Source organism: Odocoileus virginianus, unplaced genomic scaffold, assembly GCF_023699985.2.
Source record: "Odocoileus virginianus isolate 20LAN1187 ecotype Illinois unplaced genomic scaffold, Ovbor_1.2 Unplaced_Contig_5, whole genome shotgun sequence".
Taxonomy (NCBI): Eukaryota; Metazoa; Chordata; class Mammalia; order Artiodactyla; family Cervidae; genus Odocoileus; species Odocoileus virginianus.
This window is the reverse complement of record NW_027224322.1, coordinates 3,255,801-3,323,013: the sequence shown is the minus strand read 5'-3', so window position 1 is coordinate 3,323,013 and position 67,213 is coordinate 3,255,801. Positions and strand designations below refer to the sequence as shown.

The 67,213-nt window shown below is 61.0% G+C and overlaps 4 protein-coding genes across 10 annotated transcripts; 1 reads left to right on the top strand and 3 right to left on the bottom strand.

The window, feature by feature from the left end:
- Positions 1-10,231: 10,231 nt before the first annotated feature.
- On the bottom strand, positions 10,232-14,201 carry RTP5 (receptor transporter protein 5 (putative)). Of its 3 annotated transcripts, XM_070463589.1 has the most exons (3): positions 13,972-14,201; positions 11,767-11,962; positions 10,232-11,652 (listed from the first exon to the last, which is right to left on the bottom strand). In XM_070463589.1, the coding sequence occupies exons 1-3, from the start codon at positions 14,121-14,123 to the stop codon at positions 10,474-10,476; spliced, it is 1,527 nt and encodes a 508-aa protein (XP_070319690.1). In that variant the 5' UTR covers positions 14,124-14,201; the 3' UTR covers positions 10,232-10,473. The 3 variants fall into 3 exon arrangements, with proteins under 3 accessions (XP_070319690.1, XP_020768869.2, XP_070319689.1); XM_020913210.2 differs by having other exon boundaries at positions 10,232-11,962; positions 13,972-14,200; XM_070463588.1 differs by lacking the exon at positions 13,972-14,201 and adding an exon at positions 12,586-12,816 and having other exon boundaries at positions 10,232-11,962.
- Positions 14,202-22,368: 8,167 nt separating this feature from the next.
- Positions 22,369-31,776, top strand: PDCD1 (programmed cell death 1). 3 transcript variants are annotated; one of them, XM_070463583.1, is made up of 5 exons: positions 22,369-22,810; positions 29,134-29,493; positions 29,820-29,981; positions 30,571-30,605; positions 30,784-31,776. In XM_070463583.1, exons 1-5 carry the CDS (start codon positions 22,735-22,737, stop codon positions 30,994-30,996), a joined length of 846 nt encoding a protein of 281 aa, XP_070319684.1. In that variant the 5' UTR covers positions 22,369-22,734; the 3' UTR covers positions 30,997-31,776. The 3 variants fall into 3 exon arrangements, with proteins under 3 accessions (XP_070319684.1, XP_070319686.1, XP_020768864.1); XM_020913205.2 differs by having other exon boundaries at positions 22,371-22,810; positions 30,781-31,776; XM_070463585.1 differs by lacking the exon at positions 29,820-29,981 and having other exon boundaries at positions 30,781-31,776.
- Positions 31,777-39,609: 7,833 nt separating this feature from the next.
- On the bottom strand, positions 39,610-45,027 carry NEU4 (neuraminidase 4). Of its 3 annotated transcripts, none has more exons than XM_070463590.1 (6): positions 44,907-45,027; positions 44,559-44,650; positions 42,437-42,584; positions 41,766-41,969; positions 41,433-41,688; positions 39,610-40,882 (listed from the first exon to the last, which is right to left on the bottom strand). In XM_070463590.1, the coding sequence occupies exons 3-6, from the start codon at positions 42,479-42,481 to the stop codon at positions 39,900-39,902; spliced, it is 1,488 nt and encodes a 495-aa protein (XP_070319691.1). In that variant the 5' UTR covers positions 42,482-42,584; positions 44,559-44,650; positions 44,907-45,027; the 3' UTR covers positions 39,610-39,899. The 3 variants fall into 3 exon arrangements, with proteins under 3 accessions (XP_070319691.1, XP_070319692.1, XP_020768879.2); XM_070463591.1 differs by having other exon boundaries at positions 42,437-42,552; XM_020913220.2 differs by lacking the exon at positions 44,559-44,650 and having other exon boundaries at positions 42,437-42,552.
- Positions 45,028-45,811: 784 nt separating this feature from the next.
- GAL3ST2 (galactose-3-O-sulfotransferase 2) lies at positions 45,812-51,569 on the bottom strand. The gene is made up of 5 exons (XM_070463599.1): positions 51,565-51,569; positions 51,391-51,459; positions 51,230-51,316; positions 49,884-50,148; positions 45,812-49,113 (listed from the first exon to the last, which is right to left on the bottom strand). The coding sequence occupies exons 1-5, from the start codon at positions 51,567-51,569 to the stop codon at positions 48,295-48,297; spliced, it is 1,245 nt and encodes a 414-aa protein (XP_070319700.1). The 3' UTR covers positions 45,812-48,294.
- Positions 51,570-67,213: the final 15,644 nt, after the last annotated feature.

The following is a 67,213-nucleotide window of genomic DNA, read 5'->3' as shown; positions in this document are numbered from 1 at the left end:
GGCGCTGGCAGAGGGTGACCACCAAGGGTGTCTCATGCCTCCCCGGGTTCTGTTAGCAGAGCCTTGTCCTCACAGGAGGGTCTTACCCTTCTACGCCTCCCAGGAGACGGTGGATGGAGGCATCCTTGGACGGCCCCAGCAGAGCCAGACACAAGCGAAGGTCGCCACAGAAACATCACAACATGTGAAATGAACATTTCACTGATGGGCTTAACTGCAGATAAAGGCAAGAGAGCCAGAAGGCAGAGAAATCATCCCACCATGGAACAGAAGGCAAAATAAAGGAAGAGCAATGCCTGACCCCCCGGGTACCACTTGGAAAAAAATACCGAGGGCCTTGACCAACAAGGCACCTCAGAGGGGAAGGGGAGCGAGCACGCAGGCAGAGAACAGCCCATGGCTCTGGAGAGGGGGAGTGCCGTTCCGAGGCAGCCCCAGGGACCCCCATCCTGCCCAACTCTGCTGTCTCCGTGCCCTCTCCTGGTGTGTCTCCAACAAATCCTGAGCCCCCAAACACGCAAACCCCTTCCCAGCATCTGCTTCTGGGGAACCCGGCCTGGGAGCTGCCTTGTGGAGTTTATAGACGTGAGACTTGGAGCCACACTGCCGTGAGGCTCTTAACTTTTGCGAGATGGCAACAGACAGAGGCTTAAGACATGTGAATAACTGCCAACAGAATCACCCTGCAAGGTATAGCCAGAAGGCCAAAAGGGATAAATGAGAAGGCGAGGGGGCCAGTGCCCCTGGGGGCAGAGGCAGGCTGAGGGACGGCCTTCCTCTCTGCGCCTTTGCTGGGAGCTGTTTCAGAGGCCACACAATAAAGACAATGAAACTGCTTCCAGTGGTTAAGCAGCGCTGTGTTTTGGTTGGACGAGACTGTTGTAGCCGTGCGTTCCGGGAAAGAAACTCACTCAGAAGGACAATGCAGATAGTGGAGTGCAGTTTATTACACTGGTGGGCCCAAGGCAGAGTCTCCTCTTAGCCAAGGACCCCACCAGTTTTTGTGAAAACCTTATATACCCTAAGTGTACGTGCTCAAACCCACCTCCCCAAATTCTCTGAAACTAGTCTGAACAAAGGAAAAGAAAGATACAATCAAAGTTAACCTGTGATTCTATGCCTTAAACCCGTGATTCGTATGCCTTAAGCCTAAGTAGCTAACAGTGGACAATTATCAATAGGCCTGTGGTCATACCCTAGTAAGCATAATAGAATGTATGATTCTATTCAGTCACACAGCTAATTAGGCTATTCTTTCAGGTGATGGAGCGTCTAGCTTTGAGCCCTGGGGCTCTTCCATGGAGGGGGGTGGGTGGTCTGGTTTTCCAGCTGGTTTGCCCTTTCCATAGACGCCGGGCATAGAGCTCACAGTCCGGAGTCGGGCCCAAGATGGAGTCCTGCTTTCAAGATGGAGTCTGTCCTGTCTGTTTCCTCCTTCAAGACTTCTTTCAAAAACTAAAGAAAAATTAGCAGAAATAAAGAGCCTGGCACTGCCCTAACCAGGGAAGTTCTGGCGGCCGCTGTGCGTGATTCCCGCGGGGCTGGGGGGCGGGAGCTGGGGTCCAAAGCAAGGACCTGGAAGCCAGGCGGGGTGGCTGAGGCCTGCGGCCCCCTGGCGCTGCCCAGCCTCTCCGCCGATCCCGACCCCCGTCAGGCGTGCCCTAGACGGCCGAGGGCCCAGAGCCAGAGACCGCAGCCTCTCAGGAGGTGGGGACGGAGCCCCGGTGAGGGGGGCCCACGCCCAGACCCCCGGCCCAGGGACACAGTGAGGGGAGGGGCGTCGCCAAGTCCCGCCGGCGGCTCCAGGCGCCGGAAGACGCGCTACACAGGCCGAGGCCGCCCCCTGGTGGCCCCGCGGCGCGGGACCCACGGCCCGCCCGCGCTCCGGGGCGCGGGGCCCTCCCCACCCCCACGGGGGCAGCAGCTGTGTCTGCTCCTGACCCCCAGGGGCTCCGCTGCGGCTCTCCCCGGCCCCCGCCCTCCTTCGCCAAGCAGGGGCCTGCGGCCGACAAGGGCGGGGCCAGGGGTGCCCCTGCAGGCGGCGCCCTGGAAGTGGGGGGGATGACGGGCGGCTCTGGGGACTGCGGCCAGAGCGCAGGGATCGCAGGGTCTCCCCACCTGCCACCTGCCCCCCGCTCCAGCTCCAGCTCCTGCCCCGGGCCCCCAAGGCCCCTCCAGGGCAGAAGAGCTCAGCTGTGGCCTCAGGCTGGGTTGGCAGTCTGCCCACCTGGACCCTGAGGTCCACCCTCAGTGGACCCTCCACTGAGGTCACGGGAGGGAGCTCCAGCAGCCAGATGTGCGCTGTGTGGCTTCCAGCCAGGCCCCAAACCCCCCCCCAGAAACCCCCCACAGGGGGCCTGAGGGCAGGCAGAGCCCCAGGAAAGTCAGGGCCCCACGTCCCGTTTGGAGGGAGCTCCCACCCCACACACCCGCCAAGGAGAGGGACCCGGCCCAGCAGAGACGCCCCCGGGTCACGCCTGCCACGTGCACGGTCCCCCCAAGACTCACACATCCCTGAGTCCCGGGGACCCTCGGGAGGGTGGTGTGCTCCCCGGAGTGTCGCCCAGGGTGGGCACGGGAGGAGAAAGGGAGGAGGCGCTGGGAGTACCGGGGCTGCGGCAGCACCAGCGGTCCCGGCTCCCACTTCCGTCCGTGTGCTCCCCGCTCTCCTCCTCTCCTAGAGGAAGCATCTCAGGGGTCTCGCTCGTGGCTTACTTCGGCTTGAAGGACACACATGCCCTCCTCCTCTGCCCCCTGCAGCCAGCTGGAGCTCCAGGCGGGGCTCATGCTGGGATGGGAGACCAGGCAGGCAGACCTGGCTACCTGCTGAAGAGACATGTCCCCTCAAGAGTAACTGGCAGGCTTCATCTTCTGTGCTTCACAGATGTTGCAGTTTTTACAGAGTGACGGTTTGTGGGGACCCTGAACCCAGCAAGTCTGTCGGGGCCATTCTCCAACAGCGTCTGCTCACTCTGTGTCTGTATGTCACATTTCGGTTCTCGCAATGCGTATCTGTTTCATCCTTGTTATATTGGTCATGGTGGTCTGGGACCATGATCTTTGCTATCACTGTTTTGTTTGCAATAGTAACATAATTCAGTTATAAGCTGCATCCATATCAGAGGCAACTTCAGTCCACAAACGTTGCGCATGCCCTGACTCCACCAGCCAGCCATTCCCCCATCTCTCCCACTCCCTGGCCTTCCCTTTTCCCTGAGACTAAACAAATCTTGAAACCAGGCCAATCAACCAGCCTGAAAAACCTCCAAGTGCTTGAGTGAAAGGAAGAGTCATGATTCTCCACTTCAAATTAGAACTAGAAACGGAGAGGCCCAGTGAGGAAGGCACGTGGAAAACCGAGAGACGGCGAGAGTGAGGCGTCCTGCACCCGAGGAGTAGCCGGGTTGTGAGCACAGAAGCAGCTGCAGTGCCGCTGTGAGCAGACGAGGGACAGAAGGTGGAGCAGCCTCCGTGCCGACCTGGAGGAAGGCGCAGCGGTCCGGACAGCAGGTCAGACCAGCCGCAACACTCCCTCTTGCTGTTCAGTTGCCAAGTCTTTGCGCCCTCACGGATGGCAGCACCCTTGACCAAAGCCTAATCGAGAGAAGGCCCCAGCTCTCCTCGAGTCTGTGAGAGCTGAGGCAAGGAAACTGCAGGAGGGAAGTGTGAAGCAGCAGAAACTGGCTCACGAGGTGAAAGGAAAGAAGCGTCTCCATGACAGAGGAGGGAAAGGCAGCGAGTGCAGCCGTGGGGACTGCAGCGGGTTCTCTGGAAGCTCCAGCTGAGAGCTCGGGAGGGCCGCACAAGAACGACAGATTTTTTATGTGGCTGAAACAGCCTTCCACTGGAGGAAGATGCCATCTAGGACTCTCACAGTGAGGAGAAGTCAAGGCCTGGCCTCAGACTTCAAAGGACAGGTGAACTCTTGTTAGGGCCTAATACAGCTCATGACATGAAGTTGAAGCCAGGCTATTTACCACCTGAAAATCCTAGGGAGCTCAAGAATTACGCTAAATCTACTCTGCCCGTGCGCCACAAACAGAACAACGTGGATTTGAGAGGATGGACTCCAATTTTGGAAGTTCTCCTGCGGGTCAACAGTTAAAGGAGGATCGCTGCTACAGAGAAAGCATTGGTGAAAGGAGAATTCAGGGAGGCAATGCTGACTGCCATCCGGTTCTAAAACCGCAGGCTTCAGCAAGCACCACCCTGATCAGTTGGCAGCCAGCAACATCAAGGCCAGACCCTCCACCCGCAGAGCAGGCTCAGATGCTGGTTAGCATTTTTTAGCAAAAAAGTGGTTTTTAACTAAGGTATGTACACAATGTTATTGCAGACATAATAGACTATACTATGGTGTACACATACTTTTTATTTGCACTAGGAAACCACAAAATTCATGTGACTCACTTTATCGCAGTGTCTGGAACTGAACCCCCAATATCTCCAAGACTACACCCCAAATCCCATTTTGTTTTATCTAGAGGTAAGCATACTGCATAATAACCCAGAGAAGAGACTTGAGAAAAACAACAGATGCCCCAGCAGCACCCGGGAGAGGACGGCAGAAGCAGTTCTGAGCCCTTGTTGCCGAGAGTCGGGGTTGTTCATGTTACTTTCAAAACGAAAAGGGACGAAGCGGCTCAAATCGCATGTACCGAGCATGTGGTTCTTATGAGGGCCCCGGGAGCAAGCCCAGCTGCCAGAGACTGGAAAATGTGTTTGATTTCCTGGAAAAGCCCATCTGTCCAGCCCAGTCCATTCAAGGCCACGTGGCAGGGGGACCCCACACTCACCAGCCCCGTTCTGACCAGAGCTGTCAGACTTTCTGGAAGGCAATGCCAGGCTGCCTGGCTGACGAGAACATGTGGACTGTGAAACAAACGTGTTCCTAATTGTCGGTGAAAATTAATCCATAGTTAACCCAAGAAAGAGAGAGAAAACGTCATTCTAGCCAAGCTCAGGGTTATAACCCCAGAGACAGACCTTCTGGAAGCTCTGAGGACGGTTCCCATGTTAGAAGTCAAAGCTCACGTACATACATTTTTGAGACAGAGCTGCACATCCTGTCACATGTTGGTGAGTTTACACACCTAGAGTGAGTCAGGGTCTTCATGGCCCACCAGCCCACAAGGAAGGCTTTCCTGAGGAGGGTGAGCTGATGCAGCCGCACTGCACACACTGAGGGCGGGGAGCAAACGAAGTCTGTCCTCTAGTCTTCCAGTGGCCGGTGGGGCCCAGCCGCCCACCGGGTACCTGCAGTGCAGGTCCTGAGACAGGAGATCCCCAGATCACCCTCCCCAGCACTCATCTGTGGGAGGATCACCCACACTCTCCACCCCACCCCGTCCTCCGGAGGTGCACAGACACTCCTGGTCACCAGCTAACCAGGGTCGGCCAGGTTGAGCCCCGTCTGCATGTGGCCCCCCGAACCTGCCCACACTGCCTGAGGAGAGGAGGGCTTTGTGTCCCCTTGCTGTATCCTGTGGCCTCTCCCCAGATGGCAAGAAATCAGGGAACTGTTCACAGCTTGAGTCCCCCAACTTCGGATGAATTAACAGTAATTACATTTATTGTCTGCCTTTAGTCCTCTCTGAGGCTTTCTAGACAAAAGCAGCTATTGATTGCCCTGCGATATTTGATTGGGCCCAAGCTGGTGGCTCACTCTGCACAGGGGCGGGTGCAGGCTGTCCTGGATTCGAGTCCCAGACTCCCCAGGGTTTTAACTGGGGTCCACAGCCTGAGGCTGCCCTGACCTCACACTAGGGAGCCTTCATGCCTCAGTACTGGGGGGCATAGTGCACTAGCTCTCCTCCTGTTCCTGAATCAATTATGAATGAATTATTAAGTAATTAAGTGAAATTTAATTATTCATGAGGGCTTACCTCCTTGTTGAACGGGAAAAAATCCCCCTGCCAGGCAGGAGATGCAGGTCAGGAAGATCCCTTGGAGGAGGAAATGGCGACCCACTTCACTATTCTTGCCGGGAGAACCCCAAGAACAGAGGAGCCTGGCAGGCTGCAGTCCATAGGGTCACAAAAGAGTCAAATGTTACTAAACAACAACAACATTATTCATGAAAATTAATGCTGGTGATACTGACAATGGATGGAGTTTGTTGGGCTTTAAGGAACCTGCTAATTGAACAGTACAGTTAAGTAACAGCAGTGCCTTCTGGAATTCCAGCTGAGCTACTTCAAATCCTAAAAGTTGATACTGTTAAAGAGTTGCACTCAATATGCCAGCAAATTGGGAAAATTCAGCAGTGACCACAGGACTGGAAAAGGTCAGTTTTCATCACATTCCCAAAGAAGGACAATGCCAAAGAATGTTCAAACTACCGTACAATTACACTCATTTCACATGCTAGTAAGGTTATGCTCAAAATCCTTCAAGCTAGGCTTCAGCAGTATGTGAACTGAGAACTTCTAGATGTACAAGCTGGGTTTAGAAAAGGCAGAGGAACCAGAGATCAAATTGCCAACATCTGTTGGATCATAGAGAAAGCAAGAGAATTCCAGAAAAACATCTATTTCTGCTTCATTGACTACACTAAAGCCTTTGACTGTGTGGATCACAACAAACTGTGGAAAATTCTTAAAGAGATGGGAATACCAGACCACATTACTAGTCTCCTGAGAAATCTATAGAACTAGACTTGGAACAACAGACTGGTTCCAAATTGGGAAAAGAGTACCTTAAGGCTGTATATTGTCACCCTGCTAATTTAACTTATATGCAGAGTACATCATGCAGAAATGCCAGGCTGGATGAAGCACAAGTTGGAATCAAGATTGCCAGGAGAAGTATCAATAACCTCAGATAAGCAGATGACACCACTCCAATGGAAGAAAGTGAAGGGGATTAAAGGAATTCACCTTGATGAGGGTGAAAGAAGAGAATGAAAAAGCTGGCTTAAAACTCAATATTCAAAAAACTAAGATCATGGCATCCAGTCCCATCACTTCATGGCAAATAGAAGGGGGGAAATGGACAGTGACAAATTTTATTTTCTTGGGCTCCTAAATCACTACAAATGGTGACTGCAGCCATGAAATTAAAAGACCCTTGCTCCTTAGAAGAAAAGCTATGACCAACCCAGACAGCATATTAAAAAGCAGAGACATTACTTTGCCAAAAAAAGGTCTGTCTAGTCAAGTCTATGGTTTTTCCAGTAGTCATGTATGGATGTGAGTTAGACCATAAAGAAAGCTGAGCACAAAGAATTAATGCTTTTGAACTGTAGTGTTGAAGACTGTTGAGAGTCCCTTGGACTGCAAGGAGATCCAACCAGTCCACCCTAAAGGAAATCAGTCCTGAATATTCATTGGAAGGACTGATGCTGAAGCTGAAACTCCAATACTTTGATCACCTGATGCGAAGAACTGACTCATTGGAAAAGACCCTGATGCTGGGAAAGATTGAGGGCAGGAGGAGAAGGGGACGACAGAGGATGAGATGGTTGGATGGCATCACCGACTCAATGGACGTGAGTTTGAGTAAACTCCAGGAGTTGGCGATGGACAGGGAGGCCTGGCATGCTGCAGTCCATTGGGTCGCAGTGTCGGAAACGACTGAGCGATTGAAGTACCTTCCCAGGGCTGCACTTCCCACCAGCGGCCACACGAGGGCGCACAGGACCGCGCGGCGGCTGGGCTGGCGCTGGGGGAGGGACCGTGCTGGGGGCTTGAGGGGCGGCCGGGCTGCGGAGGCGCCCGTGAAGGCTGCCGAGAGCCCGCGGGCGCGGAGGAGCTCGACTCGGGCTGGGTCGCCGCCCTCCGTGATGCTGGGTCTCCCTAACCCCACCCCCCCACCCCTCCCCCCGCGCTGGAGGGCCCTGGGGTCCCCGCGCTCTCGGCTCCGGTCCTCCTGTGCGGTCACACCCAAGGCGACACCTCTCTTGGCCGGTTCCCAGGGAGAGGGGCGCTGAAGGCCCAGGGTTATAAGGGGCCCACACCCCCCTCTCTGCATTCCCGGGGCGGCGGCCGCGGGGAGGGCAGAGCTGAGGTCCCGGTGCGGCCGCAGGGCAGGGGACACACGGGTCACTGTGGGTCCAGCGGGCCCAGGGCCGCGGCGACAGGGGGGCCAGTGGTGTCGGGGGCGGGCAGGTCACTGCGGGCCGGGGGCCTGGATGACCATTGGGAGACCCCGGAAGCCGGGCGCTGGTGTGAGTCCCCTGCCCTGGAGGGGGTTGTCCAGAGGCAGTGGCCACAGACCCCCAGGACCAAGGGTGACTCGGCCTCGAGCCCCTACAGTCAGGCACCTGGAGGGAAGCTCCTTCCATCTTCAGGGAGGGTGGTCAGCCATGAAGATGTCTGCTGCTGCCCTGTCCGGTCTGAGCCATCCAGGGACAGCTTTGCATCTCAGGAACAAGTTCAGTTTATCTAGAAGCTGGAAACCATGCATGACCAGCACTGCAGCGGGGCTGCCCCGGGGAAGTCACAGGTCTGAAGACAGGACACACGGCTGTGGGCACCACAGCCCCCGGCACGCCTCCAGATGGGAGGGGGGTGTGCATCCTGTCCTAGGGGTGAACTCGCCCAGTGCAGACAGGACACTCAGAGGGGAGGGTGGATCCTGCCCTGGGAGAGGGGTCTCACCCAGTGTAGACAGAGCACTCAGAGGGGAGGGTGGATCCTGCCGTAGGAGAGGGGTCTCACCCAGTGTAGACAGAGCACTCAGAGGGGAGGGTGGATCCTGCCCTGGGAGAGGGGTCTCACCCAGTGTAGACAGAGCACTCAGAGGGGAGGGTGGATCCTGCCTGGGAGAGGGGTCTCACCCAGTGTAGACAGAGCACTCAGAGGGGAGGGTGGATCCTGCCCTGGGAGAGGGGTCTCACCCAGTGTAGACAGAGCACTCAGAGGGGAGGGTGGATCCTGCCCTGGGAGAGGGGTCTCACCCAGTGTAGACAGAGCACTCAGAGGGGAGGGTGGATCCTGCCGTAGGAGAGGGGTCTCACCCAGTGTAGACAGGACACTCAGAGGGGAGGGTGGATCCTGCCCTGGGAGAGGGGTCTCACCCAGTGTAGACAGAGCACTCAGAGGGGAGGGTGGATCCTGCCTGGGAGAGGGGTCTCACCCAGTGTAGACAGAGCACTCAGAGGGGAGGGTGGATCCTGCCTGGGAGAGGGGTCTCACCCAGTGTAGACAGAGCACTCAGGGTAGGAGGGTGGATCCTGCCCTGGGAGAGGGGTCTCACCCAGTGTAGACAGACCCTGAGATTGGAGGGTGGATCCAGCCCTAGGAGTGAGGTCTCACCCAGTGTAGACAGAACTCTGTAGTTGTGTCCTGCCACAATGGTTAGCGTGTCAGAGATGTCGGGGGCCTGGCCGTGGTTCTGGCAGGCTCTACTCAGCTGTGAGTGTCAAGCCTCAGGTCCAGTGCCTTGTGGCCATCCACATGGCCTTGAGCCTTCTGCGCTCTGGTGTGATGTGGGGTCCAATTGGGCAGGATGCTGACATCAAAGCCCACTCCCTCCCCTCCGTCCTGGCAGCCCCTCTGTGGGGAGCCCTCCCCAACCTTCCCCCTCACCTAGAGTCGGCCCAAGGGCAGAATCTCCCAGATCCACCCTGGCCCATGTGGACAGAGGGCCCTGCAGCAAAGAGTCTGGCCACCTACCCCTCCCCACAAGGCAGGCCTTCCCAAACCTCCCTTCTGACCAGGGACCCAAGTCTCGGACCCCAAGGCCCTCCAGACATTCCGGAGCCCCCCAGGGCCCTGGGGCCAGTCTGTGTGAGGGGAGGGACAGGGTGACCCCGCCCAGCTGCCCGCGGTCATCACCTGCTGCCTGGGACCCACATGGCCCAACAGCCCTGCCCCTTAGAACTGGATCCTGGGCCATTAAGATGGGAATCCAGGGTGTAGACACAAGGAACCTCAAGCGGATGGCGCTTCTTGAAAAGCGCTGTGGCTGCAAATGTTCCCGGGAACCATGAACAAAATTCTGGTAAGGTGCTGAGTGGGCCCCTGTCCCTCACTCAGGGAAGGTACCTCCTCAGCTCCTGAGCCCGGGGGTGAGGGGGGCTCACCAACCACACCTGGAGGGCTTTCATCTTCCTGAGGAGGTGGTGTTGGTCTCCCCACCCGCAGCTTGCGCTGAACCGGCCCAAGCATCACATCCAGAGATCCAGTGGCACCGCAGGAAAGGGTCGCGGTGGAACCGGGGCCCCAGGAGCCGGCTGCCCTGTGCCCACCGCCCTCCCCTGCGCACCCTCAGCTCAGTGGAGACCGTGTGGCTGCTGCCTCTTAACTCTTATTTATTGGAGTGTAACACACGTTCAGAGCGCCTGGGACACACGATCAGCTCGGGGAGTGGTCACGGCGTGAGCGCCCACAACACCAGGACTCACCGCGGAGATGCAACACGGAAGCGAGGCGGGCGGGGCAGCCGGGGCCGGGGGGTCGCTGCTTGCCAGGCGCCCAGGCAGCACCCCTGGAGGGGGTCCCCCAGGGGACCGACAGGAGGCGCCGCCCTTCATACCCATGGGGAGCGGTCGGGGCTGAACTTGCACAGGTACATTATCCAGAGGACGCAAACGGCCAGTGAGACCCAGATCCAGACCTCTTCGTAGGGGTCGAAGCAGAAGCCCTCAGCCCAGCAGAAGCCCTCGTCCCCGAGGGGCGGGAGGCGGAACCTGGCCGCCCAGGGCCCCGGTTGCTTCGGCTTCTTGGACGAGCCCCAGGGCACCAGGCCATCGCCTTGAGGGCCCCTGGCCTTGCTCCCGGAGCTCTTGCTTTGGATAACACTGAAGACAGAGAAGGGGACAGTGATGGAGCCCTCGCCCAGGGGCACCCAGCTGCCCGCATCGGTCCCCAGGAGGCGCTCACGGCCCGCGGCAGGGGGGCTGCAGCCGCCAGCCACCTGCCCTCTGCCTTCAGGGCCACTGGCAGAGGAGGCCACCGCTCGGCCCTCGTAGGCAAACATGAATGGGAAGGTGAGGGAGCCGTGGACCAGGTCGAACGGGTCAGCGTCTTCCAGGAGTACGTCAGTCAAAGAGGAGGGAAAGGTGACCGAGCCCTCCCCGTTGTCCATGAGGCCGACGATGTAGGTCATGGGCCGCGGGCTGGCTCCAACCGGGACAAGCCTGGTGCTGCTGGACCGGGCGCCCCAGTCGGTGTCCTCGTCCTCGTCCTCATACCCGTCCTCACCCTCGTCGGGTTCAGACACGCAGCCGAGCCCTTTGTAGATGAAGCCCGTGGTTGCCTTCGCGCCACTGAGCAGGAGCCCCTTGCCGTGGAAGACGGGGGCTTTGATGTTCACCGGGAAGCGTCTGCCCTTGGATGTGGCCTTGGAGCTGGCGGGCAGGTAGAGGGAGCCCCTGCCGATGATGTGCCGCACGCCTGCGGGCTCACCTGCCAGCCCCCAGGCCCTGCGCCCGAGGGAGAAGGGGATGGTGATGACCTCCTCGGCCTGGCCGCAGAAGTCCCTGCCCTCGGCGATGGGGCTCCTGATGAAGTCGGCTGCGTACAGGGGAACGGCGATGGCGTTGGGGGTGCAGCCCCCGGGGCGGTCGACGAGCAGCCCGCGGCCCAGCGTGCGCAGCTGCCTGCCGGCAGCAGGGGCAGCTTCGTCGCCACTGGAGTACAAGGTGAACCTGCCCTTGATGCTGCCGGTGCTCCTGCCCTCGGGCCCCCAGGCGGGGTCAGGCGGCTGCTGGAAAAAGCAGACCCCCAGGTCGCAGGCCTCACAGCGCTCGCCGAAGCAGATCTCGGGGCCCTGGTCGGAGCCGGGACCCTCCGCGTAGCACTTTTGCGCGATGAACCTCACCAGCTTGCCCAGGAAGAGCCGCACGTTCAGCAGGCTGACGCGGCACTCGGCCCCTCCGGGCGGGCACCACCGGCACCGCTGGCCCCAGACCCGCATCTTGACCAGGCCGCGCCGACCGGCCTCGTCCCACCACAGGTGGAAGAGCACGTGCACGTGGGCCGAGGCCCAGCCCCACTGGCAGCGGCCGCACTGGAGCCTGTGGAGGAAAGAGGCGGATGGGCGAGGGCTCGGCCCGCCTGCCCTGCGCACCCCCGCGGCCCCACAGCCTGTCCCTGCGCGCCCCCGAGGCCCCACAGCCTGCCCTGCGCGCCCCCGAGGCCCCACAGCCTGTCCCTGCGCGCCCCCGAGGCCCCACAGCCTGCCCTGCGCGCCCCCGAGGCCCCACAGCCTGTCCCTGTGCGCCCCCGAGGCCCCACAGCCTGCCCTGCGCGCCCCCGAGGCCCCCCAGCCTGCCCCTGCGCGCCCCCGAGGCCCCCCAGCCTGCCCCTGAGCGCCCCCGAGGCCCCCCAGCCTGTCCCTGCGCGCCCCCGAGGCCCCACAGCCTGTCCCTGCGCGCCCCCGAGGCCCCACAGCCTGTCCGTGCGCGCCCCCGAGGCCCCACAGCCTGTCCCTGCGCGCCCCCGAGGCCCCACAGCCTGTCCCTGCGCGCCCCCGAGGCCCCCCAGCCTGTCCCTGCGCGCCCCCGAGGCCCCCAGCCTGCCCTGTGCGCCCCCGAGGCCCCACAGCCTGAGGCGCCCAAGCAGAGGCCTTCCATCCTTTGGCCCCAACACGCCCCGGTGGCCAAGCATGCTGCCTGGGCCCTTCTGGGCTCAGCGCTACCTCTGCTGCTGGTCTGTCCTCGCGACCGAGGGTCTCAGCGCCCCAGGAGACACCACCAGGACCCCGCGGGAGTGAGGGCCGTCTGTGGTGCCCAGGGGGCAGGGCAGGGGGGCTGCAGAAAGGGGGAGCCTGTGCCCCAGGAGGGGGGCCATGAGGGGCGCAGGGAGAAATGGGTGTGGGGGGCGGCCCTGTGGCCCTGGGCCAGTGCGCTCCCGGGACTGTGCGTCCAACCCTCACCTGCAACGGTGCTGCTCCAGAGGCCAAGGCCCTGTATCCCTCTCTCTCCAATTGAGTGACCCCCAGGCCAGTCCACCGGAACGTCCCCTGATGGTGGGCTTCCCGCCCCCCACACCCCCACCTGCAGCCTCCGGCTACGCATGGCTGGGGAGCACCTGGACACGCATGGTGTCCTTGGGACGGAGCTTCCTCCTTTGTTAATTAAGCAGCGCGTCATGGCTGGACGTGGAGACATGGGTCTGCACTAGTGACCGTCCCACCAGCTGGCGCGTCTGTGTCTGTGAAAACCAAAATCCAACCGATGTTCAGGGTGCTTGTGCAGCCCGTGTGCGACGGCTCCTCCGGGGGGACAATTATGGGTGGGAAGGAGCCCCCGATGCCGTCACTTGCTGACACCTGGGAAAGCCAGCCTCTCACCACACTCCTGACCCCCAACGCTTCAGATGCTGGGGAGCGGGGGCATCTGTGTCAAAGGACAGCTGCCCACGGGGGTCCACATGGCCCCCTCTCCCGCCGGCCCCCTCCCGGCTGGCCCCTGGGAGACCCTGCGGCTGGTCTGGGCTGTGTCTGCTTGTCTGACATTGGCTGTACTCATGAGGGAGGGCACGGTTCACGTGGTGACCCACAGTCCCCGGGGCTCCCGACGTGGCCCCGGCTCAGCCACAGCCCAGGCCGGGACCGCCTCCTCCCTCTTGGGCCCAATCCCAGTCCATCTGCTCAGGCCCTCTGCAGGGCAGGGCAGAGACCCACCCTGCTCCTGCTGTCAGCGCCGCATGGAAACGAGGAGATGCTGCGGTGAACAAAGTCCGCCACAGGCGGGCGGCCATTCCCCGCCCCACGCCGTGCCAACCGCCCCTGGGCCAGGCCCCCGACTGGCCTGGGGTGCCCAGCAGGCAGGGACTCAGCTGCCTGCACTGCAGGTAACGGACACACTGCTCCCCCAACACCCCCGGCTGCCCGGAAGGGACAGGGAGCTCCTGGCCTGCCCACCCACCTGTTGGGTGCCAAGGCCAGGCAGACATACGCCCACTTCTGCCTCCCTCAAGGGCCAGGCCCCACCCGGCCCTGGCTGGTGTGAGGTAACCTTTCCACCCCACCCCAACCCTCACCCCCTGCCTCCTGGGACCCCACAGGGGCCCCCCGCCACACCTCGAGAGCCCCCGAAGCCGGTACTGGAAACCACTGCTGTCCAGGTGCCCCGAGGCCAGGTTCTCCTGGGGGACCAGCTCCCAGGTGTCCTGGGGCTTCGTCTGGGCCATCAGCTGGGCCAAGGTCTTGGCCCACACGTCCGCCCCGTCCATGCTGTTGCTGGGTCCGCAGTGCGGTCTGAGGGCTGCGCTGGCTCAAGCTCCAGGCGAGCACCCACCCGCCTCCAGCACTGGCCAATCGCCACCTTGACAACCACCCAGTCTCCATGGCAACTGGGCTTGTCTCAGAGAAATGAGAAATGGGCCTCTTTTTCTGATCCCTTTGAGTATCTTTTATTACACAAGCAGTGGGTTTTCGTTTTAGGAAAAATTGGAAACAGGTAATAAAAAGGACGACAGACAATGATAAAAGTCGCCCTTCGTCCCCGCTGCGGGGCTGACGTCCGCACGTCTCTGGTGCCTGCAGGGAATCGCACTGAGCACCTCGCCTGCAGGCCTGCTCCTCTCACCCAGCGCACAGCAGTACCCATGCTTCTGAATATCTGATGTCGCCCGGTGTGCAGCTGGGGTGCAGTCCGCCTACCTGGCCTCCATCCTTGAACCCGGTGCCAAGTCTGCCATCATGAGCAAAGCCGTGAGGAACTTTACTGAACATATATCACTCTAAATTTTCCCATTACTTTTCTCCAAACTTTTTATTGGCTAGAAAGTCACCTTTATGTTAAAATACCTTAAACACAGTCAATGCACAGCTTCACAAATGCCTCTAACTTCTTAGCTCAGCACCAGAAGGAGCCAGGCCCCGATAAGTGTCTGCGTGCCCCCAGCCCCCAGAGCCCGCCCTTTCCCCCCGGGGCAGCCCATCAGGGACACCCGGGAGCCTCCTGGAAGAGGGGCCCGTGGCCTGTAGCTGTGCCCCATCCTGTGTGCAGACCTCACCACAGCAGGTCAGGGCTTGGTGACCGTGCGACAGGTGGCCGGGCTCAAGGACAGAACCACCGCTGGTTGGGCAGGGTGGGGAGGGGCCTGCGCCCAGAAGCCAAGGGGGCAGCCTCATCTGCAGGCAAGCAGCTAAGTGTGAGAGTGAGATAGAGCAGGAGAGTATTGGGATGTGCCTGAGGGAAGGTTCCGTAATATTGGACCAGGTAACTGGGGAAAGTGCTACATTTCCCATTCCCCTTTCACCTTCTCTGCTCACCAGTGCAGAGATGATGACGTGATGGTTGGCACTCCTGCAGACAAGCTGACCTTGCAGACAGAAGCCACTGCTGAGGAAGCAGCAAGGAGAGACCCGGGATCTTGAGGGCAGTTGGAGTCCTGATACCACTTCAGGGTCACCTACCCCCGGATTTCTTCTTTAAGACAGAAATAAACTTCTAGCAGTCACTGTTATCTTTGTTGTTGTTCAGTCACTAAGTCATTTCCAACTCTTTGTGACCCCATGGACTGCAGCATGCCAGGCTTCCCTGTCCTTCACTATCTCCCAGAGCTTGCTCAAATTCATGTCCATCAAGTTGGTGATGCCATCCAACCATCTCATCCTCTGCCGTCCCCTTCTCCTGCCTTCAATCTTTCCCAACTTCAGAGTCTTTTCTAGTGAGTTGGTTCTTTGCATCAGGTGGCCAAAGTATTGGAGTTTCAGCTTCAGCATTAGTTCTTCCAATGAACACTCAAGACTGATTTCCTTTAGGAAGGACTGGTTGGATCTCCTTGCAGTTCAAGGGACTCTCAAGAGTCTTCTCCAACACCACAGTTTGAAAGCATCAATTCTTCGGCGCTCAGGTTTCTTTATGGTCCAACTCTCACATCCATACATGACTACTGGAAAAACCAAAGCTTTGATTATACGGACGTTTGTCTGCAAAGTGATATGTCTGCTTTTTAATACGGGGTATAGGTTTGTTGTAACTTTTCTTCCAAGGAGCAAGCGTCTTTTAATTTCATGGCTGCAGTCACCATCCACAGTGATTTTGGAGCCCAAGAAAATAAAATCTGTCACTGTTTCCACTTTTTCCCCATCTATTTGCCATGAAGTGATGGGACTGGATGCCATGATCTTAGTTTTTTGAATGTTGAGTTTTAAGCCAGCTTTTTCACTCTCTCTCTTTCACTTTCATCAAGAGGCTCTTTAGTTCCTCTTTGCTTTCTGCCATTAGGGTGGTGTCATCTGTATATGTTACCTTAGGGCAGCTTTTCCCGGGAAATTTTTGGTTATCACCCAGCCCATCATTGCAATTCTAAGATCCTGAGTTTTGCTGGTCAGTCTGGGCTGTGCTGTGTACGAGCTGTCCCCTTCCCGGTAGCCCCTCCAGGCACAGTGGCCCCGGCTGTGCCTGCCCTGTGCTGGGTGTGGGCCCCTCACGCTGCCAAGACTGGACCACCCCAGGCCACCAACAGGCCCCTCGTCTCCAGAGACCACCAGCTGTCTCTGACTCTGGGGGAGAGTCTAGCAATCATGACTCACCACCCCATCCCAAAAAATAACCTTTGGGTGGTGATGCGAGGAGACAGTCACCTCTGACCTATCACTCAGGACCCCCTCAGCCTATCCCGGAGGTGCAGACGGCAGCGAGGTCAGCCTTCACATGCCTTTATCTGGCTGCCCATTTATCTGCCCCCCAAACCCACGAGCCCAGCCCTCCACGAAAGATGCTTACAGGGTCCGCTAACAGATCCATCAGCCATAAACGTCTCCTCATCTTGGCAGAGAAACAAGGGGCGAGGCAGAACGCAGCCCCACGCCGCACAGGAGGCATGTTCTGGAGCCGGGGTCTGTGTGAGCCCCCTGGAGGAGGGGCTGGAGAGGCCCTTCTGCTGAAGGACGGGTCCCACAGCAGGGTCAGCGGCCACTCCCTCTGCCTTCCGCCCTCCACCTGCTGCCCTAGGACCAGCCTCCTCGAGGCACCGACGACTCCAGACCAGCTCAGATGGGGGGTGGAGAGAAGCGTCAGGAAACCAGGTGCCGTTTCCACACGATCGCCCCCCGAGGGAAACAGCGGGGGCCTCTCTCCCGGTGGACGCGCCCTGACCTCCTCCGCAGCTGCACTCGCCCCCAGCTAGGGCAGGGGGGCAGCCCCCACACAGGGGCCTCCGGTGGAGCGTGAAAACACAGACCTCCCACAGTCCAGGTGAGCCCCCATCTGCCCTGACCTGGACCTGGCTGGCTCCCCGAAGCCTCCACCACGACCCTGAGCCAGACAACAACCCGCTTTGGGCAGGGGTGGGAGTGGAGGAGGCAAGACAGCCCAGCAGGTAGGCGACAGGCCTGGCCGCCAGCTCAGGGCCGGGGGTTACAGGGTCCGCCTGAGGCCCGCCAGCTGACACTTTGCTCCACCAGCCTTGGGCGTGGGCAGCAGACAGGTTAGGATAGCCAGACAGACAGACAGACAACCAAGAAGAGAGCTGGGGGCAGAGCCTCTAGTGCATGCCGGGCTCCCCCTGCCCCCAGACCTCCGCAGAGGGGTGCACTCCCTGAATCCTGGGTCCTTCGGCCCACCCGAGGGCCCAAGCCCCAGCACACGGTCAAGGTGTGTACGTGGGGGCCGCAGGCAGCAGGAGGGGTCTGGACCGGCAGCAGGCACCGCAGCCCCATCCAGCTGTTCCATCCCAGCGGTGTTTCCCAACGGCCAAGTGTCAGCACTCAGGCCAGCTGCTGCCAAGTGAGGGGCTGGCACCTCCCCCAGACCCCACAGGACCCAGGACATCAAGCAACACAGGAGAAGGACAGGGACCCAGGGCAGCGGGCAAGGCATCTCCGAGTTTCTGAGAGCACCTCAGCGCTCCGAGGAAAGGACAGCCCGTCCAGGGGGTGGCGCCTCCTCGTCCGCCCCGGTCCGTCTGCCTCCAGAACCCGGCGGGCCGCCCCTCAGCCGCCTGGGCGACTGGCCAGTGAGAGAGGGCAGAGGTGCACACACAGGCATGTGAGCACTGCACACACACACCCATAAACACACAACACACACATACCTGCACTCTACACACATACTAGCAAACACACCACACACACCTACACAGCCTGACCCACATATGAGCACAAGCCTACACACAAAACACATTCTTGTGAACACCTGTACACACATAAACACACACACCATGCACATACCTGCCTGTGAGCACATGCATGCCCACACACATACAAAAACATGAACACACATTTTGGGAAATTTTAAATATAGATTTTCCATTTAAACTCCTAACAGCATTCTGGCAAAATTAGAAATAAGGGGGACCCCACCACATTAGCAAATACCCCCGCTGTCTTTAGTCTTGTGTATAATAAATGATGAAAATATTTCATCTTCATTTTTTAATTTGATTCTTAAATTGGGCAGATAAATTCAGTATTCTTTTTTAACTTCTGGGAAATGCTTCAAAAACAGGCTAGAGCAGAGGTTTTTATTTGCAAACACTATTAACCATTTCCTGTTCCAACCTCAGACTGGCTGTGAACTCACCACCCTCCCGGTTTGGGGCATCATTTCCCCCTCCAAGTGTAGGTCAGGGGTCGCTGACATCACCATTCCTCTCGCCCCTCAGAAGCAGTTTTGGGTGGCCCTCCTGCTTCCTGTGTTTCTCCCATGATGGAAATGTCCCTCCAGCTCCAGCGGCCTCTCAGGAGCTCAGGGAGCCCCTCTTTCCCACTTTCTCTCCACCCCTGTCCTCCTCCGGTGTCACCTCAGCCAGGCCAGGCGCACCTTGGAAACCCTAGGGCCCCTCTTGTCAAGGCCGAAAGATGGAGCCCAGTGCCTGCCTCGCTGAGAAACCTGTGGGCCCTTTCGCTTCCTTCACTGCTGGCCCCGGGCTCCTGCGGTCCGTCCAGCAGGAAGCAGCCGGCAGCCAGACAGACCTGCCAACACAGCACACACCCCACAGCACCAGGGCTGCTCACCAGGCCCTGCCTGCCGGCTCCTCCCTGCCGGACCCCTGGCTGGATCCACCCAGGTGGGCCTCAGCAGAGAAGAGCCAAGCGTGCCCACCCGCCACGGGGCACAGTGAGGAGCCCAGCAGGGACACATGGACGCGCGGACCACTGTCCATGGGATCCTGCCGCACGGGCCACCCCACTGTGTACTTTATGGAGACAAAGCAGATGCTAGAGGATGGACGCATGGGTGCAGGGTGAGAGGGCAGAGAGCTGGGAGTGGCTCTGAGAGGCACAAGGGTCCCATGATGACAGCGGTGTCATCTCAGGGGGAGGCAGGCCGTCATGGGTACGTTGTACAGCACCCAACACACACGCTGGCCCGGGAACTAAACCAGGACCCTCCGCACCCCCTCGGTGGGCCGCAGCCATGGCAGTCCTGGTTGTACCAGCGGGCGGCTATGTGAGATGCCGTCCCTGAGAAGGTCTGGGCCCTGTGCAGGACCGGCCCTGCCACTGTCACGCCTGGAGCACTCCTGCAGTGACCGCCTCCCCAGAGGCCCCACTGCACCCACACCTGGGCATGTGAGAGGGTCACATGTGGGGTCAGGAATGGTCAGCCCTGCTGTGACCCTGACTGAAATGTCCCAAACCTGAAGGGGTGAGACCAGGACACAAGGACAGGCCAGCCAGCAGGATGCAGGGAGAGGCAGATGGAGCCTGACCATCCCTCCTCCACCACCCGGAGAGCCTGACCTGTCCCAGTGAAGGGTGGGGCGGGGGGCACAGGCGGACACACTGTGTAATGGGGACGGTGGGGGGAGGCTGTGTGTGGGGACAGCGTGTGGGACAGTGTGTGGGGATAGTGTGTGGGGACAGCGTGTGGGACAGTGTGTGGGGATAGTGTGTGGGGATGGGGTGTGGGGACAGTGTATGGGGACGGTGTGTGGGGATGTTGTGTGGGGACAGTGTGGGGATGGGGTGTGGGGATGGGGTGTGGGGACGGTGTGTGGGGATGGTGTGTGGGGATGGTGTGTGCGGACAGTGTGTGGGGACGGTGTGGGGGGACAGTGTGGGGGGATGGTGTGTGGGACAGTGTGTGGGGATAGTATGTGGGGACGGTGTGGGGGGATGGTGTGTGGGGACGGTGTGGGGGGATAGCGTGTGGGGACAGTGTGGGGAGATGGCGTGTGGGGACGGTGTGGGGGGATGGTGTGTGGGGACTGTGGGGGGGGATGGTGTGTGGGACAGTGTGTGGGGATAGTGTGTGGGGATGGTGTGTGTGCGGATAGTGTGTGGGGACAGGGTGTGGGGACAGTGTGTGGGGACGGTGTGTGGGGATGGTGTGTGGGGATGGGGTGTGGGGATGGTGTGTGGGGATAGTGTGTGGGGACGGTGTGTGGGGATGGTGTGTGGGGATGGTGTGTGGGGATAGTGTGTGGGGACGGTGTGGGGACGGGGTGTGGGGACAGTGTGTAGGGACGGGGTCTGGGGATGGGGGTGTGGGGACGGTGTGTGGAGATGGTGTGGGGATGGGATGTGGGGATGGGGTGTGGGGACGTTGTGTGGGGACAGTGTGTGGGGACGGTGTGGGGATGGGGTGTGGGGATAGTGTGTGGGGACGGTGTGTGGGGATGGTGTGTGGGGACGGTGTGTGGGGATAGTGTGTGGGGACGGTGTGTGGGGATGGTGTGTGGGGACGGTGTGTGTGGGATAGTGTGTGGGGACGGTGTGTGTGGGGATAGTGTGTGGGGACGGTGTGTGTGGGGATAGTGTGTGGGGACAGCATGTGTGAGGATAGTGTGTGGGGATGGGGTGTGGGGACGGTGTGTGGGGATGGTGTGTGTGGGGACAGGGTGTGGGGATGGGGTGTGGGGACAGTGTGTGGGGACGGTGTGGGGATGGTGTGTGGGGCCGGTGTGTGGGGATAGTGTGTGGGGCCGGTGTGTGTGGGGATAGTGTGTGGGACACTGTGTGGGGATAGTGTGTGGGGATGGTGTGTGTGGGGATGGTGTGTGGGGACAGCATGTGTGAGGATAGTGTGTGGGGATGGTGTGTGGGGACGGTGTGTGGGGACAGGGTGTGGGGATGGGGTGTGGGGACGTTGTGTGGGGATAGTGTGTGTGGGGACAGGGTGTGGGGATGGGGTGTGGGGACAGTGTATGGGGACGGTGTGTGGGGATGGTGTGGGGACAATGTATTTGTGTGTGTGTGTGTGGTGGGGACAGTGCGGGGAACCGAACAGGTGGACACTGTGGGGGAAATGGTGGGGGATGGGGTGTGTTTGGACGGGGTGTGTGGGGGGACAACGTGTTGATAGGCAGCGGGAGCTGGCTTGTGGGGATGGCACCCAGAGGCCCTGGGATCCCTGCCCCTTCCCTCACTTGCCAGGGCCCCTCCCCAGGCTCTGGCCCAGTTGTCCTGCTGGTCTTGCCCTCCCCAGGCTCTGGGTACTCCCTCCCTGCCTCCAGTGTCTGTTCCCCCTTCATCCTTTGGTCCCCTCCCACCCCGACCCTCAGTCTGGGCCACCTGCCCAGCCCACCGCCCTGGGGCATCAGTGAGAGTGGGGGGAAGAGGCTGGGAGGGAGGGACCACCAGGAGTAAGGGAGGAAGGGAAGTGGGGCAAGAGGGAGATGGAGGCACCGGCCGGGCTCTCACAGGTGGAGCAGAGGCGAGGGGTGGTGAGGAGGCCCCAGGGTCTGAGAGCACCCTCCTCCCCACACAGCCCACTGCAGCCTAGTCCTCGGGGGACACACTGATCCCCACACAGCCCACTGCAGCCTGGTCCTCAAGGGACACAGTGCCCCACACACACAGCCCCGGGCCCGCTGTGAGCGCCCACGTGCCTCCCGGTGCCAGGGTCAGCAGGGACCCCTCCCGTCCTCCACTCTGTCCCCGCGGCCTCCTCCGGGGCTGGCACCTGGGAGTGGCCCTCTCTTCACCGCTGAGCCTCCTCCGCCCAGCACCTCGCTTTGCCGGAGATAGTGTCTTTTGATGCTCTTTTTCCACTGTTTCAGTTTTCTTTAATGTTTTCCCTTCACAGCAAACCCCGGGTGTCAGAGCCGGGGCTGAGCGCCAGCTGTCAGGCAGTTTCTGTCTCTGTCATCTTAGCTGACGAGACCTACGCACCGCACCGCTAATATCAGCAGTTTCATTTTTCCTGTTTTCCATTCATTAGAACAAAATGCTTAGAGCAAAATGCAGTGAATGACCCAGTGACTTAACAAACATCGGGGCTGGGCAGCCAGGCCAGGCTCCTGAAAACCCCAGGACCACCCCCAGCACTGGGGGTGGAAGTGAGGCCGTCCCCCGCCGGCCCCAGGAGCCCCCCATCCACGCGAGGCCAATGCGACCACCGAGGGGGTGGGGAGGGGCCCAACGCCCTGGGTAGAACGGGAGGCACGGGTCGCAGGCGGGCCTGGAAGAAAGACCCCGGAGCCTCGCCGCCCACTGCCATCGGGGGAGGCTGCCCACAGCCATCGGGGGAGGTCTGGCACGGCAGGGGCCCGCCCCCGCACTCACTGCCCCCAGCAGAGTGGCTCCAGCAGGCGGTGGTTCAGCACGGGGACACTGGGACCTGGGCCCAGAGAGGGCAGGGCTGGCCGGGGGAGGGAGGCAGAAGACCCTCCCCCGGCCCAGGGGGCTCCCGGCCTCAGGAAGGGGCAGCCACCCAGAAAGAGCCGAGAGCCTCCCAGGGCTGGGGGGCAGACCCACCTCCTCCGCCTCCTGCCCGTGTCTCCGCTCCTCTCCCCCTCTCTCAGCTTCTGTGCTGAGTGAGTCTCTCCCACCAGGAAGAGGGGGTGGGCTGGGGGCGGGGCCCTCCGACAGCCCGGGACAGCTTCCTCTCCTCTCCTGCGGCAGTGGAGGCTGTGAGCGGCATGCGGGCGGGCAGGCGCCCTGGGCATGGGGACCCCGCGGGCGCCGTGGCCGCTCCTCTGGGCTGTGCTGCAGCTGGGCTGCTGGCCAGGATGGCTCCTAGGTAGGTGGGCCGGGGCTGGGAGGCGCGGGTCAGGGCCGGGCCTCCCCTTCGCAGTCTCCGGCCGGTAGGACCTGGTCCCTGAGGCCCAGCATGGCCCCTGGCAGGGCGCTGTGTGGCCTCGGACCAGTGAAGGGCCCTCTCTGGGCTCCGACTGCTCACCTGCCATCCTCGCCCGGGGTGAGCCTGTCCTCGCCCGGGGTGGGCCCCATCCTTGCTGAGGGGTGAGCCCATCCCCGCTGGGGAGCAGGCAGGAGGGCCCCGCTCTCGCTGGGAGGTCTGAGGGATGGGGGGGGCTTGTGCCCTCCCTGTAGGATGACAGCGCTGGGCTGCCAGAGCCCCAGGCCCAAGGCCCACTTGTGTATTCCTGCGGGAAAACAGACTGGCATTTCCATGAGGGCACAGGCTGGACAGCCTGACAATGTTTCTCCAATTATGTCAGCGGGGTCCGGGCTCCAATAACGCCCATTCAGCCCCCACCGCCTCGTGGGCCTGGGCCATGCCCCCTGGGTCTGTTCGAAGGCGCCCCGGGTCAAGGGGCCGGGAGCGTCCGCAGGGCTTCCAGAAGGGGCCTGCCCCCAGCGCGCTGTGGGCCGTTCCCCAGGAGGCCCTGCAGGCCCACTGCCAGAGCCTCGTGGTCAGGGAGGCGCCCCTCCTGGCTCCCCTCGCCCTCAGCCGCAGTGCCAGGTCCTGCCAGAGGGGAACACCAGTGAAGGGGGCTCCCAGCCAGCCCTAGGGCCGGTCCTCTGGACCTCACTGGGCTCGGGGGGCCAGGGCCTTGGAAGGGCCATGGTGAGTGGGGGCGGCCCTGACTCCCTGGCCGCTCATCTTGGACTCCAGTGCCCAGAGCCCCTCAGGCGTCTGTGCCCGGCCTGGACCTGGCCAGCAGCACGGGGCAGCCGGGCCTCCCTGCTCTCCTTCCTCCCCGGCCTTGCTCAAGGTGGACAGAGCAAAACTCAAGGCTGTGGTCAGTGGTCCAGGAGCCTGTGGTCACAAGGCGCCCCGTGGGGAGCCCTGGGGGTCCAGGCGCAGCGCTGGGAGGGGTGGGGACGGGGTGCGTGTTGTCCGGGAAGAAGGACCGAGGCTAGGGTGGGGATGACTTGCCGCCGGTGACCTGCTCCCCACCAGGGTCCCCTCCCAAAGAAGGGAAGGATCAAAACATTAAAGGGGTTGGTGCTGGGGAGCTTGGGACAGCTTCCTTGACCTCTCTGAGCAGAAATTTTCCCACCTGCAGTTTGGGGATAAAATGCCTACTGTATAGTGTCATGAGAACTTCATCTTGTAAGAACTGTCTGGCACTGCCTATGACATGCTTTTTCTAAGTCAGATTCTTTATCTTTTTCAACTTACAGTCTTGAAAAGTATTTGAAAGATACAGAAAAGGTACAAAAACACAGCAGTGAGCACCCTGCACCCAGAGTGGCCAACTGGCGACCCTGGCCCCTCGGCTTCCTAGGTCAGTGTGCTGGGGCTGCCGCGGTGACCCCCGCCCCAGGCTGGCCACGTGGACCTCAGAAGCCTGTGGGCCGGCAGCTCTGGAGGCGGGAAGTCAGAGGGTCCTCGGGGTTGCAGGGTCCCTGCCTCCTGAGGCCCCTCCCGGCCCCAGGCAGCGGTAGGGATGCTGAGTGTCCCTCGGCCTGTGGACACACCACCCAGCTCTGCTCCGTGTCATGCAGCATGCTCCGTGTGCAGGCCTGTCCATGTCTCTTCCCCAGTAAGGACACCGTCACAGCGGGTTAGGGGCCACAGACCAACACATCTTGACCGATCCTGCCAGAAAAGACCCCGCTTCCCATAAGGCCGCATTCTGGGGGGTTGCTGAATGCCTGGATCTGGGGCCGGCACAGCCCACAGCCCCCTCGGTCCACACAGCGGTCACAGACTCCCCCAAGGCCCAGGGCGGTGGCCCTGCTGCAGGCCCACTGTTCAGACGCCCCGCGTCCCGAGCCTGCCCTCTGCCTGGCCCCTTCCCTGATGAGCTGAGTCAAGGACCCCGCCTCCTTGGACCTCCGCAGACTCCCTCTCTCTGCCTTTGTCGGGCCCGGCATCCTTCTTTTCTTTTTTTAATCAAATCTCCATTTTATTTTCGATATGGAAATCCTTAGAATTATGAAGTTTTGAGGTATAATTGGCATGCCTCATCATATTCGTTTCAGGTATACCATGTAATGATTTGACACTTGTATATATTCCAAAACGATTATCAGAGTGGGTCTGGCCAATATCATCACCATATACAGGTACCAGCTTTTTCTTGTAAGGAGGATTTTCAAGATCTACTCTCCTAGCTACTTTCAAATATGCAGTACGGTATTATTAACCCTAGTCCCCAAGCTGCAGATCACATCCCAAGGACTTATTTATACCTGGAAGTTTCTACATTTTGACTGCCTTCACCCATTCCCCCCACCTCAACCTCTGGCAATGGTTGTCCCCGTGGCTCAGTGGTAAAGGACCCGCCTACCAACGCAGGAGACGCTGGTCCCATCCCTGGGTGGGGAAGATCCTCTGGAGGAGGAAATGGCTACCCACTCCAGTATTCTTGCCTGGAAAATCCCATGGACAGAGGAGCCTGGCAGGCTACAGTCCGTGGGGCCACAAAGAGTCAGACACGACTGAGTGACTGAGCATGCACCTCTGGCAAATGCAGGTCTGTTCTTTATACCCGTGAGCTCGGTTTTTATCTTGCTTTGTTTTGGGTTTTTTTGTTTGTTTCTTTGTTTTTTAGATTCCACATATAAGTAAAATCATACAGTACTTGTCTTTCTCTGTGCGACTTACTTCACTAAGTATAATATTCTCCAAGTCCATCCATGTTGTCCCAAGAGACAGGATTTCATTCTTGTTTGTGGCTGAGCAGTATTCCACTGTAGAAATGCACCACATCTTCTTTCCACTCCTCTGTCTATGGCACTTAGCTTGTTTCCATGTCTTGGCTACTGTAAACGACGCTGCTATGAACGCTGAGGTGTATGTATCTCCTAAATGAGTGTTTCAGTTTCCTTCAGATAAAAACCAAGTGAAATTGGTGGATCATGTGGCAGTTCTATTTTTAGTTTTTAAGGAGCCTTCACACCTCACACCAGTTTCCAGTCTTCTCCACATCCTCTTCACCACTTGCTATCTCTAGTCTTTTCGAAGACGGCCGTTCCAGCAGGTGCGAGGGGCCAGCTCACTGTGGTTTCTGTGTGTATCCCCGATTCCCGATGATCAGTGACGCTGAGCACCTTTCCGTGTCCCTGTGGCCCACCTGCACGTCTTCTTGGGGAAAATGTCTCCTCAGGTCCTCTGCCCATTTTTTAATCAGATTGTTTGGGGTTTTGCTGTTGTTTTAAGAATTTTTTATATGCTCTGGGTGTTAACCCCTTATCAGATATATGATTTGCAAGCATTTTCTCCCGTTCGCTAGGCTGCCTCTTCAGTTTTCGATGGTGTCCTTTGCTGAGCAGAAGCTCGTTAGTCTGATGCAGCCCCGCGTGTCTATTTTGGGTTGTGCTACAGGTTAGGGTTAGCATTTGTTGTGCTGACATTTCTGAAGGACCCAGGTAGGGCGTGACTGTCATTCACTTGCAGGAGGTCACAGACATGCTGGCCCTTCTTGGGGCACCTTTGGGGGACCCCACGATGAGGTCACTCCCTCTGGGTCCACTGTCAAGGAGAGGAAGGCGTGTCTAGCCCTTTGGGATGAACTGGAGACCCGAGGCAGAGACCCCACAGCCCATGAGCAGTGCTTTCAGCACCACTGGTGGGTGCTGCCCAAATCAAGTATCAGTGGGCAGCTGTGAAATGCAGTCTCTGAGGGCACTCTGAGCCCACCTCGAGGCTCACAGCCCATCCCGCACCCAGCCCCCTCCCCCGCCCCCTCCCCGCTGACCCTGCTGGGGCTCAGCTTTTTCATTGTTACAGAAATAGGCAACATTTAAATTTTCAATTCATAAACAATGTAAGAGCAGACTTCACAGGCGTTCCTACCGAAAGGATAAAGTGAGGCCCCCTGGACTCGAGAGGAAGCTGGGTACCGCCTCACAGGCCAAGGCTGAACAGGGACTTTGGCTGAACAGGGACACGTGCATTGCAGGGCCCAGGCCCCCTGGCTGTCCACCGCCCAGGGCTCCTGCCCAGGCCTCCGTCTGCTCTCGGCCTTTTCTGGACTCCTGCTCGGAGCAGCCCATCTTTCTCCCTCTGGGGGCCGCCAGGTACCCCGTGAGGGTCCGCTCTGTGACCCCACATCCTGGCCCGGCCCCCGGGGCCCCTGACAGCCAAGGCCCTGGGAGGCGAGCAACCCCTCGGAGCTGGGTCCTGAGCACCCAGAGGGGACGGGCCGCCCCCCTCACTGCCCCACAGGCTCCACCCTTGACCGGGCCTCAGGCCCAGCGGCCTCCAGCCCCAGCCTCCAGCCGCAGGGTAAGGCCCGGTGAGGGCAGGGTGGGCATCCCGGCGGAGGCAGGGCTGGGCTGGGGGACGAGCTGAGAGGCGGTGGGGGTCCACATGGTCCAGACAGAGCAGGGCCCTGTCGGCCACCAGCAGGGACCGGCCATCCCAGGGCCCGAGCAGGACGAGGGCAGCTGTATAGAGGAAAGGCCGGGCAGCCCAGGGTCCAGCTCATCCAGTTCCGACTCCATGAGGCCCCACAAAGGGCAAACAGCTGGTCACCGATTCAGGCTGGGGGTGCCACTGAGGACATGACCTGAAGGCGGCCAGGCCCCCCCAGACACAGGGCCCTCCAGCAAATGTCCACACAGGAGCTCAGAGCAGGGGGGCCTGCTGGGGGTGCATGCAGGAGCGGGCTCACTCAAGGCCTCGGCAGGTGGGACCAGAGGTGGCGTGGGTGCGGCGGGTGGGGGCACAGTCTGGGACCGCCACCCAGAACGGGGCTCCTGGGGTGTCCGTGTGGCCCCAGACTCAGGCTGGCGGCGGGTGGGAGTCAGGGGGCAGCAACCAAGGGCCACGTGCAGAGCAGGGATGAGCTGGGCCAGCGGAAGGAGGACTAGAGTTCTCGGCTCGGCACACCAACACCACCACACATCTTTGGCCGAATCTGTGCTCACTTGTACCTAAAGCAGCGGGGTGGGGCGGGGGGTCCTCCACAGAAACAAGGAACCGCCCTCCACAGGGCCTGGGAGACCCCGGGCCTGGAGGGACAGGGCAGTGCTGGGGCGGCTGTCCGCAGATGGAGAGCTGGGTCCAGAGCGGGCAGCGCAGGCCCGCCGCTCCCCACCGTAGTCCTCAGGATCCCACATGCAAATCAGGAGCCACCCTGCACCCTCCAGCCACAGGGCCCCTCCCTGAGAAGGGGGCACCACGTCAGCCTTGACCCTGAGGGGGGTGCGGTGGACATCTCCCAGTGGGTGTGAGCCTGTGAGAGTGTGCACACCCACACGTGTGCGTGGGAACGTGCATGTGTGCGTGTGTTGGCGAGCTGGTCCCTGAACGTGGTGAGGCGTCCCCCGGTGGGCCCTGGCAGGCTGTGGCTGGCATGGTTTGGGGGCGTCCCCCGGTGGGCCCTGGCAGGCGGTGGCTGGCATGGTTTGGGGGCGTCCCCCGGTGGGCCCTGGCAGGCGGTGGCTGACGTGATTTGGGGGCGTCCCCCGGTGGGCCCTGGCAGGCGGTGGCTGACGTGGTTTGGGGGTGTCCCTCAGTGGGCCCTGGCAGGCCATGGCGGGCCTGTTTTGGGGCGTGCAGGCAGAGCTCAGACCTATCCTCAGGTGAGCGACAGCCCCGCTGGCCTCTGAGCACCAGCCCCCAAGTTGTGGCGGAAGATACAGAGGGTCTCTCACTCACCGCCTGGTCAGCAGCACCCGCCGTGGGGTAGCGGGGTTCCAACAATGAGCTTGTCCTGAGATGGAGCTCGCTTCCCTCCACGGGATGCCCCCAGCGGTTACCCACCCCTCCCCTGCTCAGAGCAGGGAGGACCCAGGGCACTGGAGCTGGGACTGTGCAGGTCAGACCTGCAGGGAGGGACTGGCAACTGGGCTTCAGCAAGGGAGAGGGTGGGGGCCCTTACCACCTGGGGGGGGGGCAGAAATGAGGGCCTGGAGGTCAGAGCCAGCCCCAGATCAGTGCAGTCAGAGGACAGGGTCCCACCATGGAGCTGTCCATGAGACGTGAGCGTCCTGTCCCGGGGGCGAGCGCGCTGTCCCTGGGGAAGAGCGTCCTGTGCCATGGGCAAGCATCCCATCCCAGGGGCGCATGTTCTGTCCCTGGGGGCGAGCAGGGCGTGGGGGCAGAAGCACGCGGCAGAGCCTCCTCGTTCGCAGGGCTGAGGGAAGGTGAGGGGCTGGGGCCAGGGGCTGTCCCTGCCCACCTCACGCCCGCTCTCCCCACAGAGGCCTCCAGCAGGCCCTGGAGCGCCCTCACCTTCTCCCCCGCCCGGCTGGTCGTGCCCGAGGGGGCAAACGCCACCTTCACCTGCAGCTTCTCCAGTAAGCCGGAGCACTTCGTCCTCAACTGGTACCGCATGAGCCCCAGCAACCAGACAGACAAGCTGGCCGCCTTCCCCGAGGACCGCAGCCAGCCCGGCCGCGACCAGCGCTTCCGCGTCACGCCGCTGCCCGATGGGCAGCACTTCCTCATGAGCGTCGTGGCTGCCCAGCGCAACGACAGCGGCGTCTACTTCTGCGGGGCCATCTACCTGCCCCCCCGGACGCAGATCAACGAGAGCCACCCCGCGGAGCTCACAGTGACAGGTGTGGGCACCGGAGACCCGAGCGCAGGGCAGGCCCCGGGGCTGGGGTGGGAGCCGCCACGGCAGGGTGGCCTCGGGGTCGCCAGGCTCCGTGTCGGGCCTCGGTCCCACACCCAAGACCGTGCTGACCCCCACCCTTGCCTTCCACGGCTGGAAGAACCTCCAGACCCACTGTTCTTGAGGAAGGGGGCTGGCGGCAGGGCCTCTGAGGGTGACCTTGTGCTCGGAAGCCCTGCCCAGGGGCAGGCTTGGAGACCGCGTGTGGGGGCGTAGGACTTGGAGGAGTGGGGCACTGGGTGCCCAGCTCTGACCCCTGTCCTCCTGCAGAGGGGGTCCAGGAGCCGCCCACGGAGCCCCCCAGCCCCCAGCCCAAGCCTGAAGGCCAGATGCAGAGCCTGGTCATCGGCGTCACTAGCGTCCTTCTGGGGGTCCTGCTGCTGCTGCTGCTGATCTGGGTCCTGGCTGCGGTCTTCCTCGGGGCTACTCGAGGTGATGAGTCCCCGAAGGCTCTGCCCCCTGCCCCCTCCCTCACCTCCTGCCCTGTTCCTATCCCCTCCGTGTCCCCCCTCAGGGAGGGGCTGGACTGGGCCTCCAGGGTCGGGGGTCCCCTTGGAAACCCCGATGCTGCCCTCCCCTGGGCCTGCTCTCAGGGAGGGGGGCGAGGGAAGGCAGCCCCCACCACGGCCATCACCCGGGCTGAACCTCAGCCAGGGCACTGAGCTCTTCTAACCGCTGGGCACCCAGGGTGACAGCCACAGTGACGCGCCCGCGTGGGTGTCGTCTCGTCAGGGTACCGCACCTCCCTCCCTCAGATGTGTGTGGGGACGTGTGGGGACCACTGACGACGCGCCCACGGTGCACCCCACGGGGCCGGCAGAGGGCCTCTGGGCTGGGCCGCATGGGATGCCCGGGAGCCCGCTGGGCCCTGGTGCTCAGACAGCTCAGGTCCCAAGGGGGCCCTGAGGGTCTAGGGGGGAGGCCGGAGGACCCGGTGCCTTCCTTGGGGCCCAGGGACCCCTGAAGCCCCAGCTCACTACTGCAGGGCCTGGGGCTCCCTGACTGGGGTACTTCTCTGCAGGGGGCTGCGCCCGCAGGAGCCAAGACCAGCCTCCGGTGAGTGTCCTTCCCTTTGCATCACGGTCAACGGGCCAACTGGGCGGAGCTGCACTCGGGGTGGGGCGGCCTCAGACTAGCCACGCCCCTCGCCCAACACCAGTGCCAGCCCCAGAAGGGGTGTGTGTGTGTCCGCCCTCGGAGACTGATGACCGTTCCCCCCTCTCTCCCCTAGAAGGAGGGCTCCCCCTCTGTGCCAGCCGTCACAGTGGACTACGGGGAGCTGGACTTCCAGTGGCGGGAGAAGACCCCGGAGCCCGCGGCTCCCTGCGTCCCCGAGCAGACGGAGTACGCCACCATCGTGTTCCCAGGCCGCAGGGCGTCTGCCGACAGCCCGCAGGGGCCCTGGCCTCTGAGGACCGAGGATGGACACTGCTCTTGGCCCCTCTGACCAGCTTCACCGGCTGGGCAGAGTCCTTCAGACCCTCCGCCCAGAGCCACGGCTGGCCGCCTTCCCTGGAGAAGTATACGGTGGAGAGGAGAGCAACAGGCCACCGAGGGCTTGAGCCCAGCCCACAGGGGACCTCCCCGCACCTGCCTGTGCCCACCAGCCCTGCCTGGCTCCCCTTTCAATGCTTGCAGCGACCCGGGGACAGGAAGCATCACTGTCCCTAAGGGCAAGGGAGGGAGCCTCGCCCAGGACCCAGGCCCAGCCCTGGACTGAGCTGGCTGGAGCTCCACTTACACAGGCCCACTGCCTCCCAGGGGAGCCTGGGGCCTGGAGACTGCCGTGGCGCAGGCCGGTAGACCCAGCACTTGGGTCGCTCAAGGGGCGCATGGGGATGTGCACGAGGTCAGGGTTCCCCAGGCCCTCTGGCTCCCCCAGGCCCGGAAAGAGCCAGGGCGGCAGTTGGCCCTCTGCCCGCACACACACCAGGCCTTTGCGCAGCCCAGGAAACAGGCAATGGAGGGAGTTGGCAGAGCTGCAGTCAGCCGCCGAAACCCTCCTGGGGGCGTGGGGTCTCCATGCATCCCCACGTCTCCTGAACGCCCATTCACGGTGCTACTCAGCGGGGTCTCAGCCAGGCTTCCCCAGGGTGCTGGGGCCAGGCCCCTCCCGTGTGGCCAGGGTCAGCTCGGCCTGGGTGGGGGGCGTGTGTCCCATGCAGGGGTCCACACACAGTGCCCACCTCTGTTACACTGTAATTAAAGAGTGAGAACACTCAGGAAAGGCCCGGAGTCTCCCTGCTCGCTGTTGGGGGAGGAGCGGGGAAGGGCTGGGCAGGGCTGCAGACTGGAGGCAAGGTGGAGGACACAGCGCCCCCCACCACACTACCCAGGAACACACCAGGCCTGGAGGGCCCGACCCCCACACTCACACTGCAGCCCGCGAGCTGAGACCCCCTCCAGCCCCCAGGGCCCTGCCCCCAGCCCCATGCCGTCAGCCTGCCCCCCCCGCAGGTCCCCAACTGAGCAGCTGGGCCTGAATGTCCTGCTGCAGCCTCACAGGCCCCCCGCGAAGCCAGCGGGCAGCTCCAGTCCATTTCTGTATGGCGGGGGATGCCCCTGACCAGCAGGACGGACACCTCCAACCCTGTGCCCAGAGCACAGAGGCCCCTCAAGCCCACACCCTGTGCCTGCCGCCCCCGGAGTTCTCCGGGCCGGGGGAAGGAAACCCGGCTGAGACCCCAGCGGGAACACTGCCTGGGAAGCTTTGCCTGGAAAACCCGGCAGTTTCTGTGGGGAAACTGCTCCAGCAACAGGAGAACCTAGTCCGTGGCAGCTGTGACCTTAACATCCAGAAATAAAGGGCTTTCATACACCCAGCAAGAACCACTCTGAAGAAAAAGTGATAGAGAATATTCCGTCGACGACAGCACCCAGGCATAGCTTTCACGAGAAAAGCGCAAAGCCGCAAGGGCAGCGCAGAGCACAGGCGTGGCACTGTCTGAGACGTCAGTTCCTCCAAATTTAACACGATCCCAGTAAAACCCACATTTCTGCAACTGTAAGGTTCACTTGGAAAAACAAACAGGCGAGTAACAGCCGAGAAATCCAGGAAAGGAAAGTGAAAGAAGAGCAGGGTTCTCAGATCTGAAACTCGGGGTCCTTAAAGCAGTGGCATTGGCACATGAAAAGCCAGGAATAGGGCCCACGGGGAACTGCGGGCTCTTCCTGGTGGTCTGGGAAGTTTTAAGGTGGACCGGTCTCTCTCGCCCTGGACTTCCATCAGTCCCAGTCCCGTTGGACGCAGAAGGAAAACATGCCAGAACTTCATAGGGAGGGCGGAGATAGCTTCCCAAGGTGCCAGAAAGAGAAGATGGGGAAATTCAAGTGTAAACTGGGGGAAACCCTGCAGCGTGGGAGAAACATCCTCACCAGCACACTGGGGACAGTATTTGAATATCACGCAGGAGGCTAATACCCCAGTTACAGGAGACAGCAAGGTCAAAGATACAGGGGAAAGGTAGGGAGCAAATGACATGCACACGCCAGCCCTGCGTCGCATGTACACATGTGCACACAGGGAAAGGATGCTGATTTTCACTCAAAATAAGAAAACTGCAGGTCACAAGCACACCTGTGAACCAGCCAACGCGGAGAGCTTGCTCACACCTCAGGCGACCCTGCCGGGAAGAGGCCCTGGTGTCACGGGTGGAGAACGGCTGCTATTCAGCAGTTAGTGGAGTGTGCCCTGGGCGGGCGGAGGCGGGGGCGGGGTGGGCTGGCAGGAACGGAAGCCCCAGGGGTTCACCGTGCTGAGGGCAGACGGTGGGGCGGGAGGGGCGGCCAGGCCTGGACTCTGGGCGAACTGGCTCTGGGCCACCGTGTGCAGGGCGGACCCAGCCCAGGGTACAGAGCAGGCTGGGGCCCGGTCAGGAGCCATGGGGCCACCTGAGCGTCAGAGACGCCACATTGAACACTGAACATCTCCCTGATTCACACTCTGAGCAGGATTAAAGACCACGCGTTCATACCGATACTAGAGAGATTTCAAAGACAAAAGAGCGGGCAGCGGGGGGCCGGAAGCGGCCCGGCCGCGGGCGGGCAGAGCCGGCGCCTGGCAGCCTAGCCCAGCTCAGCGAGACCGAGAGCGGCGCTCAGCGCTGCGCATCCGCCTTCCCGTAACGCGGCCCCGCGCCCCACTCACTTTTTCCGTCCCCGCTCGCCCCGGCGCCCGGCACCGCGCCCACCCCCACCCACGCAGCCCAGCGGGCCTGTCCCTGCAGCGGAGTCTGCGACGCTCCAGAGCTGCGGGGGGGGGGGGTGGGGTGGTGGGCGGGGCTCGCTGGGCTCCCCACCCCCCCCACCCCTCCTGGAGACCTCCCTGCACGGCCAGCCAAGCCCACCCTGGAGCCCCTCTGCCCAGCAGGACACCCTCCCCCCCCCCCCCCCCCCCCCCCCGCTGGAGACCTCCCGGCAGGACACTCCCCCGCCTGGCTACCTGCGCCCTCCTGGCCCAGTCTGCCGGGCTGGGGGGGGCGGGGGCAGCCCGCAGAGGAGCCCCAGGTCCCGGGGTCTGCTGGGTCTGCTGGGGGAGGGTGGGGCTGTGGCCGAGGGTCTCCAAGGGAACCCAGCCTTGGCCACTGAGGCGGGGCTGCCCTGGGGATGGGACCTGGGACTTCAGCCATAAGTGAGTGGGCAGTCTGGTGTGGTCGGAGGCCCCGGTGGTCTGCGGTCTGCTGTGGACGGAGGCCTGGGCGGTCTGTGGTTCGGTGTGGACGGAGGTGCCTGCAGTCTGTGGTCCGGTGTGGTTGGAGCGAGGCCCCTGCGGTCTGGGTGAGGTTTCTACGTTTGGAGGCTTCAGAATGTGGGACCCTCCTGAAGGCAGACACAGCGGTGTGGGGGACCCTTCCTGCGGCCCTGTACCTCGACCCAGATGGGCTGCCCCATCATGGACGGGGGGCCCGTGTTCGTGATCCCGGAGCCCCCCACTGTGGTCTGGGGCACCCTGCACCCACCGCAGGTCAAGGCCACCTCTGATGCGTCACCCCCCCGCCCCACATCTCAGGCCCGGTCGTCTGAGCACCAGGAGACACTCAGCCGCCTGCTCCTCGGGCAGGAAGAGGCCCTGGTGGCACTCACCATACGTCCAGGCATGTGGCCCCCAGCCTCTCAACCACCCTGGAGACGCAAGCCCCTGGTGGCCTGTCCGGTGGCCACGGGAGCCACACACCAGCCTCCCCAGGTCCCTTAACTCAACCCAGCCAGGGTCCCAGCTCCCCTAGACTCAGCTCCCACTGGTCCTTCGGGCAAATCGTGGCTGACCTGAGGACGTGGTCTGGGTGTGGGAGGGGGTCCCGTTTGGGGTCCCTGCCTTAGGTACAGCTGGCCCACTGTCCCCCAACCCACGGTGGCAAAATCCACAATTGTCTTCTGTTTTTATGTTTTTATATCACTCTGAATTCCAAAAACAAATTATCAAATTCTATTAATTAGTCATTTAAAACATTAATTAATTTTTAAAATTCTGTCCACCCACATTCACAGCAGCGTTATTTGCAGTAGCCACAAGATGGAAGCAACCCAGATGTCCCGACTGACGAAGGATAAACAGAGTGTGGCCCGTCCACACGACGGACTATCATTCAGCCAAAACAGGAAGGAAGTTCTGAGACGTGCTAGCTGTGGATGGACCTTGAGAACACAATGCTCAGTGACATAGGCCAGGTGGAAGGGGAGGGACAGCTGCAACCCGCTCACCTGCAGTGCTCAGAGCAGCCAAACCGTGAAGACCGAAGCAGACTGGGAGTGCCAACAGGTGGGGACGAGGTCGGGGGAGTTGGTGTCCAGGGGCGGGGTGGGGGGGCAGTCTCAGTTTAGAAAGATGAAAAGTCTAGGGCTCCGGCCAGAGACTGCTTCCCAGCCTTCCCCCTGGCGTGGTGGAGGGGGGCCTGCAGAGGAGACGGAAGGGGAGGCGCACACTCCCCTCCCCTACGGATCCATGCAGGGACAAGGGCAAGCACAAGGTCACGGTCACCTGGGAAGGGCAGGATGGGCCACTGTGTACCCACCAAATGGGAATAAGGAAAAGAGTGTGCCAGACAACAGCCTTCTCATTTGTAGGAACAGCATGTGAACTACCACTCCTTATAAGAAAATAGTCTGCTATTATCTATTAAAATAAAAAACTATGGAGATTTTTGCTCAGTCACCCTCACAGTTGAGAAGCCATCCTGGAGAAATGAGAGTCTCTGTAAAGACAGTCGTTCAAAGCGGCACACTGCAGCTGTGTCTGCAGCAGCAATAATAATCACAACAGGAGCCCTCTGTATGTCCCCAGCAGGAAACAGGCTGGCCCAGGGCACAGCCCTGCTCTTGCGCCTATAGAGCCAGCACTGAGAACGCATGAGCCAGGATGTGAGTCTGTGCTGCTGTCTGGGCTCCACAGGAAACGGGCGCAGGACGGAGGTCTAGGGGCCAGGGAAGCGGCCCCACGCCAGCACCAGGCTGCAGGGACAGGCCCTATGCGCGGGCACACAGCCCAGCCCAGCCCAGCCCAGCACCACCGCATGAGGGCCGTCAGCTACTGGACCACAGACACGCAACCGCTCCAGTTGGCTGCAAAGAGATAGACTTCTGTGATCTTCCAGTTTACCCCCTCCTGTGTGAGCCTCAGGAGGGGAGCAGGCTGCCGTCATCTTAAGGGCAGAAAGGGGTGGGGAGAGACTCTGAGAAGACTGATTAAAACAAGCACTTGTGGCCATTGAAATTGTTTTAATCACACGCAGTGGAAAACATTCAAAAAAGAACCATGTGGGAACCACCAAATGGATGGCACGCTGGTTTCTACCCCAACCTGTGAGGTCATCACAAGCCGCTGAGCCTCAATTTCCACATCTGGAAAATGGAAATAATACCTACTTCAGAGGGGCTTTGATTTTATTAAATGGAGTGGAACATACAAAGCATGTAACACATGGGAAAACTTGCAGATCTTTTCTCCTTTCGCCTCTGTGCACACACGGAAAAGGAGCCCAGCACTGGAGTCCAGAGACAGAGGGAGAGAGACAGAGACAGAGGCGGGGAGGGGAGGGAGGAGACACGCAGAGAGAAGACAGACAGAGACGGTGTTAGTCGTTCTGCTGGGCCCGACTCTGCGACCCGCCAGGCTCCTCTGTCTGTGGCAGGAATACAGGATGGGTGGCCTTTCCCTTCTCCAGAGAAACTTCCCAAGCCAGCAGTTGAACCTGGGTCCCCTGCAAGGCAGGCAGATTCATTATCATCTGAGCCACCAGGGAAGTCTGACCGAAGGGGCAGGAAGCAGTGACTTCCAGCCAGTTAATCCCAGCAGAGACAGGACTAGTGAGCTGGAAGAAAAGTCAAGAGAAACTAACCAGAATGAAGCACAGAGACAGAGAAGGATGGAAAGCACACAGGAGAGAGTCAGACGCATCCGTGAGCAGGGCAGCGTTCAGGCCCTTGGGCCCCAGAAGCGCTGCAACGGATCCAGGCACCCAGCCAACACCTGTCCGGGTTTCCTGCATCCGCTGGGACGAACCCACAACGGCACAGCTCTGGGTCCCGCTGGGCAGAGACGGAGCGTCCTCCGTCCATCCTTCTTGAGGCCCCAGCAGGAAATCTGCTCGCAGCGTTTCCCAGGTCCCAGGGGCCACTGCAGCCCCCGGCTCCACGGCCAGCCTCCGTCTGCAAACCCAGCGCCACAGACCTGCTGCCCCTCCGACCTCCCGCCCTCCTTCTCAGAGCCCCTGGGGTAACAGCCGGCCCGCCCGTCAACCCAGGGTAATCCCCATCTCAATGCCCTTAGTCTCAGTCATGGGGGCCCTTTGTCACAAAGCTCACAGGTTCCGGACTGAGGACACTGACAGCTGAGGGAGCCTGGATCCTGTCTGCCGGACCTTACGCCTATTTCAGGTTGGAGGTCCTGCCGGTCCAGTGAGACCAGAAAGGGAAATGGAAGGAACAACACCGGGAAGAAAATGACAAAACGGACAGTGTGAACCAGAAGCCCAGCGAGGCCCGACCTACCTGGGGACCGCGCCGCAGCCTTGACAGAGCCAGGGATGGCCCAGGGGCCAGTCCATCGAGTCCGGGGAGGAAGGAGGCAGCCGGCAGAGCACAGAGCCATCCCGGAGGGCCTGGGTCGGAGCAGCCTGGGGTGCAGGGCAGCAGGCAGGTAGCAGAGGGGCAGCTCCTGAGGACTGGCGGCCCCGGGGAACAGGGAGCGGGCATTCCCCCCGGGACAGTCTCCCGGCTCTGCGAGCAGGGCCGAGGACCCACACGACCCCCCCGCAAGCCGACAGTGGGACCTGGGCCCAGAGAGTAGGGCGAGCGGCCCAGATGAGCCACGGGAGAGCAGGGCCTCGAGCCTCGGGGCCCAGACAGACCAGGCTCAGGGGGCGGCAGGCATCGGTGCAGAGGGAGATTTGGGGGGGGCCCAGCCGTCCTGAGCCCAGGGACTCTCCCCATGGCCTGTCTCTCTACCCAAGGGCGTCACGCCCTAACCCAGGCCCGCAGCAACAGCTTGGACGTCAGGGAGCCAGGACAGGGCCAGCCAAGGGAGCCACAGCTCCGTGACGGCCGGGTCACAAGGGCCAACTCTGCCCGCTTGGGAGGCCTCTCACCCTGGCTGGCCTGAGTAAGTGGAGGGCTCACCCAGAAGCAGGAGCAGGAGGGTGGCCGTGTGCCTGCGGGGCCAGCTGGGACGCTGGACCGGGACTCAGAGGCGTGATGGTCAGGGCCGGCCCAGGGCACCCGGGCAGGACAGCAGCGGTTTCACATGAGCAGTGGGTGTCAGTCGCCCCAGTTCTGGAGCCAGAAGCCCCCCATCAGGTGGCCCAGAGCTGTGCTCCCTCTCGAGGCTCCAGGGAGGGTCCCCCTGCCCCCCCCACCCCCCACTGCTAGTGGCTCCAGGCATCCGAACACCTGTGCCAGGCTGCTGCAGTCCTGGCCTCATCCCCACAGGGCTCCCCCGACCGTCCTCTCCCCCAGTGAGGATGTTCGCTCCTGCCGACCCCGTCTCAGTCCTGATTTCAGCTGTGTCTGCACACACCCTCCTGCTGCCATACAAGTCACAAGCTGAGGTTCAGGGTGGCTCCGAGGCATGAATCAGTGCAGAGGGGAGTGCAGGACACCAGCCACATGCACCTGTGTGCCTGCAGAGAGCCCCACCTGCCCTCTGTGCTGGTTTCTGGGGCTTAAACCTGAAAACAGAAGTGGCCTCAAATCACTGCCCCAAAGCGGCAGGTAGAAGGGGTGTCCTTCCGGGGCACTGAGGCTGCTCAGGGGTGGGGGTCACCGGCTGTACATGCTCAGGGCTCTGAGGGGCCCCAGACCCCCATCCAAACCACTGCCTGGAGCCCGGGGGTGACCCCAGAAAGGGAGTGGCCCCTGCAGGGGGCTGACAGTGAAGGCAGCAATGAGGGCCCTTCTGGCTCCCAAGGGACTGGCTGTCCTGAGTTCCCTGGGGACCCCTGGGCCCTCCGCTGCTCCGAGGCCTCCTGGACACCACCAGCGTTGGGAAGAGAGTGCAAGACGGTCATGCTGGCCCAGAAGCCAGCCTAAGGAAGCAAAGGACGCCCCAGAGGTGCTCACTGCGTGCGACTGGCCACCAGGGAAACCGACCAGCCCAGAAGGTCCCTGCAGGGCCCGAAACGGGGCCGACGGGGAGGGTAGTGAATGGCAAGCTAAATGAAGTCACGCTTTGCAAAAAGAATTTCTTCAAGAAAGAAATGCCAAAAAGTAATCATAGTTGTGGGGGGAGCAAGGGAATCTGTGTGCATCACTTTTTTGTTTTCCAAATTTTCTACGAGTGTATTTTATTTTTATAACCAGAAAGTAAGATATTGCAAAGAAGAGGAAACCGAAAGATGCTGGGCGGGGACCCAGCCAGGGCGGGCAGCTGCCCCGCCCCGCCCCGCCCCGCCCCGCCCCGCCGCTCCAGGCGGCTGCCCCGCCCCCGCCCCTCCAGGCAGCTGGCCGGCCCGGGGGAGTTTGGCTAAGGCAGGCAGACCCCACAATGGGATCGGGGGTGTCTAGAGCCCTGGGGACCCTCCCCAGGCTTCGAAGTAGAAAGAACTGAGGAGAGACGCCCCTGGACAGATACGCAGGATCCCTTTATTTCTCGTTCATAAGCCAGAACGTCGCGAGCCGAGCAAGATTAAAGAGGAAGACGGTACCGACAACCGAGCCCCGTGTGCTCCACTAAGGGTCCCCGTGCCCCCTCCCACCCCAGGCCCCCAGCCCGCGGTCAGCCTTGGGAAGAGGTCTGCGCGGATCACCTGGGGACAGCCCCCTGCCCACGGGACCTCTGCCCCCGCCTCCCAGAGGCAGCCGCCCCGTCCTCCTCCCTGCCTCTCCTGGGCACCAGGGCTGGGCACAGCCAGGGGTCCATCAGGAGGGCTGGCAATGCCCCGCAGGCTTGTCTCCAGGGCCGGGGTGCCCCCCGCCCAGCCTCACGTTCTCCAGGACCTCCCTCAGGGAAAACATGCAGAAGGAGATCTCCTCGTAGGAGACCCTGGCCCCACTCTCAAACAGACAGGCAAAGGTGAGGATCCCCCCGGGGGCAGGCCCGATGGATGCCAGGTCCGAGTAGCCACTGGGGCCCTCGTGGATGACCCAGGGTTCCGTCCAGCTCTGGGGGTCCAGTGGGGCCCGGCTCAGGCGGACGCCCATGTGGAGCCGAGCCCTGCGCCCCACGGGGTGGGAATACAGCAACCACGTGGGGCTCTGCGACAAAGCTGCAGGGGGTCCCAGGAGCACCGAGGCCCGGGAGCCCCTGTTCTCACCAGATTCCCAGGGGCCAGGCTCCCCGGGGCCGTCGCCACAGCCCTCTGTAGCACCCAGCCCCCCGCCCCCGCGGGTGTCTCCAGTGCCCTCTTCTGGGGCATCCTGGGCCCCACGACAGAGGTGTGGAAAGTGGAGGGGCTTGCTGGTGCCCACCGACCACTCCTCATCCTCCCGCCCGCTGGCAGGCGGGGCTGGGAAGCCCACGATGCTACCCTGGCAGCCCCGGGCGGTCTCGGCCAGGGCGGGCACCAGCTCCCCAGGCAGGAAGGAGGTGCCCTCGTCCACGCTGAGGGCCTGCACGCGGCTGCCCAGTGGGCTCCGAGCGTTGCAGTAGAGAACGCCGCCGGCCTGCCCGCCATCCACCGCGGCCAGCTGGCACTCGCCCGAGCGCAGGCTGGGCACGAGGCCCCCGTGCTGCCAGGTGCGGCCGTGGTCGTCGCTGTAGAAGGCGAAGGACTGGGGACGGGTCCTGCAGATCCGGCCGAAGCACTCACGCCGGACCACATGGTAGGTGTAGGCCGGCACCAGCAGGCGGCCAGAGCGCAGCTGGACACCGTGGCCTGGCCCCACAGCGAACGTGGCCCAGTCTGCAGGAAGGAGGGGCCGGGGTCACCCCAGGAGGGGTCCTCTGGGGTGGGGTCCACACCAGCAGAGAGCTCCCACCTGCCAGAGTGTGAGTGACCCCTGAGTCAGCACACACAAGCCAGGGGCAGGGTGGCTCCAGAGGGCAATGGGTGGTCAGCCCTCAGGGAACCGACAGCAAGAACACAGGAAAGCTCTGGGGTCGAGCCATCCTACCCGGCTGCAACCCTGGCAAGGAGGGGCGGGGGCGGGGCTTAGGGCGGGGAGGCCAAGGAGAAAGCAGTGAGAGTGACCGTCCGGGGCTTCCGGCCAGCCGGCTCAGCGCAGGGGCGGAGGCTCAGGAAGGCGACAAGCCCTCGGGGCGCCGGGCTGAGGGTCCCAGGCACAAGGGCCAGACGGCGGAGCAGGCGGTGTGGGCGGCACTGAGGCTGGGAGCGGGGAGAGGCGGGTCCTCCAGCCCAACACCCCCCACCAGCCCCGGGTGCACACGCCGCCCCCTCCCGGCTCAGACAACCCGCCCCTCGCCCCTTCGCAGGCCCGGCCGCGCCCACTTACCCTGCTCGGCGCTGCCCACCGCCTCCGCCGTGAGGTCCCGCGCGCCGCCCCAACTGCGCCCCGCGTCCCGGCTGGTCACGCAGCAGAGGCGTGCGGCGTTCCTGCCCGCGGCGATCTGCGCGGCCTCGGGGGTGCGGCCACGCACGGCGATGAAGAAGAGGAAGACCGTGGCCGTGCGCGCGTCGTGCACGGGGCAGGGATTCATGGAGCGGTGCTCGTCCAGGGCCGCCGTCCCCAGCACGCGCGGGGCGCCCCACTGCGGAGTGGGGCCAAGCCTCAGTCCCACGTCCGTCCGTCCGCGCGGCCCCCAAACTCGCCCCCCAGCGCGCTCACCCGCACGGAGCCCCCGGCCAGTGTGCCGGTCCTCTGCACCAGACGGTGGGCGTGGGCGTCGTCGGGGCTGAGCCTCTGCTCCGCGAAGGCCAGCAGCGTGGGCCCTGGGGGCACGGGCAGCAGCGCGGGCACGCGGTAGGTCAGGCCCGTCCGCTCGCGCTGGAAGAGGACGGTCCGCGCGGGGACACGCGGGGTCCCCATGCTCTGCAGGCAGGGGCGAGGACCCAGGGTCAGCGGGTCAGCGGCCGGGGAGTCCTCCAGGCTCCCCGCTGTTCCCTCCAGATGGGTGAGGGTTTCCGGCGGGTGCCGGTGTCCCATCCACCTTCCCTGTGCCCACCCCAGAGACCGCCCTGTCCCAGGCCCCCTTACCGCCCCACCCTCCAGTCCAGGACAGCCCCTCCCCGAGGACACTGCAGCTCTAATGTCTTCCTCTCCTCAGCATCACCCAGGGAGAGGGAGTTGGTTGGTGTCAGAGCCCCTGGACACTGCCCAGCCACGTGCTTGACTCCATTACAGCGCCGGCCCAGCAGGGGGCTGTTAAGGGGACAGTCAGGCCCCAGGGTTTTGGATAAGGAGGGGCTCAGCATCCCCAAACAGAGGCCCCTCGACCACAGGAGCCGTGCAGACACCACATGCAGAAGAGGCCACGGAGGGACACGAAGCTTGCTCACCTGCCCCACACGCTGGCCCGAGGCTTTTTGGAGGAAGACAGCCATGCTGCTGCTCTCAGACTGGGGTCCACGGGGCCAGAGGACTCAGGAGAGTGGCCAAGAGAGGTAGGGGCTGCCTGCAGACCCAAGAGGAGGCCCCAGCGGTCTCCTGCACATAAAGGTCCCACACTCCGGGCCCCAGCGGGGGAGGGGACCTGCCACCCCGCCCCCTTAGGCTCCTGAGCAAGGCTGGGGATGCTGGAGGCCCAGTAGAGATGCCCCTACCAATAGGCACCCCAAATAGCTCACACGTGTACCCGCAAGAGAGCTAGGGGTGGTACAGGCTAGTGCAGGTAGTGAGAGGGACCCCAAGGAGGCCAGAGAGGTCACCACTCTGTGGCCCTGCCCTGCCCCCTCCAGGCAGAAAGGAGTCAAGGTGGGGTCGATGGTCTGCTCTCAGGGGCAGGGCTTTGAACTTGAAAAGCAGCGGCTCCCACACAGGGGTGGAGGAAGATCCATGCCCGCCATGACGGGCCCCCAGAAGCGGGAGCACACTTAGGGGAGAAGCCAGGCTGGGGGTGCGGTGAAGAAAGGGGGCCTCCCAGAGCTGAAACCTAGAGGGGAGGTGCAGGGGAGACTGCCACCCCGGGCACTGGCCGCCCCCGACAGGAGGGAGAGCCTCTGGGTTCAGCCACCATGCAGAGGGGCCCCTTCAGCAAGGCTGTCTGACTACAGAGCCTGAATCCCTAAACCTTGGCTGGTCTCCCAGCCCTGCTTGCCCACAGGCCAGGCTCCTGCAGGGGTGACAGAGTGGCCTGGGCAGTCTTTGCGGGGGCTGCCCCCCTCCCAGGAGGATGCACCTGAAGGAGGCTTGCGAGGGTGGGGCCTCGGATGGGCTTCCCTGGGCTACACAGTATCTGGCTACCTGCACAGAGCTGGGGGGGCTCGGGCCGCACCCAGGGACAGGATGGAGTCCGCTCCCTTCCCCACAGCACAGAGGGGTCCCGGGGCTGCAACGTGAGCGGGGGGAGGGGAGGGGGGGTCTGAGCAGTGGAGGCCTGAGGGCCAGACACGCAGCGGTGACCAGACCGGGTGCTGAGGCGAGGTAGTCCGGCACAGCGAGGCCAGCGCATCCAAGGACACAGTCGGGATGGTGAGCGGGGCGACCAGGACGAACGCACACACTTCCATGCCTGAGGTCCCCCAGGCAGACATACACGTCCACCCCGGTCCACCTCTGCCCAGGACCGCCTGCCCCTGGGAGGCTCACGGGCAGCCGGCCCCGCCCCCACTGAGCCCTGCAGACCCCGCCCTCACTCAGCCCTGAAGACCCCGCCCCCACTCAGCCCTGAAGACCCCGCCTCACTCAGCCCTGCAGAACTCGCCTCACTCCAGGCCCGCCCACCCTCCGCCTGGGGGTGGTGCCAGAGGAGGGGCTTCCTGCGTCCTGGAAGCCCCGGGCCACCCCGCTCTGCATCCAAAGGGCGATTGTGCCCCAGCAGGAAGCAGGTGCCGGTGCCGCGTGCCCCGCAGGCTGCAGGGTAACAAGGGGACATTCTCTCCCCTGGGGTCCCCGCGGAGCCGGTGCCAGCAGAAGCAGGCGGCGCGGGCCCTGCCCCCGCTGCGGGCCCAGGCAGCGGGAATGGAGGGTCCAAAGGCTCGCTGGCCAGTGCCCCCCCTGCACAGAGCGGGCGGTGCTGCAGGCCAGTGGACCCGGGCCAGGCCCTGGGTCCCTGCAGAGCCCGAGTCTCGGGGGGACCTCAATCTAGGCAGAGGAGCAGGCCCTCCAGCTCACAGGCCTGCCGGTTGGGCCAGTGCAGCAGGCTCCAGACGTCTGGCGCCACCAGGATGGCTGTGCCCCGGCGTTCAGGGGAGACAGCGCCCATCCTCCCTCCCCAGCGTGGACCTCCCCAGGGGTGATGCATCACAGAGGGAGAGACAAGGCCTGGGGAGGAGAAGGGACCTCCACGACAGTCTGGTCCCCTGGCCCTGGACCCCGGGGGCAGGGAGCCCCTGGGGGTCACTGTGTCTAGGCAGGGCCCGCCCTGCAGTCCCACAGCCAGTCCTGTCTGGGCCCCACCCTGGAGCTTGAGCCAGCCCAGCCCCCTGCCCACACCCTCGAGGCCGGGAACGGCACACTCACAGGAGAACGTCACAGGCCCTTTGCACTCAAGACAGGCAGACCTGGCTGTCCCCTCAGGATGGGTCTCCAGTCTAACGCAGGTGTCCTGGGCCCTGTCCAGCGCAAGGCCTCAATTACAGACACTCCTGCCTGCTGAAGCGTCACCTCCAGGCCATGTGAGCAGCAGTGCCCACTGGGCCCTGACACCCAGTCGACAACCATCCCATCCTCTAAACATACCCTGGGGCCCTTCAGGAAATCGTCCCATGGAGGAGGGGACCCTGGTCCACAAGCCCATTGCCCCCACCCCAAAGAGGGGCAGGTCCTGAGCCCCAGGGCCAGGGTATGGGTGAGCGGAGAGGGACTCACCGGGCTGGCAAACCGGCTGCAGGGTGGCCGCAGGAGCGCCTGCCTCTCTGACCCACTCCCGGGCAGAGACAGACCCCACTGTGTGGCCAGGAGCCGGACGCTGGCCACGGCCCAGGGCTGCGTCAGGGCCCAGGACCGTCCCGCCAGCTGTGTGGCTTTGGCGCGGCAGAGAGCGGGCGGGGGGTGAAAGGGCCCACGGGAGGGGCCCCATCAGGCTGGGGCCGCCGGGGCCCCCCTCTGCTGACGGACCGGCCTCCCCCCGGGCGCTCATCCTCCAACAAGGCCGTGCAGGGCCACGGCTGACCTCCCTGGGAGGCTCGGTGTGGCGGCCCAGAGATGTCTCCCATGAGGAGGCGAGTGAGTGCTCTGTGGTCCTTCGCACCCCCTGCCCCCGGCCCCCAGGGTGCCCCCACCGGGCTGCAGCCCCCGTCCTGCCCCGCGTCTGGGCTGCCTTCTCCTCACCACGGCCATGGCGGGTCACCAGAGCTGGGCCCCCGCGGCCTGAGGGGGTGGGGCGGCACTGTGGCGTCCCCTCTGCAGAGCGGGCTGAGACCTGGCGCACATTACTCTGCCCACCCCAGGGGCCCCAGGATGTCCCCAGCGGGGAGCCGGCGCCCACATAAAAGCCCAAGGGTCTGCGGTGAGCGGAAAGGGGAAGACAGGTGTGAAGGAAGCGTTAGCACGGCCTGACGTCTCTAGAGCCCATCCGAACTGGAAGGGAGGGCCCAGCTCTGTCCCTGGCCCCCAGCCACCGGCCACGGTTCACCAGTCCCCTCGGAGAACCCAGGCCCAGGGACACGGGCCTCCAAGCCCCTGCATCGCCTGTTCAGCGGCACAGGACAGGGCGCCTGGGGGCCATGGAAGGAGGCCGCCTCCGCCCCCCCCCACACACACACATGCCCTGCTCCCTCTCTCAAGCATTTTAATGTTTTAGTTAGATGCCAGCTTTTTAAAACATGGAGATGTCGCATAAGAACCTGCTTCCCTTGAAAAACCAGCCTCTCTCCCCAGCTTCCCCTGCACACCCACCCCGGATGGGCAGCCGGGTGGGCAGCCCCGCCCACCAACCCCGCGTCCAACAACACACAGCCAGAGCCCCTCTGGAAAGGAGACCATAGAGTCCAGGCTGCCAGCTTTACTGGCGGCATCAGACTCTGCATGTTAAACTGGACAGACAAGCAGACGGACTGCTTCCAAAGTTGTCTGTTACAAACCACATGCGCTTTACGTTGTGATAGACACCCCCAATTTTCCCTCCGAAAAGACAGTGCTGGTTGACGCTCCTGCCAACCTCAAAGACAAAAGTAACTGTCACTGAATCTCCATGACAGTTTCGCGCTCTTGGTTACCGTGCAGCTGAGAACAGCCCACTTCCACGGTGCTGGCTCTGTGGGCAGCAGTGACGGTCTGACACCGGCTCACCAGAGACAGCCCGCTCATTTGGTAGTAAGAGGCCTCCGTGCTTCCTGCTTATCCTAGATTCACTCGCTTGTTCACATCAGCTGAGCAGGGATTGTGTTTTCTCTGGCGGTTGGCAGATGTGCCTGAGGCTCAGAGCAGTGATGGGATTTGAGTATTTTTATTTTAGTTTATTTGTTTTTGGCTGCACTGGGCCTTTTTTAATGTTTATTTTTATTATTTATTTCTGTTTGTGCTGGGTCTTCACTGCTGCACGAGCTACTCTCTAATTGCAGTGCACGGGTTTCGCATTGCAGTGGCTCTGCTTATTGCAGAGCACAGGTGCGGGGACCCGCGCGCTTCAGCAGCCACGGCTCACGAGGCCGGTAGTTGCAGCCCCCAGGCTCTCGAGCACAGGCTCAGTAGCTGCAGTGCCCGGGTTTAGTTGTCCTGTGGCATGTGGGATCCTCCTGGGTCAGGGATTAAACCTGTGTCTCCTGAATTGGCAGGTTTTACCACTGGACCACCAGGGAAGCTCGAGGCTTTCTTTAAATCAGGGTCATTTTCCCCATTTTTGTTTGGCTATCAGCTCTAGTCCATGGCCCGTACACCCCTTCCCAGACTCCTCTCAGGTTGGCTCATCTGGGATCTGATTCCCTGTCTCCTCTCTCCCTTGCAATTTCCCTCTTTGCATTTTCCTGTGGGTGGAGGATGGAGGAACCTCCTGGGGGCGGGGGAGGGGAGGGGGCGGAGGAGGGGAGGGAGTGGGGCGTCTCCTGCTGACCTGGATCTCTGGTCCATCCTGCATGGACTGTTCATTTTTTTCTGTTTCTAAATATTGTCATTTATTCTCAAATTTGCTGCAGTATATCCCATATTCTTACTGAAAATTTATTCTTCATAAGTCCTTCCATTAAATTGTGTCCAAGTTAGCTGCTGCCTGTTCTGTGGGTGAGAGTTCCCCTTCTCTTTGAAGTGCTGATTCTCCTGAAAAGTGTGGACATGTCTGGACCCAGGAGCGCCTGAGCAGGTGCCAGGGTCCTCAGGGCTGAGGTCCCCGCGTGGAAGGAAGGGGACCCCAGAGCCAGACGGACAGGCCAGGCTGAGCCTCTCAGCTGAGTGTGAAAGAGCAGCTCTGTTTCTTGGGTGCTCCAGGTAGCCCACTTTTCTCAGGCATGGGGCACATGGTTCTGGGTGTGTGCACCCCACTAACCACTGGGCCCCCAAGCAGCCAGGGATCACGTTCTGCCAGGCAGGCATCCTCACTCCCTCCACACAAACCACAAGAAAGGGGGCCTGGAAGCCACCCTCCTCTGGGGTTTCATCCAGTGCTGTCTCCACGGCAACCAAGGGTACAGCAGTCCCCTCTCAGCTCTCCGGCAGGTCTCCTCCTCCATTCATCTTTTGGGGGGGGTTGTCGCAGCTCAGACCTGCAGCACCAGCCTTCAACCTGTGCTCCGCTAAACCATTTGCCTTGTAAGCAGTTCTAACATTTCTCAATCCAAAACCGTTCTTCAGTTGGAAATAAGCCTCATACAGCCAAAGAAGGAAAACCGAGCATTCCAGACCCTTCCAGACCCAGGTCCCCGGGCCCGCCTCCAGAGTGTGGGGTGCTGACAGTGTCTCAGTGACCAGGGTCATGTCCCCATGGCTGGCAAAGTAGGGGGAGCCGCTCTGAGCTCCAGATTCCTTTCTTCTGATGGAAGATCTCTCACTTTCCCACCTGGTAAGACATTTCTATCTGGTGAATCTGATGAGCAGGCTCACATCCTCAGTCCAGGTGCGATGGTGTCCTATATTTCAGGTCCTCAGCGGAGAGGTCACCTCCGAGAGGATGGATCATGGGTGGTCTTCGTCCTGAGGGCTGGTGGTCTGGCAGGGCCTGGATACCCCAGGTGCCCCCAGGAGACCCCTCGGAGCCTGAGGCAGCGCCCGGGGCCTTCCAGGGACAACAGGAGAGGGCCTGGCCAGAGTCCGCGGCGCCATCCCTCTAGGCCTCCAGGAAGGCGATGTTCTTGGGGGGCTTGTCGGGGAACTGCAGGGTGTACAGGTGGGCCATGTACTGGAGCTCGGGCATGACCATCCGCTGACACGTCTGCAGCGTCTGGTTGTCAAGGCCCGGCTTGAGGTTGTAGCCCATGATGTCCGCCCTGCCCGACTGGTAGGGGCGCAGTCGGAAATCGGTGATCTGCGACTTGTTCTTGGGCTCGCTGTCCTGCAGACACAGGGCGGCCAGCTCGCGCCGCCGCTCGCGCAGCCGCGCCACCTCAGAGCGCAGACGCCGCGGACTCAGCTCTGCGCGCAGCCGGGCCCAGAAGGTGCGGTTGAAGTGCTGGTAGAGGCGCCAGTCCAGGGCGCACCAGTGCTTGGCGCGCTCCTGGCCTGCGGGCGACAAGCTGGTGACGCTGTGCCGGCTGCGCGCGTTGAGCCTGAAGGCCACCACGTCGTCCAGCCGCCAGCGCAGCAGGCGCCGGAGCAACACCATGGACTCATCGAAGTGCTCCGCGATGAGCAGCAGCTGGAAGCGCCTCTCCACGTCGAGCAGGCGCGCGCGCACGTAGTCCTCCTTGGGCGGCGCGTCGTTGTCGAAACCCAGGTCGAACCACATGCTGTTCCGGGCGTAGGCGTTGCTCAGGCCCAGGCTCTGGTTATAGTAGGCCCACGGCGAGGCCAAGAAGGCGTCCAGGCTGGTGACGTTCCTAAAGGCGGGGACGTGGCTCTTGTAGTAGACGAAGGAGGACTCCAGCTGGAAGACGGGGTTTCTGAGGATGGAAAAGTAGAAGGTGTCGTTGGGCATAACTTTCTGCACCTGTTGGGAGACAGAAGGGGAAGGGCTGGTGACCCTCTGGGCTCCTTCGGGGGTGGTCCCCGGGGGCAGGTGGTGCCTCCTCCCTTGCGCCCACCCCGCAGCACACCTGAGCCTGCCCCCGGCCCCCCACCCCCCGCACCCAGTCCCCTGCATCCAGTCCAGGCCACCTGGCTCCTCTGCCTGCCACCTTCACCAGCATCCAGAACGACCTGAAAGCCCCTGAGCCTGGCCACGCCCCGGCCCCCATTACCCTTCCCCGTCACCCCTGCTAAGCCTTTGGGGAGGAGGTCAGAGAAGCCCCCGGGAGGAGATGCCCTCTAAGCTAAGACCCGAATGACCCAGAGAAGGAGCCGTGAACACGTGAAAAGGGCCTGCGGAGGGACGAGCTGGTGAGTCTGGACCCAGGAGGAGAGGGAGAAGAGGGAGAAGGCGGCAGACGCCGGGTTCCCGCGGCTGACTCAGAGAGCAACGCCCCCGGGAGCCCCGGGACCCCGCCCGTGAGCCACGGCCCTCCATGAGCCCCGCCCCCGGAGCACCGCCCTCCAGAAGCACCGCCCCTGGAAGCTCTGCCCTCAGGGAAGCCCCGCCCTTCTGGAGCCCCGCCCAGTAGCCCCGCCCCCAGAAGGATCTGCCCCGGGAAGCCCCGCCCTCCAAGGAGCCCCGCCCCCGAGTCCCGCCCCCCATGAGCCCCGCCCCCAGACCCCGCAAGTCCCGCCCCCATGGAGCCCAGCCCCGGGAGACCCACCCCGGAAAGCCCCGCCCCTGCGCACCTCTGGCGGGTTGAACCTCAGGTGGTTGCACATGATGTTGAAGCGCCGCTCGGGGCCGCCCTGCTCCGCGCCCTCCACGTAGCGCGCCAGGAAGAGCCAGGGGTAACCGAGGTGGAAGCGGCCGCCAGCAGGCAGCGCCGCCGACAGGTTGTGCGTCTCGGCGAAGCGGAAAAGGATGTTGAGCACCGTGCTGCTGGCCGTCTTGTGCGTCTTAAGAAACATGACGTTGGTGACGGGGGGCCCGTCAACTTGGTCCCCGAGTTGGCTGGGGGAAAAGTGCAGCGCCGTGGGCCGGGGATCCTCGCGCTTGCCCAGCCGGAGAGATCCCAGCCCTGCGACCCCTGAACCTGGAGGCCCGCAAAGGTGCTCCACCGTCCAGGCTTCCCCGACCCACACTCCCTGAGCTGGAAACACCCAACCCAGCCCCGCCACTGTGCCCCCTTACCTGAGACCCCGCCCTAGCTGTGCCCTTCCAGTGGTTGCACCACCTGCTCCCACATACTGCAGGCTGCTCTCCCAGGCCCTGCACCCCTCTGCTTCCCAACCTCCTGCCTGGCTCTGAGGGCGCCCTGCATGGCTCTGCCCTGTGACCCAGGCCATATGACCAGCGGTGCATGCTGAGCAGGCTGACTCACCGCCAGGCAAGACTGGACGCTGGTGCCCACTCCCATGATCTCAGGGTGTCACCCACCCAGTTGTGGACGCCAGCCTGGAGCTGGTGCCCACCCTGCCCCAACATAGGACCCCAAAACAGGGCTGGTGAGAGTGACCCAGGATGGTGGAGACAGGGTCCAGAGGCTAGTGCCAGGCCTCGGGGGTAGGCAAGGATACCCAGGAAATTTAGCACTTCCCCTCTCCTGTGGAGATCAACCAGGCCCAGGGCTGGAGGGCCCTCCCAGCAGCCAGGCTAAGGCACTGGGGCTGGGTAGCCATCAGGAGGACACTGGGCTTCACAGAGGCCATACCACAAACCAGCAGGGGGCAGGGGTCCTGACCCCCAGACCATTAGGGGGTTCTAACCACCCCAGCCCTGCCTCCTGGTTACCCTCTGCACACAGCAGCTCTGCCCAGGGCACCCCCAACCTGGCCCAGATTCAACCCTCCCATACCCCTCCCCGGAGTTACTGCCCATGGGAGATACTAGGAGGCCCCCAGGCTGGGTGACCACAGGAAGAGCCCCTCCTCCATTGCAGAGGGGAGGCTGAGGCCTGGAAGGGAGGCGTGGCCTGCCACAGTCACAGGCAAGGCTGGGTGCCACTTGGAGTAGGGCACGCTGGGGTCCCATCCCAGTACTGCTCGGGGAGGGGGCAGTGCCCAGACCTCAGGCCACCCAGTGGAGGACTCACGGCATGAGCAGCCTGACGTCCACGTGCATGACGCCGGCCAGCAGGAGCACAGCCAGGGCCAGGAGAAGGAGCACGGCCCAGAAGCACCTGTGGGCAGAGGACCCCTTCAGCACTGAGTACAGGGCCCGGAAGGAGCCTCTGCTGCCTACCCCCTTCCCTACCCGATCCGTCTCCCGGCGCCCGTGTAATAGCTGTGTCCAGCACCTACTGTGCGCTGGCCCGTGGGGGCCCTGGGGTGGGGGCGAAGCCCAGGATGGGCCTGAGTCATCAGACACCACCCCCACTTGGCACTGTCCACTGCTCAGAAGCTGGGAGAAGCCAAGAGGGGGACCTACTCCATGGGGGGCAGGGGCGGTCAGAGGTGAAAACAGGTCTGGGGACCCTCAACCCTGAGCAGGGCACCCTGAGAGACGGGCCTGACTGAGACCCCTGAGTTCCAGCCTAGGGACCGTGAGGGCAGGAGGGCCTGCCTGGGTGCAGGAGCTGAAGGTGGTGTGGGCAGGGGTCCTGGGCCAGAACTCACAGGGAGAGGCAGTGAGCAGATGAGGAGGGACAGGCAGGGACTCCCTGTCCCGCCATCCCCTGGCGGGGTGAAGAAGCTGGAGTGGCTCAGCCAGGAGGGGCTCCTTGTACCACACCACCTGGAGGGCCACTTTGTACTGAGAAGGGGGAGGCCCGGCCAGTCTCAGCTCTGCTCACCATCTGCAGGCCGCCCCAGACTTACACCCTAGCCTGGGCTCGCCCCAAACCCCCACTGGGATGTGCAGAGGCATCACAGCCTCCAAGGTCCAGACTGGCTCCAACTCTGCCCTCCAAACCCAGCCTACCCCCAGGGACAGCGGCTCTTTCGCCTGCTCTGGTTTCCGCCCCCCTCCCCCCCACCTTCTGTCCTGATCCCTGCTACTCCCAAACCCTGATGGCCTGGTTACCCCCTCCTGTGTCCCTGCCCCTGGGACCTGGCACCTCCACTGGGTGGCCTGAGGTCATTCCCCCTCAGCAGCCCAAAAGGCCCTTTTATTAAAAAATCCGAAGTGCTCAAAGTCTTCCTGGTGGTTCAGATGGTAAAGAGTCAGCCTGCGATGCAGGTTCGGTCCCTGGCTCAGGAAGAGCCCCCGTAGAAGGGCATGGCAACCCACTCCAGTGTTCTTCCCTGGAGAATCCCATGGACAGAGGAGCCTGGCGGGCTGCAGTCCATGGAGTCTCAAAGAGTTGGACACAACTGGGTGACTAGCACTTTCATTTTCTTTCAACAAGCCCAAACCCTTGATTAAATCCCATAATTGAAGAGCCTCCTGTGCTAAACCCTTCAGGAAAGTGCAAGTCTTTCCAGCCAGTCCCCAGGCCCCTGCTCCACCCCTACCCTCCAGCCATTCCACGTCCTCCTGTTCCTCAAACACCCAGCCCCAGGACCTCGGCACTCAGGAGGCTTCAGCAGCAGACTGTCTACCAAGTTTCTGCACCAGCTGCCCCCCGCTTCTCTGGGCTGTGGGCAGGGGGTCTCCCAACCTCCCTGCAGCTCACCCTGCTCCTCATATATCACTGCCACCTGAAGGTGTCACAATTGCATCTGTCCCTATGTAGTCTATACTGCCCACTGGGCTTCCCTGGTGGCTGAGACGGTCAAGAATCCTCTCGCATTGCAAGAGACCTGGATTTGATCCCTGGGTTGAGAAGATCCCCTGGAGGTGATCGTCACTCCTTTGTCCATGGAATTCTCCAGGTAAGAATACTGGAGTGAGTTGCCATTTCCTCAGCTCACTCCAGTATTCTTGCCTGGAGGATACCCATGGACAGAGGTGCCTGCCGGACCACAGTCCATGGGGTCTCGCAGAGTTGGACAGGACTGAGCGACTGAGCACACAGCACAGCTCTGCCCACTGTCAGGTAAGCTCCTCTGTTTCTGGAAGGGCAGCTGGCACATGCGCAGTGCTCGGCTCATGTGTGCTGAGTGAGTGAATGAAGCCCAGCACACATCCCACCCCCTACCTCAGACCTGGTTTGAGTTGGCTTGGGGTACCGAGGGAGGGAAACCACAGGGTGGGAACGAGATCGGAAGCAAATCTGTTGAGTGTGAAATGTCCTGAGACACCAAGAGGAGGTGCCCAGCAGTGCTGAAAAAGGAGTCCGGGGCTCAAGGAGTTGCCAGGGCCAGGACATGCATTCACACATCAGCATAAAAAGGCCTGGCGTGCTGCAGTCCACGGGGTCACAAAGAGTCAGACACAACCGGGTGACTGAACAACAACAGTAAAACCCACGTGACTTGGAACCTCAGCCGCAGGAATCAGAAAACAATGGCAGACTCCCCTCACCAATCTAGAAGCTTGGGAGGGAAGCTGCTGGCTCTGGCAGACTCAGCCCCATCACATTGAGAAAACTGACCTCTCTCTCCCCATGCTCGTGGCTTGATAGTCACAAGATGGCTGCCAAGTTCCAGACATCACATAAACATTTGGATCAGCAAGAAAGTAGAAAGGACAGTACCAGTCATAATAAGGAACCAAAAGCCTTTTAGAAGCCTCTAACAAACCTCCTCCTCCACCTTGGCCAAAATGCGGTCACATGGTCCCCCCCAACTGCAAGGGAGTGCTGAGAAAGCTTCATTTAGTGTTTACAGCTTCTGTCCTGGGGGGCACAAGCAGAAGGTGGTGGCTGTCAGCCTCAACTGTGTTTGTGTAAATCCATGGAAACGGTGGGCTGCAACCTGGACCTAGCTAGGTTTGCCCATGGAGGCAGGCACATCTCTGAAATACAAGTGAGCTTCTCACCTGTGGCCCGGCCGTGGCCCTGGATCCAGGGGGCCCAGCCTGCAGCAAGAACAGCCCCCAAGTCAGGCCCCTGTTTAGTCCTGATGCTCAGGCTGCAGGCACTTCCTGGACGTCTGGACGGAATTCACAGCCAGGCGGCCCTGGCCCTGCCTGCCTCCTGTGGCCTCAGCAGGATGTTGGCAAAGCCACCGTCTCCGGGACCTGGGTTGTTTCCGGGCGTTCGCCGAGGCCTGTGTACAGTGCAGGCACAGCTTGCATCCAGGTGCTTTGGCCCTGATCTTCCAGTGGGCAGGCCCCTGTGTTCTGCCAGGCCCACCAGGACCCCTCACTCAGCCGGAACACCACACCCTACACATCACCCACTCCTTTCCTTCTTGCAGACAGGAGCAAGTCAGGAAGGCGGGGCTCTGTGGCCTCTGACACCTGGACACCTGGCGCAGGGCCCGACCAGCCCGGCGCGGGAGGGATGCTGATGGCTCAGCATCCTGACCTCTCAGGGGTGGCAGGCCTGCATGTGCTCCCCTCAGCCGTGCTCTGAGCTCCCGGGAGGAGCCACCCAGCCAGGCACCGTCTCCAGGACGGACCGGCACTGACCGCCTGCCCCCAGGCACCGGGAGGCTTCACGACTGCCCTTCCCAGGTTGGGGGCTCACGGCCCTTTCCCCTGAGCACCCTCCTCACCACCTGCCCCCTGCTGGTGTCAGGGCCAGCTCTGAGGCCTCCTCTCGGGCGGATCCAAGGGAAGGGTGAGTTCCAGGTGTCCCCAAGTCCGAAAGAGGAGAAGGTCCCTCCTGGGCCCGCGTCTCCACGCGGCCTGTGTCCCCAGGGCAGCCGGTTCCTCGGGTTCCAGTGACGTGGGGCGGCAGCGGCTGGGACCAGGAAGGCCTCCGGGGGGCGTGGAGGGCCCGGCGGGGCTGGAGGGGACGAGGGGCCGCTCCGTGCGGCGGTCAGGTCCCAGGTGAGAGGGGCTGGTGACGGCCCTGCACGTGGAGGCTGGCACAGGGAGCAGAGCCAGGAGGGAGCTCCCTGACTGCCTGGGGCCCCCGCACAGGGCTCTGCGGGGACAGGGCCGGGGCATGCGGGGGAGGAGCCTGGGAGGAAAGGGCAGCTGGCGGGTGATGCCGGACAGCGGGCGGCCAGACCCCGGCTCGCAGGAACCTCTCGACACCCCCGCCAGACAGAGACTCAGAAGTGGGCTCACACTGGCTGCAGGGCCACCCTGTGAGACCCCTCTGGCCCCCAGGCCCCAAGCGGGGCGCAGGTCCCCACCCCCCACTGTGCTCTGGGGCAAGGAGATGGCCGGACCCCGCACCCAACAGTCTCGAAGCTTCATGTCATCCCCCAAAGAGAGTTTTTAACTCAGAATTCAACTTTAACTCATCTTCCCATGGAAGCACATCATGCGGTCATAGCAGAACAATTCTAAACAGTGTCAGGGAGCAGGGGCCTGCCAGGTGCGAGGAAGGGAGGGGACCCGAGGGCAGGGAGGGCGCCTGATGCCGTCCGGGGCAGCGAGCAGCCGGCCACCAATGGACAGGCTGCCACGCTGGACTCCCAGCCGGCTCCGTCCATCAGAGGAAACCGCTCAGAGCCATGAACGCGGTGGGCCGGGTGGGCGCTCCCTCCCTCCCGGGGCGCACCGCCTTTCGGGACCACAGAGCCCCTGCCCAGCTCGGACGTGTCCAAGGGCTCACCCCTCCGCCATCTCAGGTTCTGTGTTCTGGACACACACATGGCGGGGAGTCCCACACTCTAGGGCACGGTGAGGAAGCCCGGGGCTCGCGCAGTGCTCCCCGCGGCCGGCCCAGCTGGGGAATGAACAGGAGCCGTGGGCTGGTGGCCTCCCCATGGGACAGGGCAGGGACACTGATGGGGGCACGGGATCCAGGGCGAAGGCCCAGGAGCTGAGAGATGTCCAGTGGGACAGGTCGGGGAGAACCAGGCAGGAGCCGGCAGCCCTGTCCCAGGGAGCAGAGGTCCGGGGCTGCTCCGGGAGGGGGCGCTGGGTGGACCTGGGCCCAGCGTCGCCTTCCCCGGGGAAGGGCCGGGTCCGTGCACCCAGGGGCTGTTTTCTCTCTAGGCTCTCCACAGTGTTTGGTCATTTTCATCACCTCAGTCCTGTGCCCCTTGTGTTTATTTCAATCTCCAGTTTTTATTGCCATTTAAATGAATTCACATTTCATTTCTTGGTCCTATCACTAGAGTAGAAAAAGCTTTGTTAAAAAAAAAAATGTGCCTTGTATCCAGTCAGTTCCAGCCACTGTACATGCCTCTGGCAGCCGAACGCTAGCGGTCTGCTGTCTGGTGTGACGGGGCACTGCCCGGCTCGCCCTCTACACCTGCCTGCTGGCCTGTGACCAGCCACAGCACCAAGACGACCCGGGTCTTGCTGGAAAGAAACGGGCTTAAAAAAAGAAAAGAAACGGTCTTTAGGGACACAGCCTGGGGGCTGGGGGTGCTCGCTGCTCTGGGACGTTGTCAGTTGCTGGGTCCTCTCAGTGGGCACAGCTGGGAGCTCCCCGAGTTCACACCCACACGGCCAGCTCTGACGCCACACTTTGGTGGTGTTCACTCACTCAGTCATGTCCAACTCTGCGACGCAATGGACTGTAGCACGCCAGGCTTCCCCGTCCTTCACTGTCTCCCGGAGTTTGCTCAAACTCATATCCACTGAGTTGGTGATGCCATCAAACCATCTCACCCTCTGTCGTCCCCTTCTCCTCCTGCCCTCAATCTTTCCCAGCATCAGGGTCTTTTCCAGTCAACAGACTCTTCTCATCAGGTGACCCAAGTATTAGAGCTTCAGCTTCAGCATCAGTCCTTCCAGTGAATATTCAGGACTGATCTCCTTTAGGGTGGGCTGGTTTGATCTCCTTGCCGTCCAGGGGACTCTGCAGCAGCAGAATTTGAAAGCATGAATTCTTCTGTGCTCGGCCTCCTTTATGGTCCAACTCTCACATCCACACATGACTGCTGGAAACACCATAGCTTTGACTTTACACACTTTCGTTGGCAAAGTGATATCTCTGCTTTTTAATATGGTGCCTAGGTTTGTCATAGATTTTCTTCCACGGAACAACCATCTTTTAATTTTATGGCACAGCCACTCTCTACAGGATTTTGGAGCCCAAGAAAATAAAGTCTGTCACTGTTTCCATTGTTTCCCCATCTATTTGCCATGAAGTGATAGGACCAGATGCCATGATCTTAGTTTTTTTGAATACTGAGTTTTAAGCCAGCTTTTTCACTCTCCTCTTTCACCTTCATCAAGAGGCTCTTTAGTTCCTCTTCACTTTCTGCCATTAGAATGGTATCATCTGCATATCTGAGGTTATTGATATTTCTCCTAGCAATCTTGATTCCAGTTTGTGCTTCATCCAGTTCAGCATTTTGCCTGATGTACTATGCATATAAATTAAATAAACATGGTGACAATATACAGCCTTGACGTACGTACTCCTTTCCCAATTTTGAACAGGTTTCTCAGGAGGCAGGTAAGGTGGTCTGGTATTCTCATCTCTTGAAGAATTTTCCAGTTTGTTGTGATCCACATAGTCAAAGGCTTTGGCATAGTCAATAAAGCAGAAGTAGATGTTTTTCTGGAATTCTCTTGCTTTTTCTATGATCCAATGGATGTTGGCAATTTGATCTCTGGTTCCTCTGCCTTTTCTAAATACAGTTTGAACATCTGGAAGTTCATGGTTCACGTATGTTGAAGCCTGACTTGGAGAATTTTGAGCATTACTTGCTAGCGTGTGAGATGAGTGCAACTGTGCAGTAGTTTGAACATTCTTTGGCATTGCCCTTCTTTGGGATTGGAATGAAAACTGACCGTTTTCTAGTCCTGTGGCCACTGCTGAGTTTTCCAAATTTGCTGGCATATTGAATGCAGCACTTTAACAGCATCATCTTTTAGGATTTGAAATAGCTCAGCAGGAATTCCATCACCTCCACAAGCTTTGCTAGCAGTGATACTTCCTAAGGCCCTCCTGACTTTGCATTCCAGGATGTCTGGCTCTAGATGAGTGATCACAGCTTCTCAATGACCCTCTTCCTACTGCTTCCTATCTCCTCTCTTGCACCAGAGCCTAGTCTCAGACACAAGCTGGGGGAATCTGAGGCCCTGCCATCACTTTCTGCTCTCCACATGCACCCCCTTAAGGTCAAGCCATTGTGGCACATGCTTTGCCCTCCCTCCACCCCTTCTTTATATTTATTTATTTGGCTGCATCAGGTCTTAGCTGTGGACGTGGGATCTTATGTTGCAGAGCATGGGCTCCAGAGCACACGGCTCAGCAGTTGGGTCGCACGAGTCGCAGCATGTGGGATCTTAGTTCCCCAACCAGGGATCAAACCCGCATCCCCTGCATTGGAAGGTGGATTCTTTACACTGGACCATCAGGAGAGTCCCTTGCTCCACCACTTGTATCTGCTACCATACCTGGGTTTCCAGACATAATGTGAGCTTCTCCAACCCCCAGCTGCCTAATGCTCCCTCATGTCCTCCTGACGAAGGACTTGAGATCCACCTGAGAGAGGCTCCCAGGAACCAGCAGGAGGACAGGCTGAGCCTCCGTAAGCTCAGGACTACGGTGGACCAAGTGTAGTATGCTCACATGCGGGGCGGGGCTGCCGGGAAAGGATGCCCACGTCAGCCCGCAGTCACCACCCGTGGGCCCCAGGAGGGTGGCCGCAGAGGCAGGGGAGACGGTGCGGCAGCCGAGGGGCCAGGCCCCAGGGTCTGCTCGCTGCACACCTTCCCAAGCCCCAAAGGGGTGCACTTCTGGAAGGCCACGCTGTGGTCACGGGGTTCCTGCACCGCAGTCGAGTCGCGTCGGCAGAGCTCACAAGACCCTCCAGGGAGGGCAGCTTGTCACTAGAGCCTGAGCGGTTGGTTTCTTTTTTTAAATTAAAGGATAATTGCTTTACAATGTTGGTTTCTGACATGCATCAACCGTGAATCAGCCACAGGGATACACGTGTCCACTCCCTGCCACTCCCTTCCCCATCCCACCCCTCCAGGTTGTCACGAGCACTGGCTTTAGGCTCCCTGTGCCACACGGCAAGTTCCCACTGGCTATCTACTTTACACAGGGTTTTATCATCCCATATAGTTAGAGTTTAACCCCAGCTGGACAAGGCCCTCCTGGGACATTAACGGGCCTGGCTTTTCCCCTCAGTCTGCCCCAGGCCTGACTTTGTTCTGACACATAAAACTCTGTTCAGCAAACACTGGGTGTTTGCTGGCCCCTTCAGAGGAGCCGCACTGAACACCTCCTGGAAATTTCTGCTATCGCATTTACAATAACTCCTTTGGCCTTAAGGGAACAAGTTCTCCACAGTATTGCAGTGAGAAGGAGAAAAGAGTAATGGGTTTTTCTTTCCTTCCCTGAAAACAAAGAAACAGAGAATAATGAGCAGACCTGATCATTCCTAGTTTTTACTTTAACTGTTCCTAATCTGTAGTCAACATTCAAAAAATGAAGATCATGGCATCCAGTCCCATCACTTCATGGCAAATAGATGGGGAAACAATGGAAACAGTGAGAGACTTTATTTTGGGGGCTCCAAAATCACTGTGGATGGTGACTGCAGCCATGAAATTAAAAGATGCTTGCTCCTTGGAAGGAAAGCTATGACCAACCTAGACAGCATATTAAAAAGCAGAGACATTACTTTGCTGACAAAGGTCCACATAGTCAAAGCTATGGTTTTTCCAGTAGTCATGTATGGATGTGAGAGTTGGACCATAAAGAAAGCTGAGAGCTGAAGAACTGATGCTTTTGAACTGTGGTGTTGGAGAAAACTGTTGAGAGTCCCTTGGACTGCAAAGAGATCCAACCAGTCAATCCTAAAGAAAATCAACCCAAAATATTCATTGAAAGGACTTATGCTGAAGCTGAAACTCCAAAACTTTGGCCATCTGATGAGAAGAGCTGACTCATTGGAAAAGACCCTAATGCTGGGAAAGACTGAAGGCAGGAGGAGAAGGGGACGACAGAAGATGAGATGGTTGGATGGCATCACTGACTGGACGGACATGAGTTTGAGTTAGCTCCGGGAGTTGGTGATGGACGGGGAAGCCTGGTGTGCTGCGGTCCTCGGGGCCGCAGAGTCGGACACGACTGAGCCTGAACAACGATGACCTGTAACTGAGTTTGCTTCTCCGCCTCTGACTCTGCAGGAGTGATTTCTGCACCTATTAACTCTATGTAACACGTCCTATATCTGGTGCTCACCTTTACTGCACTCTCTCTCTCTCTGCAGACCACCTCTTGTAGTTTTTCTCATTTTTCGCATTCAGAAAGAAGGCCATAGTTCAATACACAACATAGTTCAAGACCCAACTACCCAACATCAACCTACGACTGCTTCCGAAACAATGCAGGAGGAAGAAGAATACAAGATCCTGATGTCCTTGTCCCTCATCACCACTCCAACTGTGAGCCCTCATCTGTGGGATCCCCCGACTCCTCATGGAAGAGGGCACAGTCCTCGAGGCACGAGCCTGTTCTGTTCTGTCTCCCCTCACTGGTTGAGGATTAAAGCCACCTTTCTATTTCCTCCAAACTCTGTCTCTGTATTTTTTGTTTGTTTGTTGGTTTGGCTTTGGTGGGCAGAGAATCCAAGATTTTTGGTGGCAACAACAGCAGCCCAAGAACAATAATGTCTTCAGAGAAATCCCTCATTTCTAAGGAGAGCCTCTTCCTTTGCAGAAGACCCTCTGGTCCCAACACCCGCGGAGTCAGCAGGGTGTGGGTGTGGGATGGGCTGGGCAGTCCACCCAGCAGGACTGGTGCTCAGGGAGCCACTTCTGGGGCTGGCAACGGGAGGGCTGTTCTGCCCGCCAGGGAGACAGGGTCCCGCGCATTTGCCATCTGTCTTTGGGAGTGGAATCCTGCATGGCCGCAGCTGTTAACCTTTGACACTGCCTGAAATGAGGCACTCTGCTCCAGGAAAACTGGTGGAACAGGTCTTTACATAGATATTTTCAGAAACTGATTTTATGAGCCCAAGTCTTGCATGTCCTCATCTTAAGAAATCACTAAATCCCTTCATGGTGACATCAGCTCCTCATGACTAGCAGAAAACCTTTTGTAAGATAAGCGCTTGATTTCATGAACTCCTCCTTCACCGAAGTCACATACTTTGGCCTTCCCCCCTGCACTGCCTCTTTGGAGCGTCTGGGGCGCTGTCTCCCAGGCTGTGGTCCTCATTTGCCCCAAACAAAACTTAACTCACAACTCGCATTGTCCATCTTTTTTAAGTGAACATTGGAAAACCGCCTTCCCCGTCTGCCTCACAGTCCCCTCCCCCTGCCCCAGGGAGTGCTCACAGACCCTCACCCTTAGGGCCAGCTCAGCGGCTGCACAACTTTGGGGAAAGCGTCGGGTATATGAATTACATGTCAATAAAGCTGTTTTTAAAAGTCAAATAATAAATAGAAATATTTTTGAAGAGTTCAGGGCTAAAAAGCCTTTTGAAAGTCAATAATCGTAGAAGAATATTTAAATATACCTGAAAATTATAAACCATGTAACACCACTTTCCGTGCTGTTGATTAAAGAGGCTTCCTGTGAGGAAGGACCGTGAGGATCTGACCACTCAAACCAAGGGTTCTCGGTGAAGCCCCTTTCTCTCTGGTTTGGCCCGAGTCACTCAATAGGAAGGCTGCCCAGAGCCCCAAGCGTCCTGCATGTGGAGCCCAAGTGTGGGGACTCCGGGCTACAGCCAGGTGGTGGCCTCTGCCCTGCTCAGGGACAGGGGTTTCCTGGGGTGGCCAGGCAGCCAGCACCCCTCAGGCTTTGCTATTAGGGTCATGGAGCGTGGGCTCAAAAGTGGCACCAGCCAGCCCTGCAGCAGAGGGAGCTGATGGGGCCGCTGGGCGAGGCACTGCTCCCGTTCCAGTGGGAGCTAGCAGGGGGAGCTCAAGGCCCCCAGCCCCCAAGGCCCAGGTGAGCAGCGGCTGACTGCTGAGTGCCCCAGGTTGGGCCGTTCAGGGAGAATTCTGAGCATCTGAGTAAGAACCAATAAAAGATCTGAAATTATGGGTAATAAACAGTCCGAGGACACCCCATCTCCAATTCAAGGAAGTTCTCCAGAAGGACAACATCTGACCACCACTCTGTACTCAGCCAGTTTTACCCAGAATCGAGAAACACGGCACCCGACGAGATCCAGCGCCACAGGCAGGAGGCTCTCGGAGGCCCAGGGCCACACCTGGTCATCTGCCCCCCTCCTCGGTGATCCCTCAGCCCGAGGGACGCAGGAATGAGCTGAAAAGGGCCAGCCTCCCCCCCCCCACACACACACACACACGAGGTCAAAGCCTCCATCTGTCCTCCTGTTTTTCCAGAACAAAACCTCCCTTGGCTGATCCCAGGGCCCAATCCAGGGCTCCCGTGTAGGATCCAAAGTGGCCACATAAACACACCCACAGCGGTCACCAGTGGTGGTCTGTCCATCCATCATTCCTTCTACTTGTCCTTGCTGAGCCCCAAATGCCCTATTGGGTGTGGGGCTAAGCCAAGGGGGTAGGTGCGGTGGCAGCATTTAATTAGCGGGGCCAAGGATAAGACTGAACTTATAAGACTTCAAGGATAAGAGGAGGCAGGCTCCCCCTTCACAGATAAGCCCTTGGCTGGGAAGGCTTCATCCTCAGGAAACCAGACCCTGCCCCCCTGCCCCAGCTCGGCTGTTTGAGAAGAACAAGGAGGTGCTGGCCCCCGGTGCCCACCCCACCCCCAGACACACCAGCAGGAGGCCTGGCACAGGGCTGCCCAAGGTCTCCTTGGGCCTGGGGACCCTGTGATCGGGATGGGTGAGGCTGTGGGCCAGTGAGTCCAGGGCAGCAGCCATCTGTACCAAGTGAAGTCAAGTCACTCTGTCGTGTCCAACTCTTTGCAACCCCGTGGACTGTAACCTATCAGGCTCCTCCATCCATGGGATTGTCCAGGCAAGAGTACTGGAGTGGGTTGCCATTTCCTTCTCCAATCCGTACAAAGATCAAACCAAAAAGAAGGGACGGGGCCCAGATGTCCAAACTCAACATCCCCCACATAGAGGGAAGGAGCGGGGGCACCCTCCACCCAGGGGATCCTGCTAAAACAGAAAGGAAAGTCACCCTGCCGCTGACTGCAGGGTGCAACAGACGTGGCCAAGACGCCCGTCCCCTCAGCCAGTCCCCACCTGTCACCGCCCACCGAATCGGGAGTGACCGGGCCTTGCTTTGGCCGGAACCTGAGGCTGGCAGGAAGAACCTTGCAATTTCTGCTTTTTCTCCCTCAACACTGTCCCGAGATGGCAACCCCCAGGAAGCTGCTGTGCCACTTTCCAGAAGGGGAAACCCAGATGCCGAGCCCTGGGAGTGAGAGGCGGCCACCGCCTTCCAGCCCCACGGCCGTCCAGCTGGGCGCAGCTGCTGGTGGGGCAGGGCATCGCCAGGGATGCCACTGAGCCCAAGAGATGGGTCAGCACGGCCTGGCGCAGCCGGGCCTCTGGGGGCTGCTTACGGGATTGCTGATGTGAGGAGAGCCCAGGGCGGCCCATGTCCCCGCCTGACCCCAACAGGGCCCTTTGAGTCCTTCCCCCAAGGGGGCTGCTTCATGCTCTACAACCTGGGGGTGTTTCCTCACCTCGGGTGACACCACATTTGCCCTGAAGTCAGTTCAGTGTGTCACACCCTGAGAGCCAGAGGTTGCAGCCAGCACTCTTAGAGAACAGTGTGAAATAGAACCAAACAGAACAGAAGGAAAACGATAGACATAGAAGAGAATAGGTGTAGACTCAGAATTTAGTGGATACAGAGTCAATAAGTATAGACTTGTTTAGGCGCTAAGCTGTGTCACTCTCTTTGCGACCCCGTGGACTGTGGCCCACCAGGCTCCTCTGTCCATGGGATTTCCCAGGCAAGAACACTGGAGTGGGTTGCCATTTCCTCCTCCAGGGCATCTTCCCAACCCAGGGATCAAACCCAGGTTTCTTGACTCCCCTGCATTGGAGGCGGATTCTTTACCACTGCGTCATCTGAGAAGCTCCAGATACAGACTGGCAAAGAATAAATGCAGGCTAGAGCAGACTAGACAGTATCTGAGAGTGTGGGAGGCAGCATGGCTGCGGGGAGACGTGTTTCAGACAGACACAGCACACGGAGATTCAAGTTTGTCCCAGACAGCGGTGCTGCGCGCTTTCTTCCCCCGGGTCGCCATGGAAACAGGTCCACTCTTCTGCCCAGTCACCATGGAAACAGTCCACTCTTCCTCATCATTCAGTTGCCATTCTGCCTCTGTCACCTCATGCTCAGACCAAAGTGTCCCCTTGTCCACTGAAAAGCGGACGGCAAGCATTCTGGCCGGCCCCCCTCTGGACTGTTTCTGGCCCCCATCCAGCCCACACGTGGCCACCGCAGCTCTGCAGCAGCGGACCGTTGCCAGACGCCCTGCCCTGTCCCCTATCCGCCTGCACTCCCACGTGTACCGTTTACCCGCTCTAAGAGCTGGCCTGAGCCCAGGAGAATCACCCAGCCCCCACAGGGTCACACAGCCCCATGGGGTCACACAGCCCCCACAGCCACTCCCTGGTCCCAGCACCCCAGAAGACTTTTGTCCCAAGAAGCTGATCTCAAAAAACCACAAACACAACTTTCCAAAGACCTGAAGCCAAGGCATGGAGTTGGGGGACCATTCCAAAGGCTCCCATACAGTCAGGGGGATTGATGCCCCAGCATCTCAGGCCAGGAGGCTCACCCAGACCCCTCACCCCGCCCAGCGGAAGAAGTCTGGTCTCCAGTCCCCGGGGCCCATCTGGCCAAACAGGCCACCAGGCTCCCCCAGCCCACACTTGTCCCCTCGTCCCTGTGGACCCCAGGGTGCCCCCAGCCCACACCTGTCCCCTCCATCCCTGTGGACCCCTGGGCTTCCCCGGCCCACACCTGTCCCCTCCATCCCCGTGGATCCCTGGGCTCCCCTCACCCACACTCGTCCCCCCTCCACCCCATGGACCCCTAGGAGCCCCCAGCCCACGCTCATCCCCTCTATCCCAGTGGACCCCCGGACTCCCCGGGCCCATACTCGCCCCCTTGTGCCCGTGGCATCCATATGTGCTGCAAGGCTGAGCCTGCCGGTGCCCTGTCCTGGGTGGCAGGCGGCCTCTCTCCCCACAGGCCCAGGGTGCTGACCAAGAAGATGAGCCCCAGGCGTTCCCTCAAGTCAGAGAAAACCAACCCAAAGTTCTCGGCCTTCAGGACCACCAAGTGTGAACCTGCACACAGCCCTCCCCCCCCCGCCCCCCGAGGTCTGTACTGCACCTGCAAGCCTGGGACACCCACAGCAGCCGCCCAAGCCTTCTGTCCCAACAGCACCCATGGGGCCCACCCTTCCATCAGGGCTGAGACAGCCCGCGGGACCTGGTCTGGACCCCAGATCGTGGAGCGACACCCACCAGCCAGCCCTCCGGGGAGGCCCCGGGAAGAGGTTGGTCATGTCCCCCTGCCCTCGGGAAGCGGTGGCGGTGGGCTGAGGAGAGGGGGGCCCTGGAGGCACAGCAGCCCCCCTCGGGGCAGGAGAGGATGGGGGTGCTTGCAGATGCCACGCCCCTCCCCTCCTGACCTCCACAGCACGGGCAGGCTCTAGGGCTCAGGGCCCAGCCAGCACCCTGAACTGCACAGGCGGCTGATTGGCCCTAAAGTGCTGGAGCTGGGTGGGGGACATGGCCAGCCCCCCAGAAGGTGACCACAGGACTGAGGCCGGCAGAGCCTGACCTCAGCAGCTGCCCACTCAGGCCTCCAGCCCAGACACCAGATCCCCATCTCCTCTGCCCACATCCCCCTTTTCCCAAACGCCCACCAGTCCCAGGACAAGACCTGGGACAAGGCTGGCCGGTCAGGAGAGAGGGGCTCCCCACTGCCTGAAATGAAGTCCATGAGGGTGAACTCAGGGCAAATGCCCGGTCCAGGGCGATGCCCCAGGAGGACTTAGTCCATCAGGCGCTCAGGCCCCCAGGACTGAAGAAGGAATCTGGCCCCTGTGATGACACAGCCCCCGCTTACCTCTGCAAGCCCCCCAGGGAGGACGGCATGCTGGCAGGTGGTGATCCGGCCTGGCCCCTTGTCCCACTTGGGCGGGAGGCCGCAGGGCACCAGCAGGGTGTGACGCTGGGCACGGTGGGAACTCGAGATGTGCACCTGCCAGCCTGGGGTGGGGCCGCACCCTGCACCCACTCCTGAGCCCGGGCCTTCCCGGGGGAGGCCGGCGCCTGGAACACACCCACGAGCCTGCGCCCTCTCACCCTGCCCCGCTGCGCAGTAGGTCAGCCCGGGGGGGCCTGCAGGGAGCTGTGGGCGGCGACAAGGCCTCTGGGTCCAGAACTCAGGGCAAGACGCAGATCCTGCCGAGGGTTGGTAGACGGCTCTGAGGACAAGGAAGAAAGCAGGAGCCAAAGTCAACAGCATTTCTCTTTTTCCTCCTCCTTTTCAAAAGCTTCACCCAGGGAGAAAACTTAGCTGTTATTTACACCTTGGGCTGGAAAAGAACTTTCAAAGGAGGACATTCAGGTAGAAAAATTTAAATTTAATAGATTTTACTCAATGTAAGTACACTTCTTTCTTTTGGAAATAAATAAATACAATTCAAAGACAACAACCGAGAGAAATATTTGCAGCATTTTAACCAAATGTCCGGTCCATAGTGAAGTGAAGTCGCTCAGTCGTGTCTGACTCTTTGCGGCCCCATGAACTGTAGCCTACCAGGCTCCTCCACCCATGGGATTCTCCAGGCAAGCGTACTAGAGTGGGTTGCCATTTCCTTCTCCAGTTAGGTCCATAAGGAAAGACAAAATTCCCCCCGGGATGGTGAAGCACCCCAGCCCCAGCCAGCCGGGGTCTTTGGCCATGTGGGTGCCGGGGGGCCACAGTGGCCAGGCACTTTGGGGTTGCCTGTCCACAGGCCCTTCCCCAGCCTGGTCTGACCCGTCAGGGAGGGTAGGCAGACGTGCGCTCAGAACCCTCCCAGGCCTTTCTGGAGAGCTGGTGGAGAGGCCTCGGGCACACTCACTTTCTCTCCGATGGCACCTCGGACACAGCAGAGCTTGGGGGGCGGGGGCAGAGTTCAGGGAGCCCGCACCCGAGAAAGGGTGGGGAGAAGGCCGGGGCCCTGCTTCCCTGCTCCGTGGGGGTTCCGGGAGGGCCTTACTCAGGGGAGCTGGAGCCCCACACTGTGTAC

Coding starts and splice junctions, on each gene's coding strand:
- RTP5 (XM_020913210.2), bottom strand. CDS start 14,123: ATGGACGGGGCGGACGTGTGGGCCAAGACCTTGGCCCAGCTGATGGCC. Junction 11,963..13,971: donor CGGCTTCGGGGGCTCTCGAG/GTGTGGCGGGGG, acceptor TTTCCTCCACAG/GCTCCAGTGCGGCCGCTGCC.
- PDCD1 (XM_020913205.2), top strand. CDS start 22,735: ATGGGGACCCCGCGGGCGCCGTGGCCGCTCCTCTGGGCTGTGCTGCAG. Junction 29,494..29,819: donor CGCGGAGCTCACAGTGACAG/GTGTGGGCACCG, acceptor GTCCTCCTGCAG/AGGGGGTCCAGGAGCCGCCC. Junction 29,982..30,570: donor CTTCCTCGGGGCTACTCGAG/GTGATGAGTCCC, acceptor ACTTCTCTGCAG/GGGGCTGCGCCCGCAGGAGC.
- NEU4 (XM_070463590.1), bottom strand. CDS start 42,481: ATGGCTGTCTTCCTCCAAAAAGCCTCGGGCCAGCGTGTGGGGCAG. Junction 41,970..42,436: donor CGGGCCAGCGTGTGGGGCAG/GTGAGCAAGCTT, acceptor CCCTGCCTGCAG/AGCATGGGGACCCCGCGTGT. Junction 41,689..41,765: donor TGGCCGGGGGCTCCGTGCGG/GTGAGCGCGCTG, acceptor CCCACTCCGCAG/TGGGGCGCCCCGCGCGTGCT.
- GAL3ST2 (XM_070463599.1), bottom strand. Junction 50,149..51,229: donor GACGTCAGGCTGCTCATGCC/GTGAGTCCTCCA, acceptor CTTTTCCCCCAG/CCAACTCGGGGACCAAGTTG. Junction 49,114..49,883: donor TGAGGTTCAACCCGCCAGAG/GTGCGCAGGGGC, acceptor GTCTCCCAACAG/GTGCAGAAAGTTATGCCCAA.